Below are 72,089 nucleotides of genomic sequence, written 5' to 3'. Positions count from 1 at the left end.
GGAATGCTGTCCCAAAGACTTAGGGTCATAAGGGTGCAATAAATCAATCCAGACACACCCCTAATGAATGGCAAATTAAACAGCATTTGTTTCAGGTTCATAGGTCCTCTTAGAAGATGCCGTTTTAATGCAAACAAAGTTCTCCACCTGTCAGGTATGAAGGGCTAGGAGGGTAGAGTGCGGGTGACTTGTCGTCTTCTGTGCCTTTTAAGATAAAGAATTTTGTTTTGTTTTGCTTTGCTTTTTCTTCTTCTTCCTCACCAGAAATAGCCAGAAAGTCAATTTGCTCGACTGACTCTGAGATCTTTCTGTAGCTCTCTTATCCTGGAACAGAAGAAGGTTTAAAGCACTGGGAACTCTGGGGTAACCTAGATCCTTGGTTCATTTTTTACCATAGCTTATTCAGCTGCTTCTGGGGGTGGGCTAGGTAGGTGTTTCTGGGAGTTTGCCATTCTCTAGGCTGGAAGGTTTGAGCTAAAACAAGTCTTCCAGTCACATACAATTCTGCTATAACCACAGACATTGGCCTGTGGCACAGAGAAGATTAAAGCCCAAGCTCAGCAGCTCCCTTTCCCACCCTGTCCCTCTGCCCAGGGGCTGGAATAAACTTGTTAGAGCTTCACCAGGGGGAAAAAAGGATAGCTTTTAGTCTTCCATGGCCCCTAAGTTTTGGGTAATAAATAATAAAAGGTATTTATTGCACGTTATGTTACAGTGACATAGTGGAATCCAAATGCTTTGAACCATAACACTTTCTTCCTTAGATGTTAAAAAGAAAAGAGTATTAGAATTTGGGAAGGAGGACAGCAGGGCCAATGCCTTTAAAACCGGAGGAATGTGGTAAAGAGAGCCCTGTGTGTTTTTTATAGTGGTAGAATGGGGGGAACGCCTGGAGAAAACCTGAGCAGGAAGTCAGGGGATTAAGGCTCCCAGCCTGGCGTTGCCACTGTCTGGCTGTTACCTTGGGCAGGAGCTCCACCTTGGCTTGCTCTCTGCTTCTCATTTATCTCGTAAACAGTGAGCAAGTTTCCTGTTTTGTTAGCTATTCAGTCTCCTGGACCACACTCTTGCACGATGTTTTCTTTTACCTCAAAGGAGGCAGGCTCAGTACAGCTATAGGACAAGAGGCAGAGAAACAGACGTTGTACGCCTCAACGTTACATACAGACCTCCCCACAGATGCAGCCTCCCTCACCCATGCTTCTGGCAGTAGAGCACTGTGGTTACAAACATAAGCAGTGCAGAGTCCAGTTAGGGGGCCTAGCTCTGGGCTACCTTTGAGCAACTGTGGGCATTCGAGCCAATCATTTCACGACTCCGCACCATCAAATTCCTATTTGGAAGATGGGGGCAGTTTGAATACAAACACAGAAAGTTAAAGGGAGTCCCAATAGCTCTTATTTACAAATATTCCACTCATGGCAGACAATGAGAAATCAACAAGAATGAGCGAGTCTACTGGGAGTGGTGATTCATGCTTTTAATCCTCGCACTCTGCTAGTTGAGGCCAGCCTGGTCTGGTCTGCACAGCAAGTTCCAGGCCAGCCAGAGCTACAGAATGCGACCTTGTCTAAAAAAAAAAAAGAAAGAAAGAAAGAAAGAAAGAAAGAGAGAAAGAGAGAAAGAAAGAAAGAAATATGTTGTAAAAATAAAAAAGTGGCAGAACCAGTTCCTGTGAGTACCCTGGTGGTCATGCTCTCTCACTAGTTCCAGCTCCAATCGGCCATTGGAACTAGTGCTAGTTCATTTCTGACTAGTATCTCTCCTGGTGGCTCTCTGCTAGTCTCGGACTCTCTGGTTCCAGCTACCCAGTAAAATCAAGACTTAACAAACTGTAACCCAACAATCAGATTTATATGTTAAATTCTCCATCCACAATGCATCCACACAATAAACTCACAACCAATTGATAAACTAGATAAGATATAAATTGCTCATCTAAACAACACAAAATCCTGTACACATCCATCCCTTAAAAATAGTCATAACAACCTGTAATATGGACAGAGAGGAATCTTAACATCCACCCCCATGTTCTCTCCTCTCCCTCCTCCTCGCTCCGGCCTCCTCTGCCTCTCTAAAACTTTTCTCCCACCCATCCTTCCTTCTCGTCCAATGACTGGCCTTGTTCTATCTTGTACTGCCTTCACCGGCATAATGACATCAACCTACAGAAAGAGAAAGTCACACATAGGACCCCTAGTCCCTAATCTCTTTATTCTAGTGACTAAGGGGCATAATGATGAAAACATGCAGGAATTAGACATCCACTGGCGGCTGTGGGTGTAGACACATAGGTACTATCTTAGTCCCCATGTTTAGATTCAAAGCAGCTAGAAAGGCTAGGACCCAGGAGTGAGGACCACCTTTCATTAATTTAGCAGGAGGCTCCACGGCAGGGATAGCTTTGGGCTATTATCTCTGCCTACGACCAGGGGTTACAGAGGCGAATGTCTCCAAAGACCACCCTCAACAAGCTGACAGCTTACAGGCTCTAAGCCAACTGTGATGGCAGAAAGACTCATCAGGGGAAGGTCACTCAAGGGGCATGGCAGGTAGGGAGACTGTCCTCATTTCAGCGTGAAAACCCCACATGTCCGGAAGCCATTGCTTCCCAGGCAAACCTCACCGTCCATCATGCTAGTGGGGTGAGCCGGGGAAGCAGCACCTAACCCTATCTTGCCAAGCCAGGGGAGGCTTCTTTCCTTTGCCAGACTGGAAAAGGCCTTCAGTTGCAGGGAGTAGAGTACCCGTGGACAGATCGTGGTGGACTTTTCATTGCTGGGAGTAGGGCCACTGCCCTGCAGACGTGCCCCTCTTCTCTCTCCTCTCCTGACTCACATTGCCGAAGGTTGTAGATCTGGTAAACCTTGCCAGATGCTGTCCAGATAGCCCAGATTGAGCAGGGAAACAGAGAGAGCCAGTGCTTTCCACAAGTCCTTCCAACTCCTCTCTCCTCAAGCAAGATCCCATACCATTTGGGCCCTCCACCAGGAGGAACTTGTTTTAGGGATAAGATGAAGGGCCACCCTTTCCCTACACACTGCAGCTGCGCCCAGATCATCACGCTGATGGACTTGCCTGTAGCGAGCGATGCAGCCGCCTCAACACTGGCCGGTGTGGGATTCTTTGCTGGATAGAGACCAGCTGCTTGAGGAGATCCAAGACAATTTTGTTTTCACTCTGTGAGAGAACCGCTTTCCCTGGGAGGGCCACAACCTTGCTCCATGCTCTGGAAAGCCTAGAGCATTAGCTGAATCACTTCACTTCCACTCTGTCCTCAATGCTGGAGCAATGTGTTTGTTTGTTTTTGTTTGCTTGTTGTCTTAACTTGTCCCTGTCCCTGGCAGAACCTACTCTGTAAATGTGAATGGCGGCGTTAAATTGGGAGCACACTTGTTTACCTTTGCAGCCGTCTGTCTTCCAAGCAAGTCATTTTGGGGAAGGTGATGTCTGAATTGCTAATCCTCTAGGTATGCATTTCATCTCCTAGTAGTAGACTGTTGGAGACACCCTGGAAAAAAAGCATTTTAGTGTTCTGAAGCCTCTCCCAGGAAAGAGAAGAACACACAGAGGGAGGGAGAAAGAGAGGGAGTTTGGCATCATTTAATAAAGCTTTGTGAGTAACTCCTGTACTACCATAGATAACATTGCTAATGCCTGTTGCTCAGCAAGAGAAAATGTCCCAGGCTACACTTTACGACAAGCAGAAAGCGTCCAATGCTTTATACTAAGTGCCAAGTCCTTATTACTTTCTTAGGCATTTATTGTAATAACATGAGTCATGATGTTTCACTCTGGCATTCCTGAGGCGGCTCAGTGTTAGGCCCCGGGACCTCCGTGGAGCTGACTTTATTTGGTTTTCCACTTCCGTTTGGGAGCGAGAGCCGCATGAACTCAGACAGGGAGTCTCCCAGGAGCCTGAGTGGGCTGTCCTTTCTGTTGCTGTGTCTGTCTGCCTATGCTCTAGACTTTCAAAACGTGCAGAACTCAGGAGATACTCAACTGCAGCTACCTCTGCTCTCCCCAGTCTCCAGGCAGCAACAGGCCAGGGGCGTGGCAGAAATTTGCTCAAAGGATAGCAAAATTCTAAGGGCACTTTGGGAGAACTGTGGTCACACTCTTGGAACAGTGATGCAAGTGTGTTCCCAGAGTGCAGCCAGACGAGAAACCCTGGGGATGACAAGGTTCTAGGTAAAGTTACTCTCCAGAGGAGATGCAAGGGCTGGGTGTCAAGCGTCCGACTTCATGGAAAGGAGTGCATCTACACAGGGAGGATTTTAGAACCTGTTTCTATCCCTGCAGGAAGCGCTGTGTTCTCCTAGATTGTGGCTGCTCACTTGGCATGGTCAGTCTCCTCATTTCCGAGAGTCTGGAATATTCTCGCAGACCCTCACAGGTGACAGCACTGTGGAAAATATTTAGCATAGCCAAGGAAGGTAAACGAACGGAGATGGCAATGAAGGAATAATGTCTGTGAACAATGGATCCAGTGTTCCCTCTGTGTGTCAGCAGAGGGCGGGTCCTGCAGCTCCCCAAGCACCGAGCTGCTGAGGCTGGAACATTGGAGTTGATGGTTCCTTCATAGCTTGTCCAGTGAGAATTGCAACAAATGTATAATCTCTCAGTTTTCTATTCAGTGGGGATACATTGTCAACAAAATGTGGCTATTCCTTGCCTCCTGGTACTTAGTTTAGCCTGAGAGACAGATATTGGCCAAGTCAGTCTGTAAAGATACTTGAAATGTCAATTTTGCCAAGATTCACTCAGGTTGATCCAGCTGTGAGAGTATGACTCAGCCAATACCTGAAAGAAGAGAAGAACTTTGTTAAGTACTGTGGGCAGGAAGAACTGCATGTGTTTGTGAAGTAGAATACTAATCCTTACTAAGTAGCCAACTCAGACCTGGGCCTAGAGATCCCAGCTGGGGTTGTATGGTAGCCTCATGACAGAACTTTCTAGAATGATGGGAACCTTCTATAGCTGTGCTATTGAATGTAGTAGTAACTGTTCGTTATCTGCAGAGATTGACCTCATGAACTGTTGCTGGTATCAGGAGCTGAAATTTAATCCCATCAATGTAAATACACACAGCCTAATTTACATATTAGAAAGCATGGGTTTCCATGAGACACATCCGAATGCTGTCTAGGTTACAAGGTTACCCTAGGTTACATGGGATAACGGACTAGTAGGAAATAGGGGAGATGTTTCTAAGATGATGAGAGGCACACTAACCTCCAGGAGCTCACCAATTAGCTTTTACTCAAACACAAAAGTTGATTGGGAAACCACTATGGGCCAGGCACCAGGCTGAATCTGGAGATGCCCTTACTAAAAAGAGCAGAATCTGGCTCTTGTGGCACCCACATCTCATAGTGGCAACAATTTGATGTGATGGAGCTGGCAAGGTCTACCGTTTAAGGACAGTTTGGGATAGGAAGTACGTGGCCATCATTCTCTGGCTTACCCTGTGTGCATGGTTTTTCCCAACCAATCCATATAGGTCTTTAGATAAAGGGACAGAGCTGTAACATAACAGGCTACACATTGGAGCAAAAGTCCCCCAAGGTCTATCAGGATTTCCAAAGACTCAACACAGGTATCCATCTCTGGACTCCCAGAAGGGAGGTAATACCAATTATATTCTTCATATATTGATCAGAAGACTTCTATTCAAGGAGCCGGTGAGTGGCTCTGGATTTTGATCGAGCCAAGTTGTACTGGACGCTCAGTGACTCCTGCTTCTCACCCAGGCTGAGGAGGGAGTTAATAACTTTTACATGTTGTTACAGAGCACTTTTCTCTAAAACGGTACTGCTCAAACACTTTAGCACTTAAGCCTTCCTACTGTTATACAGAGAATGCCAATGGTTATTACATCACTGTAACAAAAGAAAAAGAAATAAAGGGAACAACACTTCCTGATACTCAATTAAACTCATTAGCCTAAATATTCAATTCCTGCCAGTACCCCATTTAAATTGTCACTTCAAAACAATTCATTTCCGAAGATCTAAATTACCTCCTCACACAGTCACCTGCGAAAACATTACAGGCCAGGGAGAATATGGAAGATTTCCTCCTCGTTGGAATCCCAAGATACTTGCCTAGGAACCATCCCCCTTTGGCACACTGGTTTTCCTATGTGTCTTGGTTCACAGCTTGTCTCTCCATCTTCGAGACTCAAAAGGAAGAGCCCAGAAATCAAGTCCCACTGAGTATAGTCTCGACTATTACCGCTCTGCAAAATTAACTTAGAAGTTGTGTTAAATCACATGGAAATAGCGACCTTTCCAGACACTCTGAACAAGACCTTCCAAGAAGGTCTGGAAATAAATTTATGGCCAAGAAATATTCTTCCTCAATTAGTGTAGTTTATACTGTTAAACTTAACATATCATTTTCAGAGTCTGAAGCTTATCCGTGTGTCCACCTCTCCTAAGATAGATAAATATCTCCAGACTCGTTCATTTCGAAGCAACCCTCTTCTTCTGTTCCTGGTAACGTGGCGTTGTATCTCCAGTCAATGCTGATGGCGACTTCCCAGCATGCTTTACTTGTTTGTATTTGCCAGTGTGCTCCCATGCCTCACTCTTCCCTTCTGCATTTGGTGTATTCTTTGGTATTTCTCTGAAGGTCTTGGTAGCGAGTGGTTTTAGTTCTTCAATGTCTCGGGGGATCTCTACTATTAAATCTCACTTAAAAGTGAAATCGTAGCAGGTTACAGGAAGCTCAAATAACTTGTGTTCCCATCAGTGCAAAAAAGATTTTCTTCCATTGTTTTCTGGAATCCATTGATTCCTCGAAGTCCGCTGTGATTGGTGAGCGCTAGCATGTTGCCATGGCTGCTGGCTTTCTCTCGATGACATGCGTGAGTATGTTTGTTTTTACTTCACGCAGTTGTGAAGTAAAAATAGCGATTAGGTTCAGAATCACACTTGGAACCTACATTCTTTTTCAATCTAAATATTCATGACTGGAGAGATGGGCGATTGAAAGCACCGGCTACCGCTCTTGTAGAGGACTAAGGTTAGATTCCCAGCAACCACGTGACAGCTCGGTTCCGAGGGATCTGTTACCTTCTGATCTCTGTGGGCAACAGGCATGCATGCACATGTGTACTTACACACATGCCGGCAACACCCCAAACACACAAAATTAAATAAATAAATCTTTAAAAGAAATTCATCATTTTTTTAGAGCTTGAAAATATATCTACCATGTTCTTCAAAAAATACCCTTTGCCTGCATATTCTGTTTCTCGTTCTAGCGACTTCTCTTCCTGTTCTATTGATTTTTCTCCTTGTTCTATTGATTTCTCTGCCGTTTCGCTGGCCCTCCCCTCTGTCTCTTAGAACCGTGTTTCCTCATATCCATCTCTGACCTTCCAGTTTTCTCTTAATCTACTTTACAGGTTGATTCACGCGTGAAAGCTTGTCGGGTGTAATGGCTGTCTTTCTCACACTAGACCAAAAACTCTCTCTTTATAACGGAACTTGCCTTTTTAGTCCAGCTCTTTTGGTCATTCTTTTCCTTTCCTCTTACTCTTAAATACTAATTAAAACACTCTTAAAGTGCCTCTTTTAGATTGCTTTGTATGATGCATTTGCTACCTTCCTTGCATGGAAGGTTTTGTTTTGCATTTTTTTTCCTCCTCCAAAAAGCATCTCTATTCAGAGGTTCAGATCCTGCTGCTTCTGAACCATTTTTTCCTGTTCATTTCTCATTCCGTGTACGTAGTGTGATCCTAGCACAGTGATCTTGGAGTTTCTATGTTTTTTGTTTTGTGGTTTTGTTTGTTTGTTTGTTTGTTTGTTTGAGGAAAGGGTTCCTCTGTGTAGCCCTGGCTGTCCTGGAACTCACTTCATAGACTAGGCTGGTCTAGACTCAGACCTGCCTGCCTCTCTACCTCCCCAGTGGCAGGACTAAGGGCTTGCATCACCACAACCTGGTGGGCTTTCTAGTTCTTTTCACATGCTTCCTTCCCTCTTTTTTGAGTACCACATCTCTGAACTGGTGGACAGTTTCCGTGGGGCTTCATTAAGACGGGACTTCTCAGAATGTAGCTTAGGCAGGATCTCAGGTCTGGTTTTATTTGGCTAGGGTGGGAGATTGCAACCCCCGTCCTGCACAGCTGCCCCAGCCCTCCCCCGGGCATCATGCTCACAAAGGAACTTCATTTCCCACAGCTTCAGAGAATTCTCTCAGAGTAAAGGGAAGTACAGAATTGAGATTCTGGGACTACCATCTCCCCCATTTGGTGTGTAAATAACTTTGGGGAAGTTCCTTTGTCTATACCTTGGTTTCCTTAAACACAGAACCGGAATAACCTTTGTTTCTTCTAAGAGTTTTGAAGGTTATACAAGTTAATGCACGCCACGTACTGAGCATGGGACGTGGTAGCAAGCACTAAATGTATTTACTTGCTTTCAAGTTTGTGTAACAATTTAAGTTTATTACACTTAGTTATATAGTTGTTACATATATACAGTTTATACATAGATGTAGTTTAATATAGTAATTTTGTTAATTATATTATTCCTTATGCTCATTTTTGCTCTAGGTTTGCTTCTATGATTATGTATATAAATATGGCTTGCATAGGTCTTTATTGCTGGAAGAGTTTGGTCTTTCTAAGATGGAGACACAGTAGTGGTGAGCCGGATATGGGAAACCTACATCATACTCAGTTACTGGACAAAGCTCTGGGGCCCCCAGCTTCCCAATGACTGAGAGCTGGTTGAGCCGGGCTGGTTTCTGCTGTCCTTCTGCACTTCTCATGGCTGTCACTGCTAATCTTCACAAATTCATCTTCATTCTGAGGGTCTTGGAACTCCCAGGATATTTAGATGTATTTGAGCTGGCAGGAGGATTGTTTTACTTCATCCATTCCTCCTTACAAAAGGTTTTTCATTTTGGCTTTCACCATTTTATTTGACCACACCGGCCAGTCTGTTTAACTGGATGTGGTATTTTCACAAGGAAGAATGATCTGAGGGAAGGGGACTCGTTCCCGAAAGCGGGATTGTGGATGCTAGTCTTGGCTCTGTTTCTGGGGTTTATTAAAAGAGTGTTTATAAAACCATGCTATTTGTATTTACCAGGACTATTGGTGGAAGGAAGGGGTAAAAAAAAATGGTCTGGGTCTCAAAATTCTCGAAGGATAAATCAATCATTAAGTGGATTGTATTTGTATGAATAACTGAGACTTGACACAATGTGTCAGCCTGTCCAGCTGCAAGCCATGGGTCAGCGAGGATTCAAATGCACAGCCAACCTTCTCCCATTCCTCAGAAGGGAATGAAAAGCTCATCTGCCCACCAGCAGGCTGCTCCCTGGATTCTTAAGATGTCTGAAATAATGATTTCACCTGCCTTGTGCTACCCTTCAGATCCTAACACTACTTAGAAGTCCTAGGGTGCTGACCTGCCTGTCCCCCTCGAGATGTAAGAAGTACCTGTTTGTGCACCTCTGTCTTTGCTCCCTTCCGTGCCTCCCCCTTGTAGCCTGATAGTAGCTTTGCACACTAGGCACTAAATATCTCATTTGAACAAAAAGCTGCCCCAACACAACCCTGAAGGTGTATGGAGTTTTGCTGCATGTCTGTGAAGTCGTCTAGGCTATGGGATAGAGTGTGGGGCAGCAGGGGTCAGAGAACCCCTTACACCATGAAATGTTCAATGCTAATTGAGCAGTCACTAACACAGACCATGGCCTGGACGTACTACAAGAAAATGTTGTAAATCTATAGGACTTGAGTAGGTACTTTATTTGTTCTGATTTCTATAGCTAAATACACAGTTTTTCCAGAAGGAACCCAGATGTGGTGGATTAATACTTTAATCCTAGCTCTTCAATATACATAGTATCAATCCACTCTACCAAATATTGATCAATTACCTACTATGTGTCAGGCACTGTGGTAGGCTCCAGAGAACAATGAAGACCAATCTAGACTTCATAAATTGTGTGCCTATAACCAAATAACCTTGTCACTCTGAGATTCATTATTTTCCACTTAGTAAAATGGAAAAGTTATATTGAACTAAATGAGAAAGTATGTGGTGAAGTGCTTTGGGTGTGTTGGAGATCACACACTTGCACATGTGTACTCATACACAGGTACAATTATCTTCTAGTCTTTTCAAAGCACAGTGAAGGTCAGTGAAATTTAATAAAAGAGTAAGTCATAAATTTTCATTTATGACTCAAGAGGAGAGGCTGTGTGGAGACTTTCCCAGGATGCACTAGGACCCTGAAAATAACTGAGGTTTTGCTCTGGCTCTCTAGAGGGGGGCAGATTATCAATGAAAAGCTGATATGAACCTTGTAGGGCACACCCTTGCTCCCAGTGTGCATGTTCTGGAGAAGCACATCAGTGGTAATCTGGGAGACTTTAAGGCTTAAAGGACAAGACAATACCACAGATGGGATAATGGAAAGGACTCAGTTGCTGTAACACCTAGGGCAGGCTGGTCCTGCTAGCATCCTCGGTGGAAACAAGAACTTGCTCTCAGAATCAGGCAGAAGTTGACCTGCTCCAGGGCCAGGTTTCTAAAACCATTCCCAAATGGGCACTGTAGCCAGGGCCAGAGAGTGGGACAGATAAAGAAGAGCAGAAAAATCTTTGGAAGTCTCTTCTCAGGAGAAGCCATTGAGATGATGTCTCACATAGGTTGTCTGTGGTTCCTGCTTTTCCCAATCAAGAGGGTACATCGAGAGCTTGCTGCAGTGTCAGGAGAGAGACAAATGAGGTGTTGTTCTCCAAAGGACTGAGAGGACTGAGAGGAGGGGGTGTGGACACAGACAGAGAGAGACAGAGACAGGGAGAGACAGAGAGACAGATGCAGAGAGAGAGATACAGAAAGACACAAAGAGACAGAGAAACACAGAGGCAAAGAAATACACGCATAGAGACAGAGACAAACAGAGAAACAAAGAGACACACAGAGACAGAGAGGTAGAGACACACAGAGACAGAGAGATAGAGACATACAGAGACAGAGAGATAGAGACATACAGAAAGACAGAGAGAGACACATAGGGACAGAGACAGAGACAGGGAGACAAAGATACACACAGGGAGACAGAGACAGATACAGCAACAGAGAGGCAGAGAGAGTTAGAGACACAGAGACAGTCACAGAGACAGAGAGACAGAGAGAGGGAAAGAGAGAGTCTAGTATGGCCCATGTAGTTCTATATACTGTAGGCTGACAGGACAGGGTGATCACCGGCTCTCTTACTGTGGGCTCTGCAAAGCCCCCCTTGATGAATGTCTACCAGCAACTTCCCTTAATGAATCCTTCACACAAACGCACTTTGCTTTTGTTTTTCCGGTTAGCTTGTGTTTCTGCTTTTACTCATCCCAAAACCGTTGAGTGTGACCCAACCCTAATCTGCCCCTTAGGACCTGGTGAAAGGGGCTCTTCTTCCATGGGGCATTTGTTTTTTTACCTTGTTTTTGTTTGGTTTGCTTGTCTCCAGTAAACGTCCCAAGCTTCTTTCTGCCTAGATAATCCTCCTCTCAGCTCCAGAGGTCTCTGTTGCACCCTGATGAGGCAAAGCTCTCTCTCCTTTCTTTCCCTCTACATGAAAACCTCCTTACCTCTCTCAAAGGACACTCCCTGGTCTGTCATTTCTGCACGGACTTGCTGTCTGTCTCCTTGGCTAAACTTGAAGCTCTAGGGAGGCCAGATTCCTTCAGGTTTACTCCCTAAGCGTATACTCAAGATGGCATCCAATAAGTATTTATCAAAGGAGTACATATAACCTTGTATCTCTTTTGTAATTATTCTTACAGAAACAGAAGTGATGTGTGGGGGTCACTAAGCCTCTCTGCCTCTTGGGATGCCATTACTTGTCTGGGCTGCTTGTCTCACTAATTGTAATTGAGGAACTACGCTGCACTTCCCAGGGCTGTCTCTCCCAGTCCTCTGTCTGTCTGGCGTCTCCACACAGTCTCATAGACCTCTGTTACATGATACCATGCTATAAGGACATGTTCCTACTTCTGGTCCCTCCCCTTTCTGTGTCTCTCAAGGAACAGCAAACACATTGCGGAGGCACCAGCACCCTGTCTGGATTCACACTGCATCACCTTTACCTGACCCCGCCCATTGGTATCCATGCTACAAGAGAGACAGGCCCCAGGGAGAGCTGGCCACTCCTGAAGATTCTGCCCCGAGACAGGGAGAGTGGAAATGTCTGTCCTGGGTACTTCCTGCAGTCTATGAATGAGGAGGGAGGATGCTCTCTCCCCTCCTCCCACCCAGAGAGTGTCCTTGCTGAGATAGGCCTTTTCGCTTCCTTTGAGGAGACATTCTTCAGGCAGATATTCAAGCTGAACTCACCCAGAGCAAAACCTGCTTGCCAGCTGTGGCCCAGCAGCCTGGTGCCCCTCCCCCAGGGCCTGGTCCTGTGACCGCCTAATGGGAGAGGGGTGTGAGAGCTCCCTGTGAAACATCTGGTCAGGGCCACTGTCATCTGGGGAGAGGGAGCACCCCCCCTCCCTGTCTGATTGTGTGGACAATCTGCTGGAGAAGAGAAAGTGTGTCAGGAGGAACAGGCAGTCCTCCAGGGTTGTCCTTAAGGCCTACTTTCTCCTGTGGCAGCCCTCAGGCATCCATTTGGCTGGTGCTTCCAGTCCTTAGCAACTAAGTTGCTGCTAGGTCCCCAAGGGGCTAAGCAGGAGGCTCTAGGGAGCACAAAGGCAAAACCTGGCAGTGTTCACTCATTCACCTGGGTCTACCCTTCTGCCAGAACTCCTGACTTCTTTTAACACTTTGTCCTGACCTCAGCAAGGACCTCTGTGTTCCCCCAAGCGCTTCACCCCTTCCCTCCTCAGACAGCGCTGTAGACTGGTGAGATTTCAGATCATCTCAAACAAGAGGTTTGTGAGCTGTTATGGGAATGGTTTTTAATGCCTAGCTACGTTAAGGGCGGAGGTGGTTTGTTTGTTTCTGCTTTTGTTTGTTTTATTTTCTCCGCAACTTCTTCGGAAGATAAAATTAAAATGTAAAGGATCCAGTAAGTGGTCGTTTCAAATTCTATTGGGAAGGCTTCAGGGGGCAGCCAGGCCTGTCAGTTGCCTGAGCCACTGCCCCCCAGACACCCAGACAACTTTTTTCCCATGTGCTTTCAGACCTTGAGGCTTACAGTCAGATAACCGTGAGTGGACCGAGGTTCTCTTGAGGGGCCAGGCTGGCTAGTGGTTTACCCATAACTTAGCAGCCTCCTAACAGAGTGGACATTATCTTAAGGGTACTGATAGATCAGGCATGTCACATGTCATTAAAATAGCTGATTGATTAGGGAAAAAATAATTAGCTCACCCTGCCTTGCCCAGCAGTCTTTTGACAGATCCAGAGGGAGATACAGAAAGGTCAGAGGTCATTCATCTTTTGATCATTTGTTTTCCCTTCAATGTGATGAAAAAGGCCGAGATAACCCTCGGGAAAGGGGGAGGGGTATAAACAAGTCTTAGCTGTTTGCCATTTACTGGGTGGGAAGCTATCCCCAGACTTTCTGGAGTGTGGTATGTTTACTCCAGTTACAGAGATACACTCTTTTAAATCAAACACTCTGTTAGTGCCTTGGAGTTGTAAATCAGTGGTTCTTTTCAAGTGACTTGATAGAATGTGATAGTCTGCTCTCCCCTGACAGAATATAAACAGGGAAACCTAAATATTATAGTCCAGGCCGTCCTTGGCGGACTATGAAACGTGTAGGTTCCGGTTGCTCTTCTTGCCTTTTTTGCCTCCCCGGCAGGGCAAGCATCTCACTGCTCTGGTCAGTATTCATTCTTTGTCTACTTGGGAGAGAAGTTGAAACTTTTTCTGTGTCCCAGAACAGTGTGGAAAAGGTATGCTCAGAAAGAGTCACCTGAAGCTTCGAGAACTTTGTGTGAAAGGATATCTATGGCAAGGTGTTGGGCTGACAGGAACCTGGCATTGGCCATTCTCGGGCCCTCCTCATCTGAGTAACCACAGGCCCAGCGTTTAACAATCAAACAAGATCGTTGTGAAACGCATGTAAGGTAATTAGTACAAAAGAAAAGGCTTAGCCACTGGATAACAGGTTTTCTACCTTAAAAAAAAATAATCAGAATTTCATCTGGGTAGAGTTTCCTGATGGTCGGCTTGTAATCTACTGGAGCAAATCTTTTAAGATGACTGAATGAGTTGTCTTACATGTTGCCAAGACAAAAGTACTTCAGAGGGAAAGGATTGATGCTGGCTTAAGACACTCAGCCAGCCCACCTCTGCTAGCTATGCTTCCTGCTCTGAAGATTCCACAACCTCCCCAACCGCACCTGGGGACTAAGCATACAAACACACGAGCCTATGGTGGATGTTTTATCCCCAAACCATGGCAATGGTTACTGGTTTTTAGCTGAGTAAACACACATTACATATTCGTGGTGGAAATTTGAGGAACAAAAACAACAGGAAAAAACTATCTGTAAGTCCTGTTTAGGATGAGTAATTTATTTAAACACAACATTTTTGTTTTGCCAGGCTGTTTTCAACATATGTGACCTTCTCTCCTCTGCCCCTCTTTCTGAGGTTGGCCTGTGTGCTATACATTCCATTTTGTGGTTGTCTTCTCCTTTCTCTTTTAAAATATATCTTTATTTTATGTCCGTGACTATTTTGCCTGCCTGGGTCCATGGAGGTCAGAAGTTCCTCTAGGACTGGATTTAAGAACATTGTGAGCTACCGTGTGGGGTTCTGGGAACCGAACCCAGGTCCTTTGCAAAAGCAACGAGTGCTCTTAACCTCTGAACCATCTCTCTAGTCCTGCTTTTGTTTTTCTGTTTCTTATGTGTATGAATGTTTTCCCACATCATTAAATGTAGCATTTACGAATCTGTGGGTGAATATGTGTGCATGTGGGTGCGTTATGGTTATGTGTGTGTGTGTGTGTGTGTGTGTGTGTGTGAGAGAGAGAGAGAGAGAGAGAGAAAGAAAGAGAGAGAGAGAGAGAGAGAGAGAGAGAGAGAGAGAGAGAGAGAAACAGAAACAGACATAGACAGAGACAGCTGCTATCCTCTCTGGGAAAGCCCATTAGGAAATGGCTTCTAAGAGCTGCCGAGATAGCTTGGCTGGTAATTGCACTTATCACTAAGCCCAACGATCTGAGTTTGATTACCAGGACTCCGTGGTGGCAGGAAAGTACCCACTCCATAAATTGTCCTGACCTCCAAACATAGCTGGGGCATTCGAAGCCCTTCCCCACATTAAATAAATGTCACACATATTGAAATGAAAGTGACACGAGGGATGAAATGGAAGCTTCTCTAACAGACACATGTCAGCTGTGAGGTGCCTGTTCAGGGAAGGGAAGGGGTCCTTTTCACGGCTAGTCTCACTATGCTGCCCTCCAACACTGGTACTTGTTGGCAAGGCCTTCTGTTTCTGTATGGGCTTTTCCCCTGTGGAATGGCATTTCATCAGAACAAAGATGGAGTATAAGTGGTAGATCTCTGCCTACTAGTGAGATATCTCTTCTGTGTTTGGTGACAAAACCACATTCCAAACACCATTTTTTGGAAAATTATTCCTCAGTCTTCACCACTGGGCCCCGTGCATTTTTAGATCGGTGACACTAGTGTTTGGTTTCCACGCACTCAGAAATAGGAACTCTTTGTGGGTTGATGCTATTCTCAGCATGAGATTGCATTGTTTTAGCTTTTTTTATAACTCTCTCGGTGCCTGGGTCTCCTCCCCTGCAAAGTAAAGATGGCCCTCTAGAACTGCTGGGGGTGAGCATGCGCCATGCGCAACACTGCTTGGCAAAGAGCGAGTGCTCGGTAAACCAGAGTCACGACCGTCATCTTTACAACCTTTTTCAAAAGTTCACAGCAAGACCAGCCTCCCAGGAGTCAGGACATACAAAGAAAACAACTTACTTTAAATCGTGAGTGCGGGATGTGTGTTCTTGGGAGTGCCCGAGTTACAGGCAGTTATGAGCTGCGGGAAGTGTGGGCCGGGAACCAAACTGGAGTCCTGGGAAGATCGCTGTTGTGTGCAAAATGGCTGAGGCACCTCTGTAGCCCAGGAACTCGAGTTTTCAAGAAGCTGCATGGGATTCCATGTACAGGGAAGACTGAGTACTGCTACTGGAGCACTGTGAGGAAAGGGTTCCTAGGCCTCCTGTTTTCCACCCGGTCACTCAGTCTGGAGGTGGTTGGGAGCCTAGGGAGTACAGATGCTAAGGTGAGAAACCGAAGCTTGGAAAAGTAAGTCAGCTAGGGTATCTCCGTGCCTTTGGCTAAAACTCGGACGTTTATGAGTACTAGCTGATGTGTGGCTTTCAGGGTATCCACCCGTTACTGCCTGTCTACACGTGAGACCAAATGGTAAACAAACAAACAAACAAAACAAAAAACAAAAAAACAAAAAACCCACTAAAAACAAAAAACAAAAAAACAAAACAAACAAACAAACAAAAAACCTGACCCAAGAACTAGAAATCTCAAATGCTTCATATTGGCTCACGCCTGTAATCCTAGGGCCTAGGAGACTGAGGCAGGTGGATGGTCACACAGGTTCAAGGTCAGCCTGAGCTTCACAATGAGATCCAGACTAGACTAGCATATCACAAACAAACAGTGAAGACATTATCACAAACAGATGAGCAAGGAAAAAAATCAAAACAGAACAAGACAAACAAACCAAGTTGGAATCTGTGCCTTGGCCATTAGCCTGGCCCCATGTTGGAGACAGGACACAGAAGCTGACCAGAGGTCACAACAAAGGCCGGAAGACTGGACAATATCCATGCGCCTTTCCAAAGCTTTCCAACCTCTCTGAAGAGGCAAGCGATGATCACGGCAGATTGTGAACCGATTGTTTCATGAATCAACAGCTCGTCCTGTTGCCTCATCGCCCCACCCCCCTTTCGGGTTGGTGGTCTTTGCTTACATAAGCTGTAAAGCTTGCTGGAAGAGTCATGAAAACTTAATGTTGGTCTTTTGGCATTTATAATACATACTTATTACTTCAGTTTGCAAACGGTGCCCATGTTAACTAAGCATCTCCTAACACGTGAGGGTATCTGCCTTGTTTGTTTTGCTACTTACTTTACAAATGGATCCAACATGGACTCGGAACAAACCTGGAGATTAGGGACTGTCACTACCGAGTGTTTTTCCAGGGTCCTGACACCATGGCAACGGGGAAAGACCTTCTTTTGTTTAAAACAAAACAACACAAAACAAAACAAAACCTCAACAACAACAACAAACTGAACGTGATGGAAAACAATATGATATTTAGGCCATAGAAAAAACAAACTTGATTTTCAGCAAGATAATTTAATAATGTTTTCTTTGGGAAAGGTGTAGACTGCAGTTATCTGTTCTCTGCCACCACAGGCATTGGGGAAATCTAGGACTATACCTGCCCATGGTGAACCAAGACTGGAACCTGGAGGATGTAAGGCTGGCACAGAACCTGAGGCATGATTCCCGGATGAGAGTTTACATTCTTTACGAGAATGTGGTGTAAAAATCAAATCAATTGGAATTAGACTCGTTTATGTTTCTAGAAGCAACATTTTCTCCCCGTATCAAAACGTTGAAACGCCTGAGAAAATAGAAGTGTCTTTGTGGCTATGAACTTGAAATGAATGGTGGCGATTTTGAGATACACGAGACATTCCTTCATCTTTCTCATTCCCATAAGGTAGCTAACTTGGTAAGTTGACCTGTGAACCGTTAGGGACGTGTTCATAGACTTGCTGGGGCCTTAGGATCTGCATCAGCAGGGCACACTTCCCTAATGGAGTGTGGCTCTGTGGCCTCCACGGTGTTTAACTCCAGAGCGATATAACTCGGGCCCAGCAGATGGCGTCTGGCATCTGGCTGGTGGAGTGCATGCATGTGGGGTAGGAAGCCAACTTTTCTCAACCACAGGACTCCTAAGTTCCTTTAGGAGTAATTGTGTAACAGTTTGCTACGTTTTGTTTTCTTGTGTGTATGAGGTGTGTGCATCTGTTCAAGTGCATGTGCAGGCCAGAGGATGGCATCAAAATGTCTTCCTCAACCTCTTCTTCACCTTAAAAAAATTGATATAATTTCCAGACATTTATATGCTACATCCTGCTTAGGCTTCCTGCCACATTTCATGTCTTCCCCTTACTCCTGACCGTCATCCCACGTCCCGATACACTTTCACATTTGTTTACTTTTATGTCTTGTTTTGCTTTGATGACCCACTGGGTTTAACCAGGGCCATTTGTATAGGTGTGGATGTGAAGCCATCTGCCACCAGAGCATGGATGACTCAGACTATTGAAGGCAAGGCTTTCTGCCCTCTGGAAACGTGTAGTTCTAACTGTTAGATATCGTGCTTGACAACCCAGCTCTTGATGCCTGTGCTGTCTAGCCCACCTGTGATGCAGCAAACTCCATTTTATTGATTTCCTCAATGGGAAACATGGAAGACCTTCCCTTCTTCTCCAGGACCTGTCTGGGGCACCTCAAAAAACTTGTGTGATGCTATGAAGCAGAATCATAGGGCAGGGCAAGAATAGGTCCTGGGAAAGGAAGAGTGCCATCCCTTCTAGACCCAGAGCAGATGTAGCACGTACTACCCTCTACTTTGTGTCTCCCCGGGAGCTCACAATCAAACTTCCTGGAACCAGGGCAGAGCTCCCTGGAATACTTGCTGTGGGGTTATAGTAAAACATGCTAAAAGACATCTCTTAGAGCTTTGGAAATACATTGTCTCCACACATAATGAAGGAGAACTTTACTTCATTGTCTTGCTGTGATCCCAGCCCCTTGGCCATGACTGTCTTGAAGACTAGGTCTGTGGGTCTAGACTTTCTGGATAGAATAATAGACTTCCAGACATAGAGTAGAAGCTGCCATTCTGGAAACATTTGCAGTGCATTTTCTCTGCTTGTCACTTTAAGCCTCTCCTTCCTTTGGCAGAACTTTCCAGCCCTTCTTCCTTGAAGCTCAAAGCAAACATGTCCACATGAAGCTTGTATTTGGTGCCAGCATCCTCAGGCTACTCTACCTATGATCTGGGCTGGGTTCCTAAAACCTGGCCTCAGCCTCCCTCTTCCCTCAGTCTTCCAATACGTTGCTGAGTTCCTAGCAAGTCTTGATAACCTCACCATGGATTCTATGGTTTGTAACAGCAGCAACAACAAAAACAGCACACACACACACACACACACACACACACACACACACTCACTCTTTGGGTTGGTGGGATACAACGAGGCTAAAAATTTTTTTCAGATGAGTAAAAAAAATTACAATTTCTAAATTACATACTCAGACATTACATACAGCAATGCTTGGCATGGAGGCATTTATTAAGCATATTCCGTAATGACCCGTCCAACAGCTTGATGAAGGTTTCCTCAAGATGTGCTCAGGAGCCATCACCAGGCCAAACCGTGACTTTAAAGCAGCAGTCCTAGTTTGAAGGCCTAGGGTCTCTCATTGACTAAAGCTGCTGTCTGGGTCCTTGGTTTGGTCCGTCAGACAAGTTTAGGTTGTGTCTCCCTATGAGAAGGTATGATTTCAAGTCTCCCCAAAGAAGATGCTGGGACTGGGAAGAGACCGGTAGTAGTGTTAGAAGTGTACTGTGCATCCTAAGGTCCTGAACACAGGATCTCTGGTTGTTTCTTCGTGTACCTGGCATGAACGAGGCAGAAAAGAAGTCACACTGTCCACACCTCCATGGGCTATAGCCCATGACTTATAAACGAACTTCATGCCCGGAGATCTGCCGGAGCATAGAGCTTGAAACGCTTTGTTCAAGAGGCATCCATGGGGGCTTGGGGATTTAGCTCAGTGGTCGAGCGCTTGCCTAGGAAGCACAAGGCCCTGGGTTTGGTCCCCAGCTCCAAAAAAAAGAACCAAAAAAAAAAAAAAAAAAAAAAAGAGGCATCCACAGACAATGCTTTCAAAGAGATCATCCCAGAGGGCGGCTTCTAGAATCATCAGCCAAGTGATATTGGCTCCAGGATCTGTTATCATCCCAACCCAGCAGGGTTTTCTATTTGCTACTAATTCTGATTAGTTGCTGCCAACTAGTTCTTTTAAAGCTCAAATCAAAACTAAACAATACTCAGTTGCCCCATTTCTCCCAGTCACGGTATCGCAAACACATTCCTAGATGGCTCACCTGGTCAGCTCCGGGTTTTCAGTAAGGAAGGGTGTTTTTGGTTGGTTGATTTCAGTTCTGGCCTTAATTTGGATCTGAAAGGTCTTCTAGGCCCTGTATGTGAAAGGCTTGGTTCTCAGCCTTTGATGCTATGGTCAGACTTTCAAGATAAAAGAGGATGGAGTGAGCATATCCCTCCTCCCCCCGCCATGCTTGTTGGAAGTCATGAAGGGAGTCTATGTTTGGCACGCCCCCATGTGGTGATGCTCTGTCCTTCACAGATTGTAGAGGCAATCCTGAAACCATTACCTAAAACAAACCTTTCTTCTGAATAAATCACCTCAGGGAGTTTGTTACAGTGACAGAAGCACTCCGGCTGGAACAGCCTAGAAAGAGGAGAAATGTTTTAAGAATGCAAAACCTGGCCCAGATATCTTGGCAAGGATCAAAACCTGGAAGGAAGTTTAGACACCAAGAGTCCCACCTGGACCCTGTGAAAGGCAGAACGGGATCATCTTCCTCCTTCTAACAGAAGCATCATGTGTGGCTTAGGCAGCCATCGGTGGATGTACAAGCAAAAGTGACTTAGACCCCTTTGCAGGCCTGAGCAAGAAACTATGTGTCGGAGGAGGTGAGCATGCTGTGGGCAGAGGTGGGAGGAGCTTCTGGCTTTCTGAAGCTAGCTGATTCACTGTGCCTGGTCACTTCCTACCCACAAGTCCTGTCTCATTCCTAGATCCCATCACTTCTCCTCACCCTTATGAGGTATATAAGCAAATAAATAGTAATTCGAATGAGCGAACGGAAGCAAGGCCTTTGTCGGGAAAGCAGAAATCTGAGGGGAGGGATTTGTAACTTGAATGTAACTACATTCAAGCCTCAGAATTCCCTAATTTGAAAGATTTTGGGCTATTTCAGACAACCCAGATTCTAATATCTCCTTCACTCTCACCCTGACATCACTGCCCTCCACCCCCACCCTTCCCCTTGGCTTCTTTCCTTCCTTTACTTCCTGCTTGAGTAGGATCCTTATACAAAGCTCTTCTTTCAGATTCCATTTTATAACGCTCAGCAGCCTAGAAATATCCAAAGGAAAACCACCCCACCTCGGAAGAGCTTTGATAGGGTTCTTAACGTATTAGCCATGCTAGCTACTTTGTTTGTTCGGTTTGCTTCTTATTTATGATAGGAGTAGATACCATTTTGGCAAAAAGGTACACACACACACACACACACACACACACACAGACACACACACACACACTTGAAGACACAGAAAAGTAGCAAGGAGAAAGAAAAGACCCATAGCATTCAAATCGTGGTGTCTCTAAGTACAGTCCTCAAGCTCCTTCAAGTTCCCCTCTCTAATCAAAGGTCGATTGGGTTCACATTTTAAGCTGCCTCACTTAATTTGAGAGCTTTCTAGATCCTGTGGGTCAGCATCCAGGGCACCTCTCATCTCCATCCAGGCTGTAATATTTGGCAGGTAGTTTTCGTAGTTCGTGGTTTGGGATTAGAGTGATTTCTTCACGAAGCTGAGAGGACTCTTTGCGTTGTTAGGTTTTTGTTTGCTAGCTTGCTTTATTTTTTTATTATTGTTTTGGTTCCCATCTATTTTGTTCCGGGGGCGGAGGGGGCGGGGGATGACGGCATCAGTGTTTTTACTCCTCTGCCTTTAACAAGAAGACTTACTTTTCAAAGTAATTATGTGTCTGCTTTTAATTTTTGTACCCCAAGAAAAAATTTAAGAGCATCATGGCCACAATTCTGGTTAATTCTGAGCTGCTGAGGCCCCTGATCCAGGCGACCTCCCTAAACTGCCGTTGCTTCTCTTCCGATGGTGGCTTTCCCACAGCACTGGCAACAGGGGTAGAATTTTCACAGGAGAGATGGCTCAGCTCCCTGGGAGCTATCACCACAGATTACCCATGCTGAGAGAACAGACCGCAAATTACCCCAGCTGCAGACACTTAACCCCTCCTGCTGCCCACAAGGACTCAAGACCTTCTCAATAACCCAGAGAGCATCTGGGGAGGAGGAAGGGCTGGGCCGGGGTGCAGTGCTGAGGCGGCAGGATCCTCTTTGCTAGGGAGTTGCGCAGTTGAATCTAGTCGAGTAGCCCCCCATCCTGTTTTCATCCAGAAGAGACTGTGAAGGGATGGTTACTGCCTGAGTTTTAGCTATTTCTGCCATCTGTTGAAATGAGGGCTTTGGAGCAAGATTACATCAGTTTTATAAGATAAATAAGCTACTGTTTTGTACATCTGAGGTGCAAGGTGTAAATCTTGGCCCTGCAACTTCTGCGATTTTAGCAGCCTCTTTTAGCTAGAGGGGACAGGAGCGCAGCCTCGTCTGGGCTCTGCCACTGACTTGGTCGATCTAGATGCCTAAGGCTAACTTTCATCAACTCTGAAATAAGAGGGTGCACTGGGTCACCATTTTGCTTCTGTTTCTATTAGCTATAAAGGTCGATTGCTAAAAATCTTACTTAGACAGGCGATATATAGTAATAGATAAAGTTTCACTGGCAAAGTGGGGAGGGGGGATCCGAGACCACATTCATGTGGGCAGGGAGCTCTGAGGGTCTCCTGTGAGCCAAGCCACCTTCACGGAAGCTGTTACCATTCACTTTGAAGATCAGAGAAGACTGTGGCTTCTCTAGTCCTTTTTATCCTATTACATTATTGATTGATTGATTCATTCATTCATTCATATGTGAAGAGGAATAAACGTCGTGGCATGTGCGGAGGTCAGAAGATTTGAGTGTACTCATCTATGAAAAACAACCGCCCCACCCCCACCCCACGCAAGGTAACCATGAATTCAAAGTAGAAACAGTCACTATAGTCTAATCAGTATGGTGGAGTCATACCCTGGGCCAAGCAACAGCCATCCATCAGGTGATCCAGAAGACACCTCTTCACCCTGCCAACAGCCCAGAAGGTGGCTGTGATCCTAATAAGACAGAGGAGAACATTGTAGCCTGCTAACTTGCTCCAATAAGATACTATTACAAAGAGGAATGGGTGTTTAAAGAGCCATTTACTCTCATGAGAAAGAAAAAGAAAAGTTCAACTTCGAAATCAGTTAACTAAAGCAGTGGAAACTTCTCATCCCACAGAACCTACCATGCAGGGATTCCTGGGTATTTTTGCATGCAAAATGGACAAGGAAAATGTTGGAGACCAGGAAAAAAAATTCAGAATTTTAGAATTTTAAATGTACATTAAAGCTCCCTACAGCAGTGGAGAGAGCCTGTGGGTATTCCAGGGAGGGTTACCAAAAATGCAGGCGGCGTCCCCTCCACCCCATGGACTTATATTTTAAGAAGTTCAGCCATTCCAGTCCATGCAGAAAAATACTCTCAAAGGAATATTTACAATGTGGATCTTATATTAAACATTTGGTTTTATATACTTAAATATTTATAAAGACATATGTGGAATAAATTTCAGCCTACAAACTGAAGTGAGCAAAACATATCAATTTCCCTCCTTCTTTAAATCAATGTAATTTTGTGACTCTCGGCCTTCATCCTTTTTCAAAGATGGTAAAAATATTTACCTCCTGCTTGCAGACCCCCCCTTTCCCAGAATGTAGAATGTTTAATTGTAATGAAAACAGACAACTGGGGAGGGGGCTGTGCTCTTCCGTCATCTCTGGGTACACCGGTGTCCCACTGGGAAGCCCATAGTTATGTCCTGAATATTGATGGCACCATTTGAGGTTGGGGGGACCTTTCAGATGTTGCTAGGCACATCAACAATTTATCTCTTCTGGGCAGGGCCCGCTGTCTGAACATAGTCCCTGTGGCATCTCATACTAGCCTTCCTCCTCAGGAAAAACAAAACAAAACAAAAAACCATAACTAGCCTCAGTGCTCTGCTGTGCCTGTCTTGAAATTCCAACAGAAGCCTCCATTTTGCCTCTGCCCCTGTAAACCAATTCTGCCTACAGCCTCTACCTCTGCCTCCTCTGCTCCCTTTTTCAGGGGTCTTTAGTTCTCTGACTCCATCTTATCAGGGAGAGGAGCCCCTCTTTCCCACCGTCTGTGCTTTAATGCCTTTACTTGTCCCCCCTGGAGAATGGGATATTTATCCCTTGAGTTGATCCAAGAAGGGCAGCAGATGACTTGCGGGCTGGGAAAGTTGCTATTTTCTATTCTGCAGAGGTCTGGCTTTGTTAGCTCACTATGTTAAATCTGTGATCCGTGATCGGTTTCTGATGGTTTTGCCACTTGAAAAGAGATGCTGGGATTAGAACTTCAGCACGAATTGCTGCTGCACCCAAGAAAAGCAAGGTGAAAGCCAGAAAAAAACAAGGTGTAAGGGTGGTGGTGGGCAGTGCACACCTTTAATCCCAGCACTTGGGAGACAGAATCAGGCGGATCTCGGCGAGCCTGGTCTACAGAGTGAGTTTCAGGACAGCCAAGGTTACACAGAAAAACCCTGTCTCAAAAACCAGAAACCAACTAACCAAAACAACCAAAACAAAAAGCCAGACCCCAAACCAAACGAAACCACTCCCTTCCCCCCACGTAAAGCAAGTCAAAGGGTAGAGACCTCAGTTGGATGTGATAGTAGGCAATCTTTATATGTCTCAGCTCAATCTGCGACACCTTAAACTGAAAAGAGATTCTGCTCACAGTACACCAGAGCAGTAAAATGTGAACTGGGGCCACTGCAGGTTGGGGCTCATGGTCACAGATGTAAATGCTGGGGGGGGGGGGAGGATTTGAACTCCAGGCTACTCCAGCACTATTCTCACATTTGTTAGGAGAACCCATGACTAGATCAGCCTCTTGACCATGAAGCCTTTGGTCTTGCTGTGGTCTTGTTAATTTGGTTGGAGAAAGAACGGCGAGGTTCACAAGAAGAGAACCACATTCATGAGAGGTCCTGAATGTGCATTCCTCAGTTGCAATTGGCCAGCGCTCCAGGCATGAATGAGGGGAGTTTCATCTTCAATATTTACTGAAAACAGACGCTGAAGTTTGAGAAGCAAATGTAAAGTGCTCATTCCAAAAGCCTTTTTATATACATGTTAAATCAGTTTGTGGGAAAGAGACCACAGAGATTGTTTAAACATTCGTACTGATGACACTCTGGTTCTAAAATATGCAGTTCCTTGTAGTTATATGCGGAATTAATCACATATGGAGGAAGTCATCTTTTGAAACTGGATTAAAAGGAAATAGTTCATAACTCAGTGATATCAACGTGCACACCCCATGCCTGGGATGTTCCTCTGCTTATCTCCCACTGTCTGGAAATGTTATTTTCTCACTTGGGGTGCCATGATCCAGTTTTGTGGCTCTGCAGAGAGAATCTGGATGTGGGGCCAGAATGGAAGAGATATCATTTAAGAATGACTCGAGACCAGAGCAGTTAGGGGTCTCTTCCTGACCCTCGATTCTGCAGTTCAGCTGAGTTCTCTAGTCCTGCCACGTAGGAAGACAGTTTGTCTTTATCCTGGAACTTCACCAGAAGAAGATAGAAAGTTATTTGGCTTAAAGATTCTTCCCTCACCACCAGTTTCTGGATGTCCACCTTTAACTAAGTTACCCCAAATACTCAACAGGAGTTCTTGTCAACCACAGGTAGTTAGACAGCTTGGGAAAGAACCCTTATCTATTGTATTCATTGGGGAGCCTGTGACAGTCCCCTAGGCACACTCTAAGTACTGGTCCAGGTCTCTCATTCACTCCCCCAAGACATCATCTGCTACACAAAGTACTGGTAGGTGGCCCCATGTGTCTCACCCGTGGAAGTCACACTGGTTCTAAGGAAGCTGCTGTTTTTTAAAAGACTGGTCCCACTAATATATTCTCTCTCTCTCTCTCTCTCTCTCTCTCTCTCTCTCTCTCTCTTTCTCCCTCTCTCTCCCTCTCTCTCCCTTTCTTCCTTCCCTCCACCTCCTCCTCCTCTTCAAGATACAATGAATTGAGAATATCCACATTGACTTTGAAGTTCCTTCCCTTAAGTGAGAGATTGTGTATGTGTGGGGGTGTGTGTGGGGTGTGTGTGGGTGTGTGTGTGGGTGTGTGTGTGTGGGGTGTTTGTGTGTAGACTGAGACATGAGGCAATCCTGAAAATATGAATGAAAGAATATAAATATTTCCCCAGCCTCTGTACTCTTCATTAAAATACACCAGAGGAAGAAGCCAGGCTGCCCCTTCTATATTTAATTTGGACTCTAACCTCTTCAGCAGCGTGATTAATTTTAGCTTATCATATGGAATGTCTGCCTACCTATAAATAAGTCTATTCATCTTTAGGAGAGCATAAATATGCCTCCTGTTTTACAGTCGTTAAAAAAAAAAACCTTTCATATAATTGTAATGAGATCTCTTTCCAGGACAATAGCTCAGCTCAGCCCGGCTCCATGATGCTTTCTTAACTACATGGTGGGGGAATGTAAGAGAAAATGTGTTTCCTCGGACGACTGTGAACAGAGTTAGGGGGAGTGATGTGAACAATGGAAGAGAAAGGAGGACCTGACCAGTTCTCCAGGAAATACTGAGGAGAAATGGAGAGGAAGAGCCGGGAGGAAGGGATGGAGGGGGGCGGGCAGGAGAGAGCAAAGGAAAGCAAGAGCGTTGGTAGGGCAAACCTAAGGTAGACACAGAAATTTCATTTTTTAGCTGTTTTCTCTGCTGTCCCCTAGAATTCGAGAAATGCTCCCCACAATTCTTGTTCATTAGCAAACTGAGTCTGCATTTTCTCATATCTCAGAGGTCCCTAGGCTCAGGTAAAGTCTGTATGTCCACACAGAAAACAAATTTGCCCATTCCAAGAGGACTGTGTTGTCAGTCGCCTTGAGGCAGATGATACTGAAAGATTTTTTCAGGGAATTTGGAAGTGCGGCTCAGTGGTAGGGGACTTGCCTGGCTTGCTAATGTGCTAGGTTTAATTCTTAGCACCACACCAAAACAAACAAACAAGCAAACAAACACAACCGATTTATCTATCACAATTTTAACAACAGATGCTTCAAGTCGGCTTTATCAATAAAAGCAACCTGTTAGATGCGAGGTGATATCATATTGTTGTATATGAAAATCATATTGTTGTAGGAAAATGTACCTTGTATTTCTAGAACTACAACCCACTTCTTGAACTCAGACCTTTAAATGAAAGCTCGTTCACACATGGAACTCACATATAGGAAACGCTGGACCAGATTTCCCTCGCTAGGTCAGCCTCTTTTTTTTTTTTTTTTTTAAAGACTTTACTTTTAGGAGACAAAGGACTTGCCTTTCCCCAGAGAAACCTCTCCCCATTGATAAATAGTGAACAAAAACAGTGTTCCCCAGACACACCCGCAAGTATCTGAGCTCCCAAGAGCAGGAGGCTTTAGTTCCAGGTCATATTTTCAGAAGCCCCTGCTTAGCCACGCTTTGCAACGCGCTGGAAGCATTGGACAAGCTAACAGAAGGCACTGCTGCCATTTTCCCCAACATGGTTGCTCTCTGTGAGACATAAACATGCATTCACAGATCAAGCAGGGCTCGTGGAAGATGCTGAGGCATCGGTGAGCGATGTCATTTCCACCACCAGTCAAGCGATCGCAAAGATCTCGAGGGTTAACTAGAGAAGACAGTGCTAGGGGGCGAAGAATCGATCGATCGAATTGATCGATTGGCAAATGATTGCCACCGTTTACCCAGTTAGGCTCCACACAGAAGTACTAGCACACATTGCCATGGTCTAACCCAGGACCAGGAAGTAGGAGGATAGAGGCTTTCAGGATAGTTTGATCCAATGAAGTAACACTCCCTTGTTGCTTGGTAACAGCAACGTTCTTTCTTGCAACCCAGGCCTTAGAACCAAGTTACATGGGAGACCGTGTTTGCACAATGTCCTTCAAAGAATCCAGTAACTTAGCTCCACTGGATGGGAGCCAAGACAAGCCTTTTTAATGCCAAATTCCACTACAGTGGGTCATGTTATTGGATGGCTTCAGTGAATTTGGGACAGGAAAAAAAGGGCCCTGTTTCCTTTAATACTTCTTTTTTTTTTTGGACTGAATTATCCAGATAATTGCTTCACTTTTCAACCGAGCTTGTAGTTGAAGGCACACAGAAGATGATCCACTGAGGTTTTTGTTTTGTTTTGTTTTGTTTTGTCTTAGAAATAAGTGCCATAAAACATATAACTTTATACATTTCAAAAAACTCTTATGGACTTACGCATCTTTTGTTTGTTGGTTTGTTTGTTTCCTTTTTTTTTTTGTGATTCATTCAGAAAAGATTTGCTGAACCAAACTAAAGATATGCGTTGTGATATTTGTTTGGGGTGCTCCAGTGAGCTGAAAAAAATCTCGCAGGTGTTAGGAAAAACACAGGGAAAGGGGGTCAGAAAAAAAATTCAAAAATTTCTCCTGAAATGCTGTTTCCCTAAAGACTCAAGTCACCATTTTTAAGCAAGTGCCTTTGAAGCCCCCATGGAGCCTTGAGACCACAGCACCTCTTCTCTCCCATTCCTTCAAACTGCAAAGTCCTGAAATACCACTAAATAAGGGTGATGTGAATGGACATGTCACACAGACTCTCATGACTACTTGCTCTATGTCCACCTCTAAAGCTCGTTTGTGGTGTGTGTGTGTGTGTGTGTGTGTGTGTGTGTGTGTGTGTGTGTGTGTGATTTCTTACAAATGTAAAAACAACCTGCTCAGTGCATGTACTCTTACTTGTGTGTACATAATTTCAAAACTGGCCACTTGTTATTGGTGGGGAGCACTTCCTTGGGGTAAAGGCTTTTCTCCTGCTCTCAGCTGTTGCTAACTGCCTATAGTTCTCTGTCTAGGGTTGGGCTCCATGAGATTTCTCACTTCCTTGTTAGTGTAACTGTTGGTATCACCTTTGTTCCGGTCTAGTTTAGGAGCTCATGTTGGTGAGTCTTCATGGGCATTGGCTGTCCAGGAACGGGAATTATAGGTGGTTGTGAGGCTCTGTGTGGGTGCTGGGAGCTGAACCCAAATCCTCTGGGAGGTTAGCTAGTACTCTTTACTGGTGGGCCATTTCTCTACTCCTGTACGTTTGATTTTAAACTGATTTCCATTTGTGGCCCACAGGACAGAATCCACATGGATTGCATGGATTATTATTGTCAAGGCAACTAGTCTCCAGGACAGAGTGCTCTGGAGAGATGGTTCTGAGGTCACAAAGGGCTCCTCCTGAGGTCTCAGATGAGAGACGACCAGTGCATAAGTGTACAGAACTGTCCAGGGCTAGAGAAAGCATTAAAGAATGTAACTGGGCATTCAGAAGGGGTAGGGGCAAGGTTTAGTGTCTGTTCCCAACAGCCAGCCTAGGGGAGAAAAAAACCTCCTCTTCTACAGGGCATTGAGAAGCATCATCTTGCCTCAGAATTAAGGAATAAATAACCAAGACCAAATGCTGCTGTGGCTCGAGCTAACACATTTTAAAAGGTTTCAAGGAACTTAACTGCATCAAAGAACAAAGCTCAAGATCATTTGGGGGTATAAAAAAAATATATCCAGGACCCGACAAGGTAAAATTCACAATGTCTGGCTTCTAATAAAAAGTGCCAAGCATTCTAAGAAGCAGAAAAATATGACTCATTATGAGGAAAATAACCAATCCACTGAAGTCTGCCCAGAACGAACACGACGTTAAGACGGGTCACATGGAGCTAGCTGTCAAGTGACCGCCACAGTAATACTGAAAGCTGAGGTACAGAGAGGCGGGATGGATAAGAATGAACACGTGATTAGATATGAGAACTAAAAGCTAGAGTGTCCGAGATGGAAACAGTAGATATGATTAATAGGGGATAGAGCACTGTAGAAGAAAGAGTATCACGGGTTGGGGAGATAGATACTTAGTGGGTAAGCACCCACCTAGCAAGCATGAAGATGAATTGGATTCCCAGAACCCATCTAAGTGCTGAATGGAGGCTGGGTAAAGTGGGGCCAGGATTCTCAGAGCAAGCTGACCTATGAGGCTGGCCATGAGTCTGCCTGAGAGACATTGTCCTGTTGAGTAAGGAGGAGACACAGTCAAGCATGGCTCCTGATGTCATCACATCCCCACATACATGTTCATGCCAGCTAGCACACATGCACACATACCCTCACATGTATGTCCACATATGCACACACGCACTCACACACCATACATAGGTACACATAGGAAAAGAAAGAAAGAAGAAATAACAGTGAATCTTTAAAGCAGTAATGGCATCTAAGGAACAGGGACAGAAAATGTCTTTTGGAAAATCATAAGGGCTCCCGGAGCTCTGGAGACAGCTCTCAGGGGGCTACAATGGGCCCTTCCAGCTCCTTAGATTTCTGGGGCTTCCTTGCCTCTTCTCCTTTTTCTTTTTTTCATTTTTTTAAAAAAATGATCTTTAATCTATTTTTTTTTACAGTCCAGTCGTTATCCCCCTCCCAGTCTGCCTGACTGTTCCTCACCCCACTCCCCTCCACCCCTGTCTCCAAGAGGATGTCCCCACCCCAACCCTCTCTCACTAGGCCTCCCCACTCCCTGGGGCCTCATGAGGATTAGGCAAGTCTTCTCTCACTGAGGCCAGACCAGGCAGTCCTCTGCTGTACTTGTGTGTGTTTGGGTGGGAAGGGGATTGTATCAGCTGGTGTGCGCTGCCTGGTTGGTGGCTGTGGCTGGTCTGTGAGATCTCAGGGGTCCAGGTTAGTTGAGACTGCTGGTCTTTCCATGGGGCCTGCCCTCCTCCAGCTTTTCCCTAATTTAACTACAGGGGTCCCCAGCTTCTGTCCACTGGTTGGGTGTAAGTATCCGTGTCCAATTCCTTCAGCTGCTTGTTAGGCCTCTCTGAGAGCAGGCATGCTAGGTCTGTGAGCACACCACAGCGTCAGTAATAGTGTCAGGCCTCCTCTTTTCTCTAGGTCCTGTTGAAAAATTTCTTCAGAACAAAGTTTTTTTTTTTTTTTTTACTTTATTTATTTATTTATTTTTACACTCCAGATTTTATCCCCTCCAGGTCCACCCCAACTGTTCCACATCCTATCCTTTCTCCCAACCCCCACCCCAAGTCTCCACAAGGATGTCCCCACCCCACCTCCGAACTCCCTGGGGCCTCCAGTCTCTCGAGGGTTGGGTGCATCTTCTCTGACTGAACTCAGACCCGGTAGTCCTCTGCTCTATATGTGTGGGGGCCTCATCTCAGCTGGTGTGCGCTGCCTGGTTGGTGATCCAGTGTCTGAGAGATCTCAGGGGTCCAGGTTAATTGAAACTGCTGGTCCTCCTAAAGGGTTGCCCTCCTCCTCAGCTTCCTCCAACTTTTCTCTAATTCACAAGGGTCAGCAGCTTCTGTCCATTGGTTGGGTGTAAATATCTACATCTGACTCTTTCAGCTGTGTGTTGGGTCTTTTGGAGGGCAGTCATGGTGGGTCCCTTTTTGTGAGCACTCCATAGTCTCAGTAATGGTGTCAGGCCTTGGAGTCTCCCCTTGCGCTGGGTCCCACTTTGGACCTATCACTGGGCCTTCTTTTCCTTACATTCTTTTCTCTCCTAACCAGAATCTCTTTCCATTGACTGTGACCCAGTAAGCCCAAAGTGATTTGTCTGTTAAAGAATTTCCCTAATTAGAGCAAACGTGCCCTTCCAGAGTCCAAGTAAACGAGTGTGACAAATTGAAATGGAAGGGTCTCGCTTTCATCTTGTAAAACTCAATTTCTGTTCGGTTGGAGTTTTCCCACAGTTCCGATCTCTGCCACAGTGGTCTTCAGCCTTCCCATGCTCCAGTCCTTTAATACAGATCCCCCTCCAGCCATACATTTATTTTTGTTGCTATTTGAACTGTAATATAAATCTCTGTGTTTTCCCATGGTCTTAGGCAACGCATGTAGAAGGGCGATTTGACCCCACAGGCTGAGAACCACTGCTCCACACTTTTGGATGGGAATCATGTCATAGTCTATGGCATCGTGAAGTTTTACATGTATGTCGCTAGGATGCTAGGGCACCCACCTCATTCTAGATAGAATCTGAAGATGCTTGCATCTTTCCCACAGAATCTTGACTTTGGTGGTACTGTGTTCTGAGACCAAGTTCCTTCAGACATGTCCAACCTTTGACACCTTGGCTTGACACCATCTTCCCTGGCTTTTGCTTGAAAGCTGAGACCCTCGATTTAGGTTCCCATGGCAGTATGGAAAGCACATTACTGACTGCACCACCTGTCCAGCCCCTCATAGATGCATTTTGCTAGGGCTATCCTGCAACATTACAATCCAGTAAGCCCCTCAGTTTCAGGGTTAAGATGATGCCAAGGTTTCTAGCATGCCGTATAACTAGCAGGCTTCAAGCAGAGCCACTTTTCCTGTGAGGTTTGTGGCTCTGAGTAATGGCTGTTTTTAGATAGTATACTGCTGAGAGTCCATGGGTATATTTAATTGTGTGTGTGTGTTGTATATGGGTGGTATGTGTGTGTGTATGGTGTGTATGGGTGGTATGTGTGTGTGTTGTATATGGGAGGGGTGTGTGTGTTGTGTATGTGTGTGTTATGTATGGGCGGAGTATATGTGTTGTGTATGGGTGTGTGCATATGTGGTATATGGGTAGTGTGTGTGTGTGTATGTGTGTGGTGTATGGGTAGTGTGTGTGTGTGTGTTGTGTATGGGAGGGGTGTGTGTGTTGTGTATGTGTGTGTGTTATGTATGGGCAGAGTATATGTGTTGTGTATGAGTGTGTGTGTATGTGTGTGTGGTGTGTATGGGTGGTGTGTATGTGTTATGTATGGGCGGGGTGTGTGTTGTGTATGGGTAGTATGTGTGTGTGTGTGTGAGAGTTGTGTATGGGTATATGTGTATGTGTGTGTGGTGTGTATGGGTGGTATGTATGTGTGTGTTGTATATGGGTGGGGTGTGCATGTTGTATATGTGTGTGTGTTGTATATGGGTGGGGTATGTGTTGTATGTGTGTGTGTGTTATGTATGGGTGGTGTGTGTGTGTTGTGTATGGGTGGTGTGTGGTGTGTATGGGTGATATGTGTGTGTGTTGTGTGTATGGGTGATGTGTGTGTGTGATGTGTGGGTGGTGTCTATGTGTATGTTGTGTATGTGTGTGTGCGTATGTGGTATATGGGTAGTGTGTGTGTGTATGTGGTGTATGGATTGTGTGTGTGTGTGCGTATGTGGTGTATGGGTAGTGTGTGTGTGTGTGTGTGTGTGGTGTATGGGTAGTGTGTGTGTGTTGTGTATGGGTTGTGTGTGTGTTATATGGGTAGTGTGTGTATGTGTGTGTGTGTTGTGTATGGGTGGGATGTATGTATATGTGCATATGTGTCCACACACATGTGTCTCCATAGGTGGGTTTTGGCTGTCTTTCTCATTGGTTCTCCACATTACTTTTTGAGACAGAATCTCTCACTGAACCTGGCTATCCTTGATTTAGTAGACTGGCTGGCTACTAAAGTAGTGAGCTTCAGGAGTCTGTCTTTCTCTGTGTTGCCAACACTGGGCTATGGGTACATTGCCGAACCTACCTTTTCCACTTGGGTGCTGGGATCAGAACTCAAGCCCTTATGTGTCTCTAGCAGGCACTTAACTGAGCCATCCCACCCCATCAAATGTTATAATTTTATATGAACAGATACTTCTTCTTATGGAGGATGTTTGAGTCCTATAGATGGTATTTACATTCTGCCACAACCCTCAGAGTGCTCATTAAAATATACACGATCTAAGGTTTGATTCTAAGCAATTGTTAAGTATACCATTGACTCTTGAGAAGGCCTCTGCTCTGTTGTCTTTCAGTTGTGTTTGGTTCATTAAGATGACATTTTTGTGTCGTGAAAGGTATGCAGTGTGCAAGCATTATAGAGATGGCTTCGAAACAACTCTGGCTCCCTTTACCTGCCCTGTAGCATAATTTTACTGAATCCTGTAAAGTCAGGGAAACTTCTCCACAAACCTTTCCCTCCTTCCTGCCAATCCATCCTTGTAGCTTGCTGCCTGCATTTTTAGGAAAGGCTCTTTATTTGCTTAGCCTATTTTAACAACCAACAAATGGATGCCGGCCTCCAAGCCTCCCGCTGCAATCCAGCCGAACTTTAGAGAGGCCATCTGTTGCCTCAACAGTCTGTGGAGCTGAAGTGAAAGCTTAACTTGGTGCTCTTGAGCAGACCAACAGGAAACCATCCGTCACCCAGTGACACATTGGTATGGCTGTCCCAACGGACGGAAGTCTGCAGCCCCTTACATGCAGGAAGCAGAATGGATCACCCTGAGCATACCATAGACTCCTAGACCTTCAAGAAATGAGGAACTATTGCAATGGGGCCAGATGCCTCCAGAACACAATGCTGTTTCCTATGTGTGTGTCTGCAAACTCAACTCTCGGGCCTTGGTATTGCCTGTGGGTGAGGTTATCATTCTGAGGTACTAGGCACATTCAGCCCTGACTTTCCAGGTCTTAGAGTAGAATCAGCAAAGTGATTGTGTGAGATTAGCCTGTGCAGGAAGCTGGCTGTTTGAGTGAGAGAAGCAGTGAGAGCAGCCTCCACAATGGGCCCAGCAACTGAGGGCTTTTTAATGCAGCAGCTGAGTTGACCACTCCTCCCTCCTGGCTCTGAGAACTGAACTTAATACATCTTCTCCATTACATCCTCTAACTTGGCCCCCAAATACAGATTCATCCTTGATCTTTTTATTCTCTCACCATTGAACTGAAAGACTACTGTTTGTTTTTTTCTTTTACTCCCATTTATCCCTTCTACCTGGCTCTAAAAATTAACCATTGTCAACAATTATTGAGTATTTGTTATAAGTCATATCCTATATACTTTGCATACACACACATTCACACATATACTCACATACACACATACACACACATATACACACATACACACATATATACACACACATATACATACATACAGAGAGAGAGAGGGAGAGAGAGAGAACAAGCATAAGATAGTAGAAGATAGATAGATGATAGGTAGATAGATTAAAAAGGATAGATATGAACTTAGCTGCTTCAGAAACACCTGCCTGAGGTCAGGAATAGTATTATCTTCATTTTATTGAACTGAAACAACCAGAATGCAAATAATATATTTCCCTACACAGCTTTGGAAGTCAAGAACCCAGGTCCTCTGACTGCAGAACCAATTACACCGCCAGATGAAGAGGTCTATCCAGCGCTGTAAAGCCTCCCCCACGATCCCATGCCAACATTGATTTAAACAATTCTTTTTGAGAATTCTCTCTGGACTAGCCACTGGGCTACATTACAGGGCTACAGAATGTGCGAAAGTAAATTTTACACAAGCAGGTTGCAGATCCACAGGCTGTACTTGTCAAGACTCCTGGTGAATGTTTGACAATCTAGGTTGTACCTAGCCCTACAGCTGATGTATTCTTTCCTGTCAATGAGCACCTATGACAGACCTCAGTCTGCTCGTGTAAAGGAAGCACTTTATAGCTTCTGTTTGGCTACAGAAGCACTTTGATATAACAATGGTTATATTGAAAACCAAGGGGACTACTCAAGGATCACAATATGGGTGGCGTTCATAGTATGTCCAGTATGCTGGACAAACAGATGACTTGCGTCCTTCAGGGAATGTAGTGGGATAGCTCGCAGTGGCAAACAATTTCAAACTTTTTTGAGGGGGAGTGGAGTATCTTTTTAAAATCAGTCTTTACATTAGCATATCAGAGAACGGGTTTTATTATGACATTTCCTACTGATGTGTCATGAAACTTGGTTCTCATTCATCCCTCTCCTAACCACTTGTCTGTCACAGCCATCCCACCACCCCATCATCCTCTGCTCCCACTGCCCCATTACCCCTTACTCCCACCACCCCATCATCCCTTGCTCCCACCACCCCATCATTCCCTGCTTCATATTCTCTCTCTCTCTCTCCTCCTCCCTCCCTCCCTCCCTCTCTCCCTTCTACTGGTTTTCTTTCTTCCCCACAGTCAGTCCCTCCTGTTTCTTCAGCATATGGATTCTTTTACTCTCACATGCAACAATAGGTAAATACCATCAAATATGTGGTCTGTTGTTGATTAGATTATTACCACATGGCCCATGATGATGTGTGCATACCTATGCCCATCATGCACCCTTTCAGAGCCTGAACTCTTAGTTTTATACTGTAAGATGACTTTCTGTAATTTTAGGACATAAAGAGCAGAGGAGATAGCTCGGGAGATGAGAAGACCTGCTATGCAAGCATGAGGACCTGAGTTCAAATCCCCAGTGCCCATGTGAAATGAAGGCCAGCCTATGGTGTAACCTAGTTCTGATTGAGCAGGCTGTTGGAGACAGTAGCATCAATGGGGCTTGCTGGCTGCCTTCTAGCTCTAATGGGAGACCTTGGCTCAAGGGAATAAGGCAGAGAATGATACACACACACACACACACACACACACACACACACACACACACACACATTTTTAAATTTAAAAAGTTGGAACTTTTAACTTGTACGTATTCTGCATCATTTTCATCATTTAAGTCAATACTTTGGTTGCCTTGCAAACAGGAGACCAAAAGCTACTCTAGGAGAAAAAGGACATTTGATAGTGACATGAGACTCTAGTGGGTCCTGTAGTTGACTGTCTCACCTGGACCCTGCAGGCATTAGTGTGGAGCACTGGATGCTGTCTCTGAGGCTGCTTTCCCTGAGTATCTGCACCCTACTACCCTACAACTCGCACTACTGCCAATCACCCTTTCTCCCAGGCTCCTTGCATTATGACTTCCAGATGGAGACTCTCCAATGGGTGCGTGTATTATTGGGATGCCCGAATCACCTGCTTGGACCCCAGCTCTTTAAAGACACATAAAGCCATGAGCATGCACCCTCTTTAGTCTCTGTGTTGGTTGACATTGTGGTTTCCAGCAGGAATCCTACTTGGAAACATCTCTAAACACAGGAGGATAGAGTGCTAATCTAGACTGGCCATTGAATCTGGTCCCATTCTCCAAGAAAGTTTTTCAGAAAAGAAGTCTATACATGGTATTCTTGGTCTCAGAAATAGTCATACTCTCTTCCTAGATAGGTCAAGGTGGTGAGAACACAAGAGCACTCAAGCCCAAAGCACAGCCATTTCCAAGATAGATTCACATGTAGAAGCACCATCAATAAATGGAAATCTAACCATCATGGCAGAACAGTCAATAGCTCCTGCTTCTCTGCCCTAGTGTCCTGTTACGGTTTTCAGGAGGAGAGGAACATGGTCAACAGACCAATCCTACTCTTAGACTTCATGGAGAATGTACTTCTGATAGGCTAAAGAAGTTTCTAGGTCCCTTGCTTTACAAGAGTAACAAGTTCATTTATGGAGTTGTAGAAGTCTTCCGATGTTTATCGAGTCTCAGGTCAGAAGTCAAAAGGTCTATTGCCTCTTTTCCTGCCACATCTTTGAGCACCATGGTAGACCCTGGCTGTTCTTAGCGGGGGAGGCCTATGTGACAGGTAGGGCAACTGTCTCCTCCTGAGTTACCTCATCCTGAGTTGGGTGAGGGGGTCCCAGTTCTGCAAGACCTTGCATAGGCTGAGCCTGTGCATGGCTGGCCAGTGGGTCCACGTGCCAAAATCTTCCCAGAGTGGGTCTATGGAAGACTTAGGTTTCTGAGTGTGGAAAGTTGGGTGAGAGTCAGAACACCTTCCCCGAGAGGCACAGACTCATTCCGGTGCAAGACCAAATGCTGCTCTTTTCTTTCCCTAGTCTCTCCCCATCCTTTGCAAGGAATACTTTAACATCACTTCATATTCTTTTAATATTACACAATTGTAGAGCAGTCACCTGTCACCCTTGCCACAGATCAATATTCACCGTATCCCAGAGTCCCTGACGGAAGGGCCTGCTAGCCAAGGAAGCAATCCAGAGAGCCTTTGGAAGGCAGCCGAGCAGCGGCGGGAGGCCTATTAAAGCCACAATTTCAGACTCTCAGGGTGGGCATTTTCTCCTGGCGTATTAAGTAACACACCTACTCGAGTTACCATGAAGACTCGGTAGACAGTTGGCCTTTCAGAGAGAAATGTGTGCTTGACCACATTCTGTCCCTCACCCTCTCCCCTCTCCGCCTCCATCCCAGACTCCTCAGAGAAACCAGGCTCAGAGAGCAGTAGAGATGAAACACCCAGTGTACAGACCCCAGTGGCATCTCCCAGAGCCCTCTCGTAATGGAGAGAACTTCAAATGCTTGGGAGTTTGCCCCCAATCACCACCAGAAAACACCGAATTTGTCTCGAGAAGGATGCACTGCAAATGAAAATGTCTCTCTCATGCTCACTCTGGAGAAACGCCTGGGTGAGGTAGGAAATGCTGGCTCAGGGAACAGACTCTGGAATTCAGAAGAACATGGACTCCAATGACTCAGAATTAGCCTGAACTGAGGCAGGTCTTGTTGAATGTCTCCAGCCTTCATTTTTTAATCCTTTGGGATAAAGCAATACAATGCTACCTCATCGTTGGTTCACAGTGCAGTATACTAGATATTAAACACAGTGAATGATACTATAAAGAACAGAGCCTGGTTATCCTGATGTTCTTGGGGATGGTGAGAGATCGCTTTGACCATGGTACCCCCTCAAGCCTCCGCATAGCCAAGGTGTTAGTTTACCTTTTCTAGAAGGGAGAGTCATGTACTGCTCACACTTAACATTTTGCCTCATGACCCATTTCTACACTTGATCTTAGCCAAAGGGCTGAGAAGTGACTGTGACCCATTTGTATCTAATAGAAAACTTAAAATGACAGCTGCCTTTCAGCCTTGCGAGGCACCCCTTCTTCACAGAACGTCTCCCCCAACCCCTGAAATGGATTTTGATAGAGTTAAACTAGGAATTCTACACACAAGGGAAAAATGTAGCATCCCAGAAGGGAGCCTCAAAGGGAAGGCAAGGAGAATGCTTGAACATATCAACATAGGAAGACTCCCGTCTAGTCTGTGAAATGTAGCATCGGCAGGGCCAGAGCCTTTGAGAGGTGCTGCTACTCAGGAAGGGGTGACTGCTGCCTGGGATGGAATTTACCTCTGCTTTAGTGGGCACTCCCTACTCAGTGTGGAGGCCAGGTCTCTTCAGCAAAGCTGGTCAGGGTGTGGCATACTGGTGGCCCTGAAGACCTCTGAGGAACAAGATACGTACCTAATAAGGATGAGGCTCATCGTGACTTATGCGGCCCTCTTCTGTCTTGGATCCTCTGGTGTCATGAAGTAAATCTGTTACCAAAAACGAGTCAGTTTAAAGATGGAGTAGGGAGTTTGCTCTTTGGCAACTGGGGGGTGGGGGAGTTGGTGGTTAATGATAAGCCAGGAATGGGATAACGAGCCCACCCCAGTGATTCTTTGATTTCTTTATTCTGATTGCTTCCGAAAGCCCATTTGCCTCCTTGACTAGCGAAGAGCAGAGCAAAACTTCCTTTGTTTTAACCTCACAAGGAAAATGCACTAAGCGAGTGGAGAACAGATCCTGGGAAGACAGGGCCAAAATAGATGAAGGGGGATGGTCAAAGAATAAGGAGACGATTCACCTGCAGACATGAAGGATACGTGGCTCCAAACTTCAACATATTTAACAGGATAATAATGCCCTCCCAAGATAAAAACAATACCCCCCCAAATACAAACAATACCCTCAAAATAAAAACAATGCCACCCCAAATAACCCTTTGTGCTCTAAATCTAAGAAAGCCTTTACTCTTGAGCGTCCTGCTTTAAAAAGGGAAGCCCCTTGGGGTTGGGGATTTAGCTCAGTGGTAGAGCGCTTGCCTAGGAAGCGCAAGGCCCTGGGTTTGGTCCCCAGCTCCGAAAAAAAAAATCAAAAAAAAAAAAAAGGGAAGCCCCTTTCTTCACAGGGAACATTAAATACTGAGGTAAATTTTAGCACATATTACTTTTTAAATAGAAATCTTAGTCAAGGTGCAGTTGGTTTTGTAGAGCATGTCCGCAGTTGCTGGTTTGGAGTTTTAAGCAAGTCGTAGGCTCGTGGACACCCAAACAGTCAGAATCACGCAGGTCAGCTCTTTTGGGGTCTGTTTGAGGTAATCCTCATCCTCTGCCCATGTTAGTCAGCTTCCTGTCACTATAACAAACATCTAAGATAATCACTCTGAGAAGGGTTTATTTTGGTATATAACTCTGCAGATCACATCCATGATCCCTGGGTCCTGTGGTTTGGTCCTTTGGTAAGAACCATGATCATGTAGGGAGGGCAGATAAAAAGTTCAGGGGAAGAACAGAATTGGGGTTCCAAAACTCCCTTTAGGCATAAACCTCCAATTATCTAAAGGTATTTTTTTTTTATCAGACTGAATACCTTTTTAAAAATTTGAACACCTCCCAATAGTTGTACCCTGAAAACCACATCTGCAACTACCCGTGAGCTTTTGGGGGCCACTTCAGAGCTACACAGCAGCTCTGCAGAACACTCTTATCGGAGGTTGGGTGAGCCTCTGACTGATCTTCAGATTCAGGGCCCTCAGTCATTTCAAGCACAGACCATTCCTTTGTGGGGAAGCCATCATGCAGAATGGTCTTTATTGAGACAAGTCTGCTCCTCCCCTCCAATGTTTACTCCATTGGCTCCACTTCTGTTCTCTGCTTCACATCGTAACTGTACAATCAACCACTCTCCTGCGTAATTGCCGTTATGTGAAAACAGCCCTCATTTCTTCCCTCCCTGGCATCCTCTTCTCTAGGACAAGCGCTTGCTTCTCTTTTGTCCCCATTCTTCAGTTGATGTAATTTCCAGTTTCCCATTCCCAAGACTCTATAGAAGTTTCTTTTCCTCCCTCTCTCCCTCTTCCTCCCCCAACCCCCTTTCCTGTCTCTTTTCAAGGGCCGGCTTTCCTCAAGGGCTGGCTTTCCTCGAAGAGCAAACACAAGCTGTTCTTTTCCAAGATTTGGTTGAACATAACCATTCCGTCCGCATCGTGGTATAGTATTTATGGTATATTGATGGTATACCATAAAACGTTTTACTGCTTTGCATTCCGATAGAAGATGGCCACATTTGTTAAGCAAGCTCTTTCCAAACAAGTCATAGTAAAAAGTTTATAGCATCCCCATCATCACAGAACTTTTTAATGCTGCTCCTTTTGTTTGGTTTTGGTTCTGGTTTGGGGGCCTTCTGCACTGCCTGCCCCCTCCCTCCCACTTCGCCCTCTCCGTCCCCCGCAAAGTACCAGAGTCATTCTGGACACTCCCTTGAAGAGTTTTCTTTTGGAAAACTGGTCCTGAAACATTTTTTTCCTGGAGATCCTTTCCTAGGTTTAGACTGTGAATCAGTCTGTGTGGAAATAATGATACCATCTGTACGGTAGGGCCCAGTGTGGCACATATGTGCAATATAAAATCCGTTTATATGTGGTTTGAAATTGTATCCCAGGGTTTGGAAAAATGAAGAAGTTTGTGCGATGGATATCATGACCACACATGGGGTGTTGTAGAGGTACACATGTATTCTAACATATACGTATCTGTAAGAATACACATCTCTACGTAGGAGTCTAATGGAAAGCATTAAACCACCAAAGGCTTCAGGCAAATGCCTCACAGCTATCTAATTGCGCATCTGTATAACGTAACCTCCTGACTTCCTATGCCAAGACTTGGCACTGCTACCACAAAGTAAATACCAGTTACAAATGGTGTAGGGGCTTCATGGTACGGGGATCACATAATTGAGATGCTCAAATATGTAAAGGTAAGACTAACAGATTCTGGGAGGGAAACACTCAGAGGACTTCCTTCAAGATTCTGATGTCAAGCGTTTACCTCTGTGTTTAATGGAAAAGGTCTCTTCCTGTAATAAGAAGTTGGAATGGAGCCCCCTTGTCAGATGCATCTCACCCCTAAAGTGGCATCCGTAGATGGCTGTGGGTCTCCAGGGGAGGAGAAGCTGTGCAGTGTTAGTTGAGGGAAACATCCTCACTGCTTGGAGGTAATATCAAATAGGGAACAGTTGGAAAAGCAAGCTTGATTAAAGACAGCTGACGTCATTTCTGGACGGGGAGCAGCGCTTAACTAATTTGTTGGAATTCTTTGAGGAAATCGTTGCCCCAGTGAGCGGGGCTGCTGGGGGAAGGGAGGAGACTATAAACTGAGTTCTTCAGAAAGTGCGCAAAAGAATTCTCCACTGTGGGTTCAAATGTTTAAGGTCTGAAGTCATGGAAGTGCAGTGCAATTGGCATATGTGGCTAAAACTTTGGCAAAGTGGGGAGGAGAGAAAGGGTAACTACGGACACGGGCCTGTGCGCCTCAGAAACAGGGTGGCAATGGGTGTCAGCAAAGAAGCTGCATTTGCCACAGGAGCCTGGGCTTGTCAGGGGCTCGGAGGGTCTACAGGGAAGCGGTGAGGCGGGGCTGGGGACTCAAGCATGGGCAGCCACAGGCAGACAGATCCTCTCTTCCCCTGGACGGACAAGGTCTTCTCAGTTTTTCAGTAATATAGTTTTTGTTTAACTACCTCACAAATCAATCCACTAACGCTTGTATCTACTGCCTATGGAGACACAGAACTTCACGGCCATGTTCTGAAGTGAAAGTAGTTTTCCTCTTCCCTGAAGCTGTAGAAAGAGACAAAGAGGATTCAAAAATGAACCCTTGTTTGTGGGATGCCATTCTAGAAGTCTGCAAAACCAAGTGACAAGCCTTTCCCCTGGTGGCTCCCAACACCACATGTTCTGATAGATAGATAGATAGATAGATAGATAGATAGATAGATAGATAGATAGATAGATAGATAGATAGATGGATGGATGATAGGTAATAGATAGATACCTATAATCCCCAGCACCCAAGAGGCTGAGGCAAAATGATTCCAGAGAACTTAAGGGCAGCTGTGAAGACACCGTGAGAGCTGGTCACACACAAAGCAAGTCGTGACTCTCTTCCTCACTCTCAGTGATAAAACACAGTGCTACCTAAGGACTGAAGTTCTGAGGATGATATAACCCTGTCCACATTGACTTCTACTGTCATCTGGATTTGACTATTGTGTGTTACTTGTCCCCCCGACAGGGTCCAGCGAAGGGAAAGTGAATGTAGGAATTATCCATTGCTTACAACCTCCTGCACCTTCTACAAAACAAGATAAAGAAACACCACAGCTGGCTTTGAATGTTTTCCTCTGACAGGGAAAAACATTGCTTAACATCCACCCACTCCAAATCCCTCTCACAGCCTTTGGACATGTTTTCTCCAAAAAGACAATCAATTAAACTTTTGCTGAGAATTACGTTAACTAGTTTGGGAAATGCACTATCAAGAAAGTATATTTGATGAGGAATTTCGGGGGAAGTATTTTTAAAGAATCCAATGCTAATGAGAAGGAGTGAATGCAGGCAATAGGGATTGTAGAGTGCTCGAGGTGCAAACTTGCACTCCAGGGGAAAGCCACTTAGAGTCTGGAATGGCCAATGTAACGATTCTGCATGTTGGACTTTGCCCTTGGTCTGCTGGACTACAGCAACGGTGATTTCTAAGTTCTGAGGATGAGGACCATTTAGAATATGGTGTTTTCTATTGTAGTTATTTCAAAATGATTAGTAAAGAGCACTTCTCTCAAACTAAGGTCTGTTTTGGTGCTGGGCATGAAATTCAGGCCTTTTACATTCTAGGTGAGCATTCTACAATTGAGTTACACCATTGGCTACCAACACAAGAGGTTTTAATGGGTGTTATCCTGTGTGAAATTGAATTTCATAATACTCACTGAGCCATAACTCTGAAATTGAACATGGAGCAGCGAGTTAGTCTGGTGGGTTAGGTGACCAAAGGAGGAAGTTATTACCACAGAGTGTGCTTCTTGGTCTCTATTTCTGTCTCTATCTTGAGTTCTATCTCTACATCTCTCTCATCTATCTATCATCTATCTATCTATCTATCTATCTATCTATCTATCTATCTATCTATCTATGAGAACATGTGGTCCTGGGAGTCACTAGGGGACAGGCTTGTCACTTGATTTTGCAGACTTCTAGAATGGCATCCCACAAACAAGGCAGCTCAACCTGTCTGTGTGACTACACTGCATGTAAGTGGCAGTTAGCCAGATGTTGGACTACGTGAGGGCTCTGCAAGGACGAGGGGACCACATGTGCAGAGTCCTAAGGTGAAAGACAGGCTTCTCTCTGAGACCTGAGCAGATCCACATTGCTAGAATAGAATAAGGGACAAGCAAGGAGAGTTAAATAGAGAACAAAGGTAGTAACTTAGCAATCCAGATGTTCTAGTCAAATGGTGAATTTAGGAGCTCTCAGGGGCAGTGACACACATTCAATTCCATTGCTGAGGACACAGAGACAGGAGGATCTCTGGGCTTGATGGCCAGCCAGTCTAGTCTAATTGGTGATGCAGGCCAACAAGAGACCCTGTCTCAGTGAAGGGTCCTCTGGCATCTACACACACACACACACACACACACACACACACACACACACACACACAGGCATATACACCTACACACATGTGTACTTTTCTACAAACATACAAATATACATGCAAAATAAAAAAAATAGATGGCTTAATTTTTTTTTTTTTTTTGTGAAACCGGGAATTGAAACTAAGGCCTCACCCAAGCTAGGCAAGCTACCACTGAGCCACATCCTCAGTTCTATGTCACTTTCAGCTTTTGAGAGAGTCTTATCAGGTGGCACATAATGGCTTTGAACTTGTGAACTTTCTGTCAACCGAGGAGCTGGATTATACCACCAGGCCTGCCTATATGGCTTTAAATTAAGGACATGATAATGAAGTAAACCAAGGATTCCAACGCTCCCTCATGTTGGAACACACATACAAATGCTTGGCTCAGAGCTCTATGCCTTCGGGGCTGCCATGACAGGGTACTGCTGAGCAATGGCCTCCACACGGAGAGGCACTATTTAGAGTCCTGGAAGCTGGCAATCAGCGTCTGCAGGGTTGGCTTCTGCTGTGATTTGTGGGGAAACAAAGTTCCGCTTGAGAACTATCTTCTCGACTTGTTGATGCCTGGCTCTTGTTCACTTGCTGTTCAGAGCCCTACTATGTGTCTGCCACCACACAGTTTTCCCTTGTAGTAGGGGTTCCAGTCATGTTTGATCACAGGCCTCCCTGATGACTTTATTTAAACCTAGTTACCTTGACTGTGACCCTTTCTCCAGAACACAGTGGTAGTGTGAGGTGATGGGGTTAGGTACTGAATGGGAGTTTACAGAGAAAAATGTCTATGTTACAGGCCAAGGTGATCAAAGCATTTCAGTGTGCAGAGCGTTTGATTTACAAGAGGTTAGCACAGACATGGAGGAACAGAGGGAAGAGAAAGTACAGCAAGAGAGGAGGAAGGGAGGGAGGGAAGGAGGAGGCTGTGAAGTCTAGACTTGGTCTTTTTTCTATTCTGGCCTCCTTTTGGCCCCACTCCATGGTTCTTGACAGACTAGCTATACGAAAGTGTAGGGAGGAACGGTTGCTTTCACAGATAAGGAGAAGGTTGAAGTCACTTCCTTTTTCTTTACACTAACAACCATCTTCCTGACCAAAAAAAAAAAAGATATATATATATATATATATATATATATATATATATATATATATATATATACACACACACACACACACACACACACACACACATATGCCTCCCTTTTGTCAGGGGAGAGCCAGATCCAGACTTAATTTTGACCTTGGCTCTTTGGCAAGTGTCCTCTCATCAGGGTATTCCTCAAGAAAAAAAATATGCTTCCCACATCCTCACCTCCCACAGCAAATGACCTTCTTCCTTAGGGCTTAGACTGACTGACGCTGTCAGAATGGTGTAATGTCACATAGACCATTTTGAAACAGCCGCACATCCATTCAGTGCAGACAAAAGGAAACCAAGGGAGACAGTTGCAAAATAGGCAGATTCCAGTGCTCTTTGTGGAGCCCCACGGGGAGAGCCCGGAACACAAGCCAAACTATTGAGATGAATTTTGATATGCTATTTAAGAGCCTGGCATAAGCACAGAAGAGACGGAATTTCTCTCTGCCTCTGTGGGTAGCATTTTATTAATTGTCTTAAGGGATTACCTGGGAAATGCCAGCTGATTGGAACCCTCACCATTGTTATTTAATTTCCAGATGTGCTTTGGAAAGCATCCTTTATAATTACTATCTTCAGCAGGTTTCAGTCTGGAGAGACTCAGGGACTGTGTGTCATTTCTCTCTCTATTTGGGGCTTACCTGATCTCTTCCCCATTTTGATAACTCATGGGACTTCATTCGTTTCAGCCAAGGAAGAAGGAAATAGTTTTTGTTGTTGTTTATTTGTTTTTTAAAGAAACAAATGGAGACTTTTTGTGGAGCAAGATTCCCTACATTCCCTGGCAACTCCCCATTACAAAAGTAAGGTGAGGCCAGAGGCAGTTAGAAAATAAAAACCGAGGCCGGGGTAGTCATCTGGTCCTTTTAGAATAATAAATAAAGAAAAATAAGTATATGAATATATAAAATAAAGAAAAAGCAAGCTAACAGAGACTAATTTTCTCAGTGGAAAAAAATGATACCCCTTCTTCCTCATCAGAATCCGAATTCATGTCTCTACCTAGCAGTGGGTTTGGGATGACCTTGTTGGTTGTCACTCCATGCCAGAGGGCACTGCATGGAGGCCAATACTACTGTTACCCATTTGAGGAGTATACACAGAGGTCAGTAATCTCACTGCAAAGTATCATCCCCCTCCCTGTCTTCACTGGGAACTCTGGATGAAGTGGGACATGGTGTTTTCGTTGGAACTCAAGGATGGGTTGGTCAATCTCTAGAAGTCTGTTTGGGAGTCCTGTGGACAAGAAAGTTGTGTTGTTTCATCCAATTGAGCTGAATGTGTGCAGCCATTGCGATAATAACTGGTGTTGCAGTAGAGAGCTACATTTTTGACAGAAAATTGCTTCCTGCCTTGCCTGTAGAAATGACATACGTTTCTACATAAATAAGACTTTCAGCGTCCCATTGCCAAATGCAAAGTCCCGCCCACCATAAGTTGTCTTCATCCTTATGAGTCATAAGCCTTTAGGGGACTAGAGATGATACCCATTTGAAAAAGAAAGAATGACAGTCAGTGAGATCATATATATATATATATATATATATATATATATATATATATATATAAATAAAATGATCTAGCAAAACACATCTGTGGACATGCCAGAGAAGACTTTTCTGGAAAGGTTTAAATGAAGGGAACAACTTGCCCCAGGTGTGGGCAACATCATCCCATGGCCTAGGATCCTAGAGTGAATGGAGACAGGAAGAGGAAGGCAGCATAGCCAGGCATCAGGCATCTGCTCTCTTTCTGCTCTCTTGCTCAACAGAGATGTTAACGAGCAGCCTCACGTTCCTGCTGCCAGGGAAGAGGTGCTCCTACCCTCTAATAATGGCTGTGTCTTCAATGCATGAGGCCAAACACCCTCTCCTTCCTTAAGCTGCTTTCTGTCAGATGTTTGGTCACAGTGATAAGAAAGCCATACAGGCTTCCTATATCCTAAACACTGTACTGGGTTCTGTGCATTATGCATATCACCTAATTCTTCTTGTAGTCTTGAAATGATGCCTTAGGGAGGTACAAAGAGTCCTGAGATCTGCCTCACAGTGGGTGGATGCTTGGAGGGTCAGTTCTATTGAGTCCGACATAACAGTCAAGGATCCGATTCTGTCTCGTGCCCCATGTGACCTATGGTTATGTGATGTTTGGTTGTGGTCATTGGAATCAAGAATGATAGAGCTTTTGAATGCACATGCAAACGAGTCAGTAATTTTTGTCAAGTGTTGCTTCTAGAACCTGCGGTCACCTCTTCGACGGGGCATATCAGATATCCTGCATATCAGATATTTGCATTATGATTCACAACAGTAGCAAAACGACAGTTATGAAGTAGCAGTGAAGGTAATCTTATGGTTGGAGGTCACCACAACATGAGGAACTGTGTCAAAGAGCCAGAGCATTAGAAATGTTGAGAGCCACTTGTCGAGAGGCTCCAGTTGTCCCTGGAGTATTTGATCATATTTTCCCCTCACCAATAGAACAAAGGCTGGCTTTAGGCATGTGTAAAGAAGCTTACTGTGGTGGCCTGAATGAAAATGGCCCCCACAGACCCATAGGGAGTGGTACTATTAGGAGGCATGGTCTTGCTGGAAGGGGTGAGTTTTGAGGCAGAAGCTCAGATCAGGTCTAGGGGCTCATGGCTCTCTTCATATTGCCAGCAGACCCAGATATGGAATGCTCAGTTATGTCTCTGGTACCATGTCTGCCCGCATGGTGCCATGCTTCCTACCATGAGGATAATGGGCTAAACCTATGAACTGTAAGCCAGCCCCAGTGAGATGTTGTCCTTTATAGGAGTTGCTGTGGTCATGGTGTCTCTTCACAGCAGTGGAAACCTTAGCTAAGGCACTTAAGTTACTAGAGCAGCCTTATTTAACACGTGAGATTGGTTCAAGACTGTTAAATTCATGGCTAACAGTAGGCCTAAAGGAGGCTGAGGTAAGACATGCATTTCCTCCATAAGGAACACCATGTCCTTGCACTCAGGAACAACATACAACTCTACCTGGGAACATTTGTAAATACCTACATCATCAACAAAATGTACCCAAATGCCAAATCCTATCAGCACAGTGCTGCAAATACACATTATTTTAGTGTAGAAGCAAGAGGGCAGAGTATCCTCTTGTCCAGGCACAACTGGGAAAGGTGTGAGTTCGGCAGCTTGGATTTCCTCACTGTCCTGTGCACTGTCCATGCATGACCACACATGTGCCAGGGTTATTGATTTTTAACATAACTGATTATAGCAAATGGGCGAACTTCTAACTGCAGACCTATGACTAATGAAGACTGATGGCTTCCAACATACCCAATGAGCTAGCCCAGCCAAAGAAACCCCAGCTTTCAGAGGGAAGGCAAAACATTGACCTTTCGGCCCAAATGTCAGACTACAAACATCACATAACTGCTAAGCACATTCTTTTTTTTTTTTTATCTTTATTAACTTGAGTATTTCTTATTTACATTTCAGTTGTTATTCCCTTTCCTGGTTTCCGGGCCAACATCCCCCTAACTCCTACCCCTCCCCTTCTACATGGGCTTCCCCTCCCCATCCGCCCCCCATTACCACCCTCTACTGCCAAAGTTACATCATTTAGTTCCACATGGGCTTTCACTAAACACATTTACCATTGGTGTTTTAAATTTTACACTTTAAAATCGCAGCTTTTTGAGAAGAGCTCATTGAACAATTGTACAAAATGCTTAATTCTGTTTTTTGTTTTCTCTTTTCTTTTTCCTTTTGGCCTTCTCTCTCTTCTTTCTTTTCTCTTTAGTTTTGCAGCCCTGGCTGTCCTGGAACTCACTCTGTAGACCAGGCTGGCCTCACAGTCAGAGATCTGTTTGGCTCTGCCTCCCAAGCATAGGGATTAAAGGTGTCTGCCTTCTGCCCAAGAATCTGACCTTAGCTATGACTTGCTGCACTGGGGATATGGAACCTAAAAAGGCCACCTCCTTCCTGTAGCCAGGCAGGAACCCCAGTAGAGTAATAGGGACACCAACCCACCCATAAAACCTTCTACTTAAAATTCATCCAGTCTACAAGAAATGCAGGAACTGGGGATGGAGCAGAGAATGAGGGAATGGCCAAGCCATAACCGACCCAACTTGAGACCCATCCCATGGGTATGTACCAATCCCTGACACTATTAATGATCCACTGTTAAGTTTGCATGGAGTCTAGCATGGCTACCCTCTGAGAGGCTCCACCTAGAATCTGACTCAGATGGATGCAGACCTCCACAGCCAAACAGTGGGAAGAGTTTAGGAACTCTTATGGGAGAGTTGGGAGAAGGATTGTGGCCCTGAAGGGGAGAGGAACTCCACAGGAAGACCAACGGAGTCAAATAACCTGGACCCGTGGGACTCTCAGAGACTGAACCACCAACGAAAGCATACAAGAGCAGGACCTAGTCCCCGCTCTCCCAACACAGATATGTAGCAGATGTGCAGCTTGGTCTTCATGTGGGAACAATTGGAAGGAGAGCTATCCCAAAAGCTGCTGCCTGTCTGAGGGATAGGTGCTTCTATCTGGGCTGACTTGTCTGCCCTCCGTGGGAGAGAATGTGCCTAGATCCTCAGAGACTTGATGTGTATGTGGGGGTGGGGTGTGGAGGGTAATGAAGGGCACATCCCTCCCCCACCTCTCATGGACACACACAACTGTTCAGAAAGCTCTATGGGATGTGGACCACGGGAGAAATTTTCTTCTCCATTTTTTTTCCTTTATAATTACTGAGTGATAATCACTTGGCTATGGTTCCAGAAGCATCTGTGGAAAAGAGGAAGCTTCTGGAAGAACTAGCTTTTCTTTTTGACATCTTATTTCTGTTTTGAGGCTAAAAGAAATCTTTGTACCTGACATTCAAGGTTTTTCAGGTTATGGACCCAATTTAATTCTGTTCCAGCCAAATATTCATTTGTTATAAATGAATTGTATGACATGAACCTTACCTTGGAAGGGTTACAGATCTACATAGAATGATGGGAAGGTCCTATGTAGCTGTGGTCCATTAATGTGGCTTAGACCAAAGAGAGTATGTCAGCTTGCAGTGAGGGATGAGGAGAGAGAGAGGGAAGAGGAAAGACAGAGTGAAGCACGGGAGAAAAGCACAGTGAACTCAAAATAGATTTATTACCCATCCATCTGTCTGTCTGTCATTCTGTCTGTCCATCTATCTATCTATCCATCCATCTGTCTGTCTGTCATTCTGTCTATCTATCTATCTATCTATCTATCTATCTATCTATCTATCCATCCATCCATCCATCCATCCATCCATCCATCCATCCATCTATCTATCTTCTATCTGTTTAGTAGTTTAGTTTGTCCTATACTACTTTGGCTCCTGGCAGATCACCCTCATGAACCCGCCTAAGAGCTATCTTTGAATCTGTGAATAAAAGACACATACATATTAGTTTATTCTAAAAATGCCTTGACTACCTCTTAAACTTTCTCCTGCTATCCCAGGCCTAATTGAGGAAGTAACCACTAACCAGAATTTTCACATGGCTCATTGGCTCTCTCTACTGTAGCTCTCCTCTTCAGTTTCCTACTACATCTTGGCAATCCTCCATTCTCCTTTGTCCCCCACCCCATGTCCTAGCTCGTGCAACTTTAGGATCCTGCCTCATTTCCCTTTGCCCAGCCATTGGCCGCTGGCATCTTTATTGATCCATCAAAAGCCAGTTGGGGACAAGGATCTTTAGTGTTTGGATAGGCAGATTCCTGTTTGAATCAAAACATTTGAACCAATCTCCAACACCTTACCTTTTCTGTCAACAACAACAAAAAAAAACCCTCTTCTTTCAGACATAAATTGAGTATAGCCACAACAATTATGTAAACCATAGAGTATGATATACAATTAACATCTAGTCTATCATATTTGTCAGTTAGATAAAGTACTCTACTATCATTCCTAACTTGATTTTATAATTTTATACCTGAATTATGTTTTGATTTTAACTTGTAATACTATCTGAAAACCATGTTTTTACTCATAACTAGTCTTCAACCCTGTCAGAAATCTGAGAACCAATTAAATATTACCTGCATATATAGGAAATACCAAACATAGCTTCTAAAACTTAACAATTGTAGAGACAGCTGACTACCCAACTACCTTCAGACTTTTAGCCTAGAGCCATCTGGCAGTCCCAGGAAGGAAGTAGGAATAAGAAGGACTAGCTTACCATGTCTTGGCAGAGACTAGCAGTTGACTATCTCATATCCATTTGTTCTTTTGGATGGTATTTTGTCTGTAGATGAAATAGGCAATTTCTGCCCCATGGATACTTTGTCATAATTAGCAACCTCACCTGGAGGTAAAGATGTTTAATATCTTTTCTGAGCCATGAAGTGGGTACTGTGTGGAGCAGACATGTCTCTGGTCAAAAATTTTAATAACAAAATGATTAGATGTCAGATTTTGTAGACTTCTGATGTTTTTGAAGACTATCTATATATAAGGTATATCTGCACAGTTAAATCTATCTATCATCTGTCATCTATTTATCTATCTATTATACATCTATCTATCATCTATCATCCATCATCTATCTATCTCTATCTATCTATCATTTATCTGCCTATCATGTCTTTATGTATCTGTTGCCTATCATCATCTCTGTCTCTGTATCTATTACTTCCTCCTTCTTCCCTTCTTTTTTTGAGAAAGAACATGGGGTGGGTAGGATGAGGGGAAAAACATGATTAAAATACATAGTATGAAAAAATTTTTAACGAAATAATAGTTCTTGGATAATGGGAGTCTTCCATAGATCTGGAGGGGAGAGCTCAAAACAAAAACAGAAACAAAACAAACAGAAAGCCCAACAAATGTCTGAAGGGGAGGGAAGTATAAACAGTAATGGTCAAAACTGGAGATGTGTAGGGCTGGTGGTGCCATGAAGACAGAAATAGCAAATGGCGAGGCCATGCATGTTGAAGAGCATGGGGAAACATTTGTAGACACAGGAAGGGATCCGGTGTACATAGGACACTGAGAAAGATGTAGGAACACCAAAATCTTGGTGAAGTAGTAACTGCCAGGGAAGGCTTCTGGGAAGACAGAACACATAACAAGAAACTATCTTCTAAATGTCTCGCAGATGAGGGCGATAGGTATAACAACTGACTTTTCCCCCTACGCTTATGAGTATTTCTAGTAAACCCTCATTTGACATTCAATAAGTCTTTCCTAACTACTCACTCTGGGCTAGATATTATGGAAAGTGACATGGCTACAGGAATAGACAAGGTTGAAGTCAAAGGGTTCTCCTCCATCTTTCCCAAATGTATTCTAATAACTTCTGCTTTCCTGCTCTAATGTTTTGATTCTATGTCTTGGATAGAAGACAACGGACCACCCAGTAGTGGTTCTGATGCACAAAGTTACTAAGGATGGGTATGGTTTTCCTTACCTAAATGTTTCTGCTTTTCGCTTCAGGTCAAGGCTTGTGCAAAGGAGGAAAATAAGTCTTGTCATTATTTTTATGTCCATGAAATGCAATTGTGTCTAGATTCTTTTTTTTTTTTTTTTTTTTTTTTTTGTCAAGCTTATTGGTATGTGGTACCAGGGGTGAACTTCCTTTGTTATGGTGATGTAAAAGCAACAGACAGATCTGGACCCCGCCCCTTTCCTTCGTAGCTGTAATGTTGACCCACTCCATAAATCACAACCGATGAGTCCATCTTAATGGTAGAAATATCCCCGTAATTTAGACCACTCAGAAATTTGTCAGAGTTATTAATAAGGACAAGATCTCTTCTCGAAATCCTGGCTTCAAATTTAAAAGCAAGCAAACAAAACATTTCAGATGTCACTATGAAACTTGTTACTTTCAATTCATTGTCTAGAATACTCCCTGGCAGCTTTGCAAAACAAATCTTGGAACCGGCCTAGAGAAAATTGGACTTTCCTAGAAACTCGCTTTTTAATTCAGTCTGTTGCCAACACCAGGGAGTGACAGCTCCTGCCTTAGTTGCATGTTTAACAGCTGTTTTGTTCTATTCATTCATTTTCTTACCCTTGTTTTTAAACTGAATATATAGAGAGAATATATTATTAAACTGAATATATATTTGATATATATTTAAAATTTGTACAGGAAGAGAGAGAGAGAGAGAGAGAGAGAGAGAGAGAGAGAGAGAGAGAGAGAGAGAGAGAGAGAGATCCTCACGTTTTTTAAATTCAATCTTCAAAACCTGGCGAATAACCTGGAATTTAAAACATCCTTGTGGTATATGTGAGAATGTGACGGTCAAACTCTAGGTGGCGCTCCACATCCGGCTTGGGAAACAGGGCAAGGAGTGTGGCCATAAAACTTGAGGTGGAATGAGACCTACCAGACACACGCAGGCTGATGCTGGACTAGGGAGGGGGCTTTCTGTGTGGGGGTGGAGGGTGGGGTAGAGCAGGATGAGCCCTTGGGTTTCATTTGGGCAAAACAAAACAAAACAGAACACCGTATTGCAATGCAACTTAGTTTTAGATTTCTATTCAGGAGGAAATGGTATAAAAGTATCCAATTTGAGCATCACCTTCTTACCTCCTGGACCGCGTCGGCAGCTGTTTGTACATCTTCATCGCGATCGGTCCTGGTTGTAACTGTTGAGGCTGTTGAGGTATTTGTTGTATCTTTTTCTGCTTGGATTGACATCCCCTGGAACAGAGATCTCTTGGCTATATTCAATTCTTATGTTTGGTTTTTAGTCACGTGGCTCCTGTCTTGTTCATTGGCTTCTTTCATTTGGTCCATTTTGTTTGCCTTTCCTCTTCCCACCAGCGGCTCTTCTCTCTGCCCGTTTCCTGTTTCCTCTCAGCCACCCTGCCCTCCCAGCCTATATGGGAGACTTCCCATCCCACCTCACCCCACCCTTTCTGATCATGAGATTTACAAATGAAGAAGCATTACCGTGAGAAAATAAATGTCTAAAAATGATCTATAAATAGACTCAAAATTCAGAGAAAAAGTACTCAAGAGGGCAAGGGCAATTCTTCCACTACAGAAGACCAAGGGTGCCTCCCGTTTGTGCATTTCTTCAGGAACCTCTAGATCTCCTGAGCTGGTGCTCCACCTCCTGGAATTTGGCCCCTGAAAGCTGGAAGCCAGCAAAGACCTTGCAGCTGGATGATCTGGAGCAAGGAACAGTTGACTGGCGCCATAAGTGGTGTCTTGGTTCACTTCATTAAACTCCTGGAGGCTAGACATTCTTCACTTCAGGGCTTTCCCTTAGATCCTGACGCACTCTGCATTCGCAAGCCAGAGCTGGTGTGTCTGCCTCCTTTCCTTTCCTTTCCATCCGTCTGTCTGTCTGTCTGTCTGTCTGTCTGTCTGTCTGTCTGTCTTTCTAAGACTTAGAAGGAAGGACGAGAGGAAGGGAGGGAAGGAGGGAGAGAATGGGGAGAGGGAAAAGCAAGGAGAAGGAAAGGGAAAGTAAGCTGAACTTTCGCAGAGGCCTAACTGACTCTGTTTAAACACAGTTCACATTGACAGGAACTGAAAGCAAAAGTAATACGGGCTCTCTGCTTCCCCTGAAGTGCTAAGTGAAGAGCCTGCAGTTTGGGGAGATTGCATCCCCCAAATCCATGCATTATTTCCAACCACAAAAACAAAACAGAGGGCTGGAGAGGAACTCACAGGCACTGATGCCAAATCGTTTGTTCAGATGAAGAGAATGGGGCTCCCCTGTGAGTAACTTCCTCAAAGCCACTGAACTCAGGCGTTGAAGCCAAAATCCAATCTCCTGGCCAGCCACACACCCTTCCACTCACAGGATGCAGCTTTTCTGCTTGGGTTTAAATTTCAGACAAAGGATCCACCATAAATGTATTCTTCTCAACTCTCATTCTCTTAAAAACTGTACCAGAGACCCAGCATGCAGTAATAAAGGAAAAAATAGTATGTATTCTTTAAAAGCTGCTCAAGGAGGAGGAATAATTGGAAAGCATTTACATGCTGTATCTCCTCACCAGCATGGAACTCGTTAGTGTCGTCGGGATAGTAAAGAAGGTTCTGGACAGGTTCTTGTTACTGCCCCATGTGGCACACACTTTCGAAATGACGACAAAAAGATTTCTCAAAGGTTCTCACACAGAGCACACGCATCTGCCTGTGTAAGCTGAAACGACTGAGCTTTAGGAAATCAACCGGGCAAACCTGCCAATAACATGAGTGACTTTGTCTATTGTCTTTAAGTGATTGGTCCCATACACAGGAAAAAAAAAAAAAAAAAAAAAAAAAACAGCTGGGTTCTACTGGTCGTCCAGAAAACCCAAGTTCTCCTTCAGTTATGTCTCCGACATGAGGGAGATAATTCTTATGCAAGAGACTAGAATCGCTTCAACCTCTTAAGGCAAAATCCAAAGAATGCGTTCTAAATACATCAATAAAAATTTCATTGACATATGTGATATTGTTAGTCAGCCTTCAACCTACAAAAGGGTTGTATTCCCAAAGTCAGGGTGTGGATGAGTACTCTGGCATTCGGAGTGCAGGTTCCCATAGAAACAGTGTCACCCATGGGAGTTAGTCCCCAGACTATCCTTCCTCTGCCACTTGATTCTCAATATGGCCACATCGTACCTTACAATTATTAAGTGTAAGATTAGTGATTAATCAACCCCAAGTTAACCAACAACTTTTAGTGCGTATTTGAAATACGAATGTCTAAAAGAACAAGTTCCAGCTAGAGATATTTGAGGTGGCAGGTGGGGGCCATCTTGTCTTTTCTGTAGGAGACTGGGAGATGCTTTCAGAACTTGGAGGCAACACCAAGTCCGTAGTCCATTCACGTCCTCTAACCACAATGGCTAAGGTCCCGGTACTGCTACAGTTTCTGTTACCATGCGGGGAATAGGAGAGGAGCAAAGGCAGAACCGAGTGTGATGGTTTGCATATGCTTGGCCCAGGGAGTGGCACCACTAGAAGGTGTGGCCTTGTTGGAGGAAGCGTGTGTGTCACTGTGGGGGTGGGTGTGGAGACCCTCCTCCTAGCTGCCTGAGGATGCTGAGTTTGTTCCTGGCTTTCCTCAGACGAAGATGTAGAACTCTCAGCTCCTCCTGCACCATGCCTGCCTGGATGCTGCCGTGCTCCCGCCTTGATGATAATGGACTGAACCTCTGCCCTGTAAGCCAGCCCCAATTAAATGTTGTCCTTTATAAAACTTGCATTGATCATGGTGTCTGTTCACAGCAATCAAACCCTAACTAAGACACCGAGGTCTTCCTACATCCGTGCACACATAGTGATTGCCCAAGCGGCATGCCAGTCCAAGAGTTCTCTGTGCATGCAGGAGAGGACAGCTGGTTTCTGGAACATTCCAAAGGGAAATAGAAGCATTTGCAGTGGTTCTCAGCACTTAAAACTGTGACAGTTCTTCATGCTGTGGTGACCCTGAACCGTAGGATTATTTTGTTGCTACTCCATAACGGTCATTTTGCTACCATTATGAATTGCAATGTAAACATCTGATATGCAGGGAATCTGATATGTGACCCCCAAGGGGGTCGTGGCCCATGGGCTGAGATCTACTGCATTAGAATATAAGCTGTCTAGCATGTTCAGGATTTTCAGTAAATGTGTGTTTGTTACTCAGGAACAAGGGGGAAGCAGGACCAGGACTCGTGTTTAAATCATTCATCTCTGTGATGGTCTATGGTGGTCAAGAGCTGGGAAAATGGGCCTTCCATTACAGGAATGGTAGCCCACACACATGACTTACTTTTCTCATTGACCCTTTACAGCGATCTATAGGATCTGTATCATCCCATTTTACATGAAGAAAACTGTGAAACAGAGAGGACAAAAGTTTGCCGCAGTCATGAGGATAGTGAGCAGTGAGGCCTGTACTTGAACCCGGTAGTCTGGGCACCGACCACAAACTCATAATTCCTATTTCTCACTCTGTCCTAAACATGGCTCTTGTTGACTTCTTTGCCTCTTGCCATCCGTCATTCCTCTCCATCTGGGGCGTGGAAGGCCTTTTGACACGTGGCTATGCCTGGAGACTGAGAGCCTCCAAGGCCCTGCCTTCAGCTTCCCTTCAGATTCCACTGCTGCTGTGAGGGAAGTGCATTCCCACAGAGCAGCTGTCATTTTGGGGGGAAATTATGACAGAAGTCTCCTGAAAGGCCTTGGAGACTTGGACCTGATCTCATTCCACAGCCAAAGGCCACTTTCTTAAATCAAAGATGGATACAAAGCACTTCTCTATCGACTGCTCTTTTGACATCTCACTCCTCTTTGTGCAACGGGACATGCACCCTCCAGGTCCCTTTAAGGAATTTTTAAACAGTCTGGTTGGCTTGGAGATTGTCCTTTAAAATGACTTTGCCTCTCTGGACATGTTAACTGGCATTTTGCTTTGTTTTGTTTTGTTTTGTTTTTTTACATCAACTTGGCAGAAGTTATTGTCTCCCATAAAACTTTACCTTCTCCTCTCTAGACCATCATGTAAGCCTTTGCTCTTGATCGTCCATCCGCTTCTCGAGCCATAGCCATTACTCTGTCAACTCACCCTGGAGGTTAATCTACTAGTGAGAATTTAAGCGCTCTCCCGGGGCAGGATAGGAAATGGGGGATCTCAGATGCTGAAGTCTGTTGGTCTAGGTTCAAATCCTACCCCTCCCACTAACTAGCTGCTTCAAAATGGGCAAAGTTCTTAATTTTTTCAGACACTGTCTCCCTGCCTAGAACTCGAATGCCCTATTACCAGGAGACCAAATTAGACATAGCAAGTGAGAAACTTACCTCAAAGTAGACAGATCACAAAGTTGAGTGTTAGTCACCATTATCACAAACCTCTTGGAGTATAAATGATCAGATCAGGCACAGAGAGATAGGTGTTCAACCCTTTTTTTGTTTTGTTTTGTTTTGGATAAGAGTGAAAAGCGAGAAGTCAGACCCAACCATCATCAACAATATAGCCATTCATATTAATATTGCAAAATAGCTAGATTCTATCATGAGTCTTATAAAACAAGCCACCACACCCGCCGAGTGTGATATTTAGCAGGGTGGTTGGGGGACGCATACTAAGGAAAGTTGTTTGAGATCATCTATAAGAACAATTGATAGGGCTCATCTGAACAGCTAGGAAGTTTGTGGGATGCGTGCGGATGGGAGCTGGGATTAGGAGTGATTTTAATTTTGTTTTGTGTTTTTCCGCCTTCACTCTGGTTTGTGATTTTTGTAATTAGGAAAATTATAGTCTGTTGAAAAATGCTGTATAAAGATTTTCCTTCTCAGACGATCTCCTCCTGGCTCCAATTAATTTAGATTTCCAGCTCAACCCACCCATTCTGCTTCCCCCACTGCCCATAGATTTATGTTCCCTGTGCACAGCTGCAGTTGGTTTCGAAGAGTTGGCAGCGTCTATGGTGGATGTTCAGACATCTTTGTGTGGGTTCGCTCTCATCAGATTGCATTTCCATGAGAGTATTTCCTCAGGTTTTTTTCTAAAATTGTTCACAGTGACTTAGAGGATCGTTGTCCTAAATGTGAGCGAACAAGGGTCACCGTCAGAGAAGAAAACACAGTCACACTAATTGTGGGCATTAGCATCTCCTGGGGGCCATGTCTCAACTGTTAGGTGTGGAGGGGTTTAGAGACTATTTGGGAATTTTGTCTTGTCTTTCAGACAACACTGTGTGTTTATGTGGGTCTTTTATTTCCTCCTGGGACTCAGAAATACTACTTTCCTGAGGCCTCTTGCATTGAGGAGGGGGTTGGTTCCATAGCTGTTCAAACAAAGATATGGGAAATACACACTTGTAACATTAAATAATTTTGTGGGGTCATCCATGAATTCTTCTTTCCTCTGGTTTCTACTGTCCTTACAGCCCTAAGATGACTGGAAGCCACAACACAGTAGACTCAAAATATGAGATGACCCAGGATCCCTGAGTTTCTATTTAGATGGAAATCACCAGGGAGGATTATCTAAAGAGCGACATCTGGGGTGGAGGATGTACTTGAGAGAAATGAACCACATAAAGCATTGAAATGTGAGGTCAGATTGTTCGTGTAGTAATCTGATCCCAAGGCAAAGCAGGCAGTTGTAGATATGTCATAATGGGATTCCAGGCAGCATTTCCTAAGCATATAGAACACATAAAGGAATAGTTTATACACTGCACATATATACTATGATATATACAAAGTATAGAATATTTCTATAGTTTAAAATTTGTCTAATGCTTTACCCTTACGTCTTTTGCTGTCTTTCTTTACTCAGCCCTGTTAGGAGCTTTGATGAATAGTAATAAATTCGTTTTTGTTCTGTGATATAAGGAATTTAAATGCAGAGTGGTTACCTCATTTGTTCTAGTCTAGAACCATGGACTTGAGTCTGTGCATCCTGGTTCTTTTTCTCTGTTGGGTACTGACTATTTGCCCTTATACAGAAGTACTGCAAGAGTCCAGGGCGGTGGCTAATGATTCCACTGCTTACAGAAAAGACTCTGGATTGCATAAATAATCCAAGCAATAGTTCGCAAAGACAGGTTCCACAAGAAGTTACTAGGTATCTCGGGATACTGAGCTCTGAAGGTGATCAATATTGGGAAGCACAGAGTCAAGCAAGTTAGCCCCCAAATTTTCTATTTGTTGTTGATCTCTGGGTCTTTTGGCTTGGAGTTTGGAAGCTCATTGGATGAGGTGTGTAGGCCCCATAGCTAACGATGGAACCCTTTCTTGAGGGAGCTATTGCAAGAAGAGTGGTTTCGAGAAGAGCGGCTGAAGCAGTCTTAGGTAAGGGCTCTGTTCGCCACAGCACACTGGTGCCTCCTTAGTTCCAGTTGTTTACATCCAATCAGGACATTGCTCAGCGAATGCTGCTCTCAACCCATTAAACCAGAGTCAGAGGGAACTTTCGGGGTAGGATGGAAACTCACCTATCTTTCGGCTGATCCAAAATAAGAACCGAGCACATTTATTGCAGCTGAAGGAAAAGAAATGTAAATAAAGGATTGGAGGGGGGGGGCAGGAGGAGAGCTGGGGGAGGCGTACCAGCCAGCATCTTTTGAACCAACTGACAGCTTGGAGCATTTGTGACCACAGGGGGCTGTTGAGGCAGACTGGACTTGGATCTGCAGATGGATTAGACATTTATGAGCGTGACTGGCATGTAAATTTATGTGAACTAGAACAAAAAAGACACAGGAAATAGAGTCTCAAGTTCCAGGATGTAAATTGATCACATGTGGAGGGAGGGGCCAAGAGGAATTCCCACCTCACTCCGGGTGTGGGCGATTACACAATGGCCAGGTGCAGCAGGCTGGACTTGCCCTCCGTGTTTTCCTTTTCTTTGGAGTATCTGATTCTGCCTAAACACGAAGCGTGGTATTAGGCCGTACAAACAGAGATCTGATCCTGCCGGGCAACTCCTATTGAAAACCAAGATAACGCAAATATTTTCAGTTCTTCAACTTGAACCCAGACTAAGGATCGTGCTTTGTGGAATGATCTCTCTGCTTTTATTAAGAGAAGATCATTTTGTGAGAGTTGAGAATATTTGCACTTCTAGCTTGAAAAGAATTAAAAATTCCCAACCCACACATTGTTCAACCAAATATAAAGAATTGGAGAGTTTCCACAAAGTAAGGCAAGCTCCTCTTAATTAGTGTCGACTCTTGAGCTGCACCGAATCCAGTGTGGAAGGACCAGTTGTTTGAAACAAAACAAAACACCCCCCCCCACTCCTTACATTTCCAGCAGAAAAATAAAATGTGCTTTTGCACTGCAGTCTTTTGAGCTGGCATGATGATTGAACACCCTGGCGGAGGGGACAGCAGATTTTATGGGCTGGGTGGGTTCTCACCCTCCATCTTTCCATGGGAAAATTTGTGAAAATATTCAACTCTAATGGTTCGGTGAAAAACATTTGGGCCCCAGGGAATCAAGGAGAGCTAAGTTTTATTGAGGGAGTCCCATCTGGGACCAGAGGAATTAAGAAACTGAACCATGGGAGACAGACAGCAAGAAGAATAGCAAAACCAGCTTCATGGTACAGCGAGCTCCTCTTTCAGCTCTTTAGTAATGTTAGGAATTCCTGCAGTATGGAGAGCAGAGAACCAATCAGGTCAGGAGTTGGGAGCTTTTCCTTTTCTTTTCTTTTCCTTTCTTTCTTTTTCTTTTTTTTTTTTAAACTGTAGGACTTCAATGGAGTCAAAACTGAATTACTTGGTAGTGTGATGGTCCCACGTCCCCAAAGAACACTATTTATATTTATAATTTATATAAATTATCATAGATAGGTAGATAGATAGATAGATAGATAGATAGATAGATAGATAGATAGATAGATAGATAGAATTTTCTTTGGGACAGAGTTTTCCTCTGGTACCCAGAAGTGTTTCTGAACTGTTGGTAACAGCGGACATCGACGTTCATGCAGCTTCGTTCTCCAAGCCTTTCTTCCCTAGTGTAGCTGCTTCCCATGGGGGTGGAAAAACGTAAACTTCCAAATTTGGTGTCATCTTATCTTGCCCCTGGCATTGGCTACGTGACACAGTTCTGCGCATCTCTCACTTGGGGATTCTAAGACATACTTTCTCTTTTGGGATTAAAAAAAAAAAAAAAAAGACAGATTCAGGGCGAGAGATTTTTTTTTCCTCCTCAAACTTCTACTACTATATTTCTTCCTGACTTGACACAATTGTAGGTGAATGTGATGCTTAGAATTACGAGAGTTAATAGTGACCATGAGATGTCAAAGCTGAAGGGCAAGGTACAATACAATAGGGTTGACCAGATGGGCAGACAGAAAAGCCTTGTGCTTGTATTGGTATTACTGACTGTGAGTTGCGGTCATGGAGCCTTGTGTCTCCTGTTTTCTTGTGAAGTTAAGCCAGTTTAACACAGGTATTCCAATGCACCCCAATGTCTTCTAATATTAATTTAACTTGTGACAATGTCATGAAGTGCTTTAGTGAACACAGGACCTTGAAAAAGTGCTTGGCCTGTGAGTTCTGTTAACCTGAATCACTGATAGCCACAGATACAGACCAGTAGCACCCGTGGACAAAACAGAAAACCAGAAATTTGTTGGCTAATATTGGCAGAGGCCAAGGCCATGAGGACTCTCATCAGGTCTGTAGGAGAAAGCCATCATGGAGGTTAAAACTCAACATGAGAGTGAACAGGAGGATTTGTCCATATTTTAATGCTTCTTTCCTTTCCCCTTCCCTCACCTTTTCAAACATCGAGTCTGTTCTGTGTTGGCCAATTAGTTCTGGGTGTGGGGCCTGTCTGGAGTGTGGTTGAAATTCCCAGTGACACTCCCCAGGAGAAACTGATCTTCTCTTTTCCAGCAGTCATCAAGTACAAGTAGCTTTGTGATGGGGATGGGACTCTGTGTCTCCTCCACTTCTCAGTGCCGAGGCTTTGGTTTGATCCCACGCAGGTCCTGTGTATTCTGCCACAGTGTCAGTGAGTTTACATATATCAATCCTGTTGCCTGGAAGATGCTCTTCCCTTGAAGTCATCCTCCTCCTCCAGGTCTTACAATCATTCCACCTCCTCTTTGGCATAGCTCCCTGAGCCATGAGGGGAAGGAAGGGTTTCATAGAGAATCCCATTTAGGGCGGAGTGCTCCAGATCCTCTCACTTTCTGCGTACTGTGTTATTGTAGATTTCTGGGTCAATTACCATCCACTGCAAGAGAAAGCTTAACAAGGTTGAGTAACACAGAGGTCTAGGAGTATAGCCATGGGTCATCTTATCAACATGTTCTTTCAGAGGAATACTAGTTGTAGGTTTCCCCCTAGAGACAATGACGTGTCTAGTCTCAAGTTCTTGGCTACTTTAGCAACATCTAATATGAATTCTATCTCAAGGAGTGGGTCTTAAATCCAGTTTTAAAACACGGTTGATAACCACCATAACATTTCTTCAACAGTCACTGTTGTCAGTCTCAGGGTCTGTGGCTGGGTGTGATATCAATGATTACCTTTCTTCGCTGGTAACATACAGAATACCTCCCAGCACTGCGGATGCTTATGAGTAGGGGTAAAGTGTCTAGTTGAGTACCAGTTAGATTTTTCTGTGTTCTGTGATGTAAGTGGTGACTTCACAATAAGCTCTTACCATCGGGCTGTGGATAGAAACCAGTAGTCTTGGCAAAAGCCTATGCTGTTTGTAGGGGAAGGGTTTATGAAAATATACCCATTACAATATTTTTAAATTATTTTTTAAAGTTTCTGTCTAGAGGTGAGACTTACAGCTCAGTTTATAAAAAACTTTCCGTGTAAGCAGGAGGATCCGAGTTCAATACCCAGCACCGACATGAAAGGCTAAATGTGGCATCTCTGGCTATAACTTCAGTGCTGGGAAGGTGGAGAACACCTTGTTGAACAGTCAGGCTGGCATCACAGCCTCAGATCTGCCTCAAGAAACAAAGTGCACATCTGCTGAGGAAATGATCCCCCAAGATTGACACCTGACTTCTACATGCACAAACGCACATATGCGTTCACCTACACATCTGCACTAATACAAACACACATACGCACTCACCCTCACACCTGCACATATGCAACACACACAAATGAAGTTTCAAACAAACAACAGACAAATAAGAGTTCCTATCACAGTTTCCCTTTGGAAGCATTTTGTTTCATTTTATAGGATCCAGGTATTGTGGTATGTGACTTTGTTCATGTGAAAACTCTTGCTTTTTTTTTTTTTTCCTTTTTTTACATTTACTGAGTTTTTAGTAACTAGTCAGAACATGCTGGACTTAGAGCACAGAGTCAAATTCAGTACTGACAAAGACCTCCCGATTCAGCTTGTCTGTAGGACAAAGATTTACCACTCATGCCTGAAGTGTGGACAAGCCTTTCCTAAGAGTGCAGTCAGTACTCTCTAAGAGTCTTCTGAGCACATGTAGTGGGGCTCTGTGTGTGAAGGACCTGCAGGATCTGTGTCATCAGTTTGGGGTTTGTGGGTTGTTGTTTAATTGTTTTGTCTGTAAAGGATTTTTTTCCTGATAAATTAAGCAAGACAGGCCTTGACCAGCACATCGCACTTCAGACAGCCAAGCCACCCAGTAAGGGACTGCTGCTTCATACCAAATATTAATATACCAAATGTCATCTTTCTTCATTGTCACCCAGACAAGGCCAGACATAACCACTCCTCGAAGTGTTAAAACAAAATATATCTTGGCTCCCATGAAATAGACTGAGCAAGCCCTAAAATTCAGCCATGGAGCTACTGTTAGAGTCATGGCTCAGAAGCCTAACTGTGATTCAGTATCCTTCCTTTTAGGACTGCAGACAAAGCCATGTTTCTTGTGCCACAACTCTCTCGTAGAAGTGAGGACAGTGTTAGCTTTCACGCCATGGCAGAGGGGATCATACTTTAAAAGATTATGAGAAGGTGTTTGACCTCGTTCATCCCTATGGAACTGTACATTTAAACAACAGTGAGATTCCATATCCATTAGACTGGCCTACATCTAAAACTCCAACAGTTCCAAATGCTGGCAAGACTGTGGAGCTGTAAATAATCTTGTTAATTCTTCATGAGGAGGCAGTGAGGTACTGCTGTGCAGGGGGAGGCCTCTGGGACGATTTCTTACAAACCTGAATGTGCTTTGACCATCAACAGCCATGCCTGTTGATATTTTCCCAAATAAGTTACATCTACATGAAAGTTCATAGTAGTCCCAAGGATGTGAGCATTAAGGAAAAGGTAAGACTATGGACATTTAGAAAGACCATGGTTGCCAAAAGCTCGGAGAAAGAGAAAGAGAGATAACTTCGAGTGGCACAGGGATTTTTAGGACAGTCGGTTGTTCTATGTGACACTCCGAGGGTAGATACATGTCATTGCACAAGTGTGTAAGCCATAATGAAAACCATAGCCCCGGTGTGGTAGTCACGCGTCAGTGTTGCTTCTCAAGTTCAGCAAACACAGAGGGAGTCTTTGATGGGAGAGGTTGGATTTGTGTGCGTGGAAGGGGGCTAAGTGGGATGTAGGTACATCTGCTTCATTTTACCATGGATCTGAAGTTTATGCTTAAAAAGAGTGACTAATTGACTAATAAACAAATCCTTTCAATAAGTAAAATATGTACAATATATATAATAGAGTGGGTGTTACTACACAACTAGGTTACTTAATACAAATCATGATTAAATTTTATCTTAGGATTAAATTTGGTTATATACGTTAGGGAAACCATCAACAAAAGTAGTGGCTTAGACAAGAGAAAATACTAGTTATCTCTCACTTACAACAAGCCCATAGGCAGTCCAGGGTACTGATGGTGATTCCATTTCATTTTGTAAAGTCCAGAGATTCTACCGATGAAGCTTCTAAATTTGTTGAGGCCACCATCTCAGCATGTGAATACCATCCCATGGCCTCACGTGTTTGGAGCATGCTAGCCGTTCTGTCTAGGAGGGAGGAAATAAAGAATGTTGGCATGTCTCCTCCCTTTCATGGACACATGCAAGAAGTTCTCTATACATCTCACTGCGTGTCCCCCTGGACAAATGGCCATATCTGTGTGTCAAAGAATCTGGCAATATTGAGACATTGAATTGCTATTAAGTTTTTAGATGAAAGCCTAGCTAATTTTGAAAGAATTTGTTTATTTTCAATTAGTCTGTTTAAACAAAAGGAAGGGGTCTGCGAAGATGGCTCAGTTTAATTCCTGGGACATATGAGGTGGTGAGAGAGAGCCAACTCTGACAAGTTGTCTACTAACCCCCCCACACACGTACACACACACACATATACACATACACATACACACACATACACATACACATACACACACACACACACACACACACATACACATACACATATAATTAATGTAAATAAAAGAGAGGAAGCCATATTAGAATAGGCAACTAAATGGCAGAGGTCGAGCATATGTTGCTGGGATGAAAACTCACGAGCAGGGCCAGCGGCTGCAAAGATGATCAGGGAAAATGAAGTTATGAGGATAACCAGTGTGCACGTTGTGTCAGTTGGTTCTATATCAACTTGACACACATAGAGTCATTTGGAGGATGAAGTCTCTTGACTGAGACAATGCCTTCATAAGATTTGCCCATAGGGAGTCTGTGGAGTATTTCTTGATTAATGATGGATGGAGGAGGGCCCAGATCACTGGGGACAAATACCTCCCCTGGAAAGGTGGTCCTGGATGCCTGAAGAGGCAAGGGTAGCAAGCTAGTGAGCAGTGTTCCTTCATGGTCTCTGCTTCAGTTTCTGTCTCCAAATGTCTTCCTTGAGTTCTTATGATGATAATCTGTGATGCAGAAGGACTGAGAGGAAGAAAACCCTTTTCTCCCCATGCTGCTTTTGGTCTCTCATCAATACCATAGCATCAGAGACCTAGAATAAAGATGCTGTGCAAGGCTCCAGCAGAATCGGGGGTAGGGTGTAGGGAGTATAATAAAAAGTGATGGAGTCAGAAAACTGGGTGTAGTCAAACTGGATGTAGGGACTGGCATAAAGAAAGGTCAGCCGCTAGGTGACAGTGGAGACTGTGCCTGTCACTGATCCATATTTAGAGCCTGCACAGGTGCAGAAAATGCATATGGATGTGTGCGGTTGGGGACATGTCCCACGATGAGAGCTTCTCTCCTTACAGTCTGCTCACCGTCCCCATGGGGTAGGAGGTGGGGAAGAATTGCATTCCACACACACATACACTTTGAGTCTCTCAGGCTATGTGAGGATTTTTTTCCTTTTGTATTTATGATAAAACCTCCAAATATGTATCCAAGTGGGATTACCAAGCTGGGTTGCATCCAAGGGACTTTGGTTTCTTGAACTATTTCTCATCATAAATCCCCAAACAAGTTGAGTTTTTCGCTTCCTCTCCTAATCTACCGTGGAGCACAGCCCAGTGGCTTGAAGTCATCTGCTCCTTGGCAGTGGCTCCAACCCTAGATGATGGAGTGATTCTTTTCCATATACATCATTATTATTTCTAGTATAAATATTTATCAAGCACTCACTGTGCAATAGAGAAGAGCTCCTGCTTGGTGGTCTTCCCAGCTGAACAAAACAAACAAGAGAAGGGAAGAGGTGGGAAGGGACCCTCAGCTGGTGGGAAATAATAGAAGAGTCCCCAGCCCCGCCTCTCGATCCATGTCAGACAGTCTTCCGATGTGACTGTTGTACTTCAGCTAAGGTACATGCTGCCGTATGCATTTCATGTATACTGTACACAGTCTGCCAGGAGCCACACGCTGTTCTAATCTCTTCACAAGTGTTAGCCCACCGAATGTTCACAGTCATCTTGTGAAACGGGTGCTGCTGTTATCTGCACTTACAGATGAGAAATCGAGGCAGAAAGTAGCTTGCCCTAAGTCAACAGGCATGGCAGCTTTCAAGTGACATTTCAACGGAAACTCCTGATGGCAAAAATGTCCTACAGCTGCCCTGGCTGGTTGCTGGAAGCTGAGCACAGCAATTGGCTGGTATGGTAAAAGCCCACTCTGTGTGACACTTCACTGTGGCTTTCTTTTCTTCACTGAAGGTCACAGGGATGCTTCTGTACAACAGAGTCCTGCCTGGTGCTTTTGTTGTTTTATTGTGCTAAGTAATGTGGTGATTCGAACTTACCAGATACAGGCATCAAAGCGCTTTGATAATGCCGTCTTTGCTTACCCCCTGTCTGTTATAAAAAAAAAAGGATGTGATAAAGATCTACCTCTAAAGGGAGTTTTCACACAATTAATGTCAGATAAAGAGGGAAAAGGGTGACCTATGATTTGTTAGGTCACACATGGTTGGTAGTATGGTTAAAGTAAAAAGGACTGTGGTATCAGGTTGGGAAGGGAAAGTCTCAAGAATGGTCCACATGCTGCCCTACCCTGCCCAAAAGGACACGTCCTTTTCTTCCTGCCCCTCTCATAGACATCTCTAGTTTCCTTGATTTTTGCACCGAGCTCTCTCTGTCAATTGTCCTATCTCTCTATTGGAAAAGAACCCTCAGTAAAAAGGTTCTTTTTTGGCAGGTAACCCCATCACAGCCATGGGAATGCAAGTCTTAAGTCTACTGTTTGATCCTCCCCCAGTGAAGATCTCACTCCTCTGCCGACATACCAACAGCTTTGCCTCTAAAATGGTTATTAAACAGACCTGTATGGAAAGAGCAGTGGTCACAACAGAAGAAAAATCGCAGGCTTATGAACAACTGGTATCAGAGCAGCTGGAGGCTCAACATATAGAAGAGTCTACCAGCCATGGACTTCCCCTGTGTTTGTTGTAAAAAGAAATCAGATAAGTGGAGAATGGTAATGTACTTAAGAGCAGTTAATAGAATTATTCAACCAATGGGCCCTTTACAGCCTAGACTTCCTTTACTTCTTTGGAAGCTTGGTCTTTGTTACTGAGATCATGGCCTATAGTCAGAATTGACTTGAAAGATTGCTTTTTTTTCACCATGCCCTCCCATGAGCAAGATAGGGAAAGGATTACTTTCTCAGTACCTACTCTGAATAACAGTGTTCTATTAAAGAGATACCATTGGAAGGTACTTCCACAGGGAATGTTAAATAATCTACTTTATGTTAATGTTTTGTGCAACAATCATTAGAAATAACCCATAATCAATTTCCTCAATCTGTCATTTATTATTATATGGATGACATTTTGTTGGTTGACTCTGACAAAGACATTTAAGATAATATGTTTAAGGTAACACAAAGAATTCTGCCTTGTTGAGAGTTACAAATTGCTCCAGAAAAAAAATACAGAGAGGAGATTCCCTTAGTTGTTTGGGTTATAAAATCAATCAACAAAAATTCAACCATAAAAGGTACAGATCTGTAGGGACCAAGTGCAACTCCTAATGATTTTCAAAATGTAATGGGAGATATTAACTGACTGAGACCTACAATTGGATTAAGTACATATGAGTTAAGTAATTTGTTTTAACTATTACAAGGAGATTCAAATTTAAACAGTCCAAAATATCAACCATGAATCAGTAGCAACAGTTCAGTCCAAGCAGCAAACACCAAAAACAAATCAGTAGCACTGGCTAGATCCAGAAGAAACCTCGAGGCTCCTCTGAATCCACACAAGTCTATGAAAGTGACCAGAAGCAGCCAGAATGCCAAGAGGAGGTCTTTGACACTTTTCTTTCTACAAAGTTGCAACAAGTGAAGATCAGCAAGGACCAGCAAAGCATGGCAAGGGGAGTGAACAGTGTCCTGAACTGTCTGTTGACACTCTTTCCAAATATTATGCATCCTCTCAAATGTGTGCCCTGGCAAAACATCCTCTCATAAAGCAGCTTCCACAAATATCACGTGACACAAACTGAAAAGGAGACCAGAAATCTCCACTTCATTCTTCCTTATATTATTAATCTCCCATAACACTGTGCACCAGTCCTTGCCCACATTGCACAGATTATTTTAACTTTTGTTTTTGCTTCCTCTGGGGAAACTCTAGTATTATTACTATTAAACTATTAGTATTAGAAACTCTGGTTTTATTACAGGATTGATGATCTTTCTCCCCAAAGTATTAGCCTTTTTAGACCATCATCTGCTTTCCAATACTTGATAAATTGCCAACAATGCTTTGCTGAATGAGTGGCTTTGGTCAGAGATTTGTAGTATGCATTCTACGTTTTCTTCTCCACTGGAGTTGTTCTGTAAGCAGATGGAGCTTTGAGTCATGTTGACAAGTACTATTTTATAATAGCCCAGGAGAAAGAAAGAGCACAATTGTCATAAAAGTGAGAATATTTCCTTGCTTACTCTACCTCAGAGAATGTAGTTTATCTAAAGGAAGTCAGATTTTAGAGAAATTCGCAAAACTCAGAATAAACAAACAACGGAATTAAAAGAACCCAAAAAAGGGAAGATACCACAGTTTTCTACAAATCTATGAGGGGGGATTGGAGAGATGGCTCAGTGGTTAAGAGCACTGACTGCTTTTCCAGAGGTCCTGAGTTCAATTCCCAGCAACCACATGATGGCTCAAAACCATCTTTAATGGGATCCAATGCCTTCTTCTGGTGTGTCTGAAGACAGCAAGTGTACTCACATATAGAAAATAAATAAATATTTTTTTAAAATGTACATGGGTGTAGGAGAGATGGCTCAGTGTTCAAGAACACTCACTGCTCTTGTAGGGAACCTAGGTTCAGTTCCTAGTCACCATGCCTGACTGTTCAAAATCATCTATAATTCTAGTTCCAAGAGATTCAATACCATCATCTGGCCTACAGGGGAATCTGCACACATGTGGTATACAACATACTCAGGTGTGTGAGCACATACACACGCACACACACACACACACACACACACACACACACACACATACACACAAACAAATCTTTTAAAAGGAAGTACATGTGAGAGATGGCATTGTATCAAGTGTAGGGGAAGCAGAAGCAGAGAAAGCCAGACCAAAATCATTTGAGTAGTCTTTAATTAGGTTTCACTGATCAAACAAGAGATAGACACAGACAAACAGACAGACAGACAGACAGACAGACACACACACACACACAGAGGAGAGGCAGAGAAGACTGGGGATGGTAAAATGGACAAATACAAAATATTGTAACAGGAATTATAATAGCTCTGTCTTAATGTTAGAAGAGTTTATTACACTAGGAAGCAATCACATACGTGAAAAGATGGCTTCTCATGTCTTTTATGGCTTTTTGTAAATGATTAACTAAATACTCTGAGTGTTTCATTAAAAATATGCATTCCTTTCAAATTAAAGCATGCACAGACTTGTTATGAATGAATTCATTGGATGTATGAAAGAAGCATTTACTTTCAGATGAATACTCTGGCAAATTTCAATCTTGACATTGACGAAATGGCCTGAACATATTTTAACAGTGTATTGAAGAAATGACAGGGCTAATTGGTTTCTTCCTTACTATTTTTGCCTTGCTTAATGCATTTATAAGGAATCCAACAATGTCAAGTGTTTTACTCCATTGGGGGGGGGGCGGGAAATCTACTCTTGCTAATATGGGAAAGCAGAGGAACAAATGAGGTCCTGTCTTATGTGTTCTGTGCCCCCACAAGTCACAGGACACTTTTAAGTTCCCACTCTGTGCAAAGCATCTTGCTGGATGCTGCACACGGCAGAAAGGAAAATAAACCATGTTTCTACCCGCCGGAAGCTCAGAATGGCACAGGAGAGACATGTGCACGAAATAACTTTAATATAAGACAGACCCTGGTAAGTAAGTGCTAAAATAATAAAGGTACAAAGCCCTCGGGGAGTGGAAGGCATGGCAGGATTAGGTCTGATCGGAAAGGGATTGAGAAAGTCTTCCTGGAGGAGGAAAGACCAGAGTGTGGCCTTAAGAGAAGGTTGAGAATTCCACAGAAGACCCCAGGGAGAAGAGAAAGGGCCTGTGTGGTCTCTGGTCTGCAGGGCTGTGGCACAGAGAGCT

At 44.2% G+C, this 72,089-nt stretch overlaps 4 long non-coding RNA genes across 5 annotated transcripts; 1 reads left to right on the top strand and 3 right to left on the bottom strand.

Moving 5' to 3' along the window:
• Positions 1-24,702: 24,702 nt before the first annotated feature.
• LOC134479698 (uncharacterized) lies at positions 24,703-27,928 on the bottom strand. 2 transcript variants are annotated; one of them, XR_010053334.1, is made up of 2 exons: positions 27,801-27,928; positions 24,703-25,612 (listed from the first exon to the last, which is right to left on the bottom strand). It is a non-coding gene; the product is annotated as an uncharacterized LOC134479698 (long non-coding RNA). The 2 variants fall into 2 exon arrangements; XR_010053335.1 differs by having other exon boundaries at positions 27,457-27,924.
• Positions 27,929-27,950: 22 nt separating this feature from the next.
• On the top strand, positions 27,951-35,415 carry LOC134479699 (uncharacterized). Its single transcript, XR_010053337.1, has 2 exons — positions 27,951-29,832; positions 35,211-35,415. It is a non-coding gene; the product is annotated as an uncharacterized LOC134479699 (long non-coding RNA).
• A 2,832-nt stretch (positions 35,416-38,247) lies between these two features.
• LOC120093616 (uncharacterized) lies at positions 38,248-54,490 on the bottom strand. Its single transcript, XR_005487006.2, has 3 exons — positions 54,224-54,490; positions 39,251-39,324; positions 38,248-38,538 (listed from the first exon to the last, which is right to left on the bottom strand). It is a non-coding gene; the product is annotated as an uncharacterized LOC120093616 (long non-coding RNA).
• Positions 54,491-60,589: 6,099 nt separating this feature from the next.
• Positions 60,590-65,654, bottom strand: LOC120093615 (uncharacterized). Its single transcript, XR_010053336.1, has 2 exons — positions 60,909-65,654; positions 60,590-60,765 (listed from the first exon to the last, which is right to left on the bottom strand). It is a non-coding gene; the product is annotated as an uncharacterized LOC120093615 (long non-coding RNA).
• Positions 65,655-72,089: the final 6,435 nt, after the last annotated feature.

The sequence above is a fragment of the Rattus norvegicus genome, chromosome 7, assembly GCF_036323735.1.
Source record: "Rattus norvegicus strain BN/NHsdMcwi chromosome 7, GRCr8, whole genome shotgun sequence".
In the NCBI taxonomy this organism is placed as follows: domain Eukaryota; kingdom Metazoa; phylum Chordata; class Mammalia; order Rodentia; family Muridae; genus Rattus; species Rattus norvegicus.
This window is presented reverse-complemented; position numbering and strand designations above follow the sequence as displayed.